General features: G+C 34.1%; 3 protein-coding genes and 1 pseudogene across 8 annotated transcripts; 2 read left to right on the forward strand and 2 right to left on the reverse strand.

The window, feature by feature from the left end:
- Positions 1-10,212: 10,212 nt before the first annotated feature.
- On the reverse strand, positions 10,213-17,209 carry LOC128036122 (serine carboxypeptidase-like 44; annotated as a pseudogene).
- Positions 17,210-19,277: 2,068 nt separating this feature from the next.
- Positions 19,278-23,899, forward strand: LOC105782815 (hypothetical protein). 2 transcript variants are annotated; one of them, XM_012607819.2, is made up of 14 exons: positions 19,278-19,482; positions 19,576-19,637; positions 19,801-19,866; positions 19,939-20,014; positions 20,160-20,230; positions 20,596-20,697; positions 21,081-21,170; positions 21,557-21,631; positions 22,193-22,225; positions 22,357-22,434; positions 22,723-22,785; positions 22,905-22,943; positions 23,020-23,132; positions 23,591-23,899. In XM_012607819.2, the coding sequence occupies exons 1-14, from the start codon at positions 19,428-19,430 to the stop codon at positions 23,610-23,612; spliced, it is 945 nt and encodes a 314-aa protein (XP_012463273.1). In that variant the 5' UTR covers positions 19,278-19,427; the 3' UTR covers positions 23,613-23,899. The 2 variants fall into 2 exon arrangements, with proteins under 2 accessions (XP_012463273.1, XP_012463274.1); XM_012607820.2 differs by lacking the exon at positions 22,905-22,943 and having other exon boundaries at positions 19,279-19,482.
- A 109-nt stretch (positions 23,900-24,008) lies between these two features.
- Positions 24,009-28,360, reverse strand: LOC105782816 (single-stranded DNA-binding protein WHY1, chloroplastic). 4 transcript variants are annotated; one of them, XM_012607823.2, is made up of 8 exons: positions 28,015-28,358; positions 27,839-27,936; positions 27,638-27,730; positions 27,231-27,325; positions 25,265-25,338; positions 24,692-24,780; positions 24,479-24,534; positions 24,009-24,368 (listed from the first exon to the last, which is right to left on the reverse strand). In XM_012607823.2, exons 1-7 carry the CDS (start codon positions 28,256-28,258, stop codon positions 24,496-24,498), a joined length of 732 nt encoding a protein of 243 aa, XP_012463277.1. In that variant the 5' UTR covers positions 28,259-28,358; the 3' UTR covers positions 24,009-24,368; positions 24,479-24,495. The 4 variants fall into 4 exon arrangements, with proteins under 4 accessions (XP_012463277.1, XP_012463276.1, XP_012463275.1 ...); XM_012607822.2 differs by lacking the exon at positions 24,479-24,534 and having other exon boundaries at positions 27,839-27,933; positions 28,015-28,353; XM_012607821.2 differs by lacking the exon at positions 24,479-24,534 and having other exon boundaries at positions 28,015-28,352.
- Positions 28,361-29,089: 729 nt separating this feature from the next.
- On the forward strand, positions 29,090-31,700 carry LOC105783902 (uncharacterized). Of its 2 annotated transcripts, none has more exons than XM_012609614.2 (8): positions 29,090-29,357; positions 29,454-29,515; positions 29,828-29,981; positions 30,111-30,199; positions 30,432-30,564; positions 30,840-30,932; positions 31,038-31,140; positions 31,250-31,700. In XM_012609614.2, exons 1-8 carry the CDS (start codon positions 29,196-29,198, stop codon positions 31,588-31,590), a joined length of 1,137 nt encoding a protein of 378 aa, XP_012465068.1. In that variant the 5' UTR covers positions 29,090-29,195; the 3' UTR covers positions 31,591-31,700. The 2 variants fall into 2 exon arrangements, with proteins under 2 accessions (XP_012465068.1, XP_012465069.1); XM_012609615.2 differs by having other exon boundaries at positions 29,831-29,981.
- The last annotated feature ends 40,389 nt before the right edge of the window (positions 31,701-72,089 follow it).

A 72,089-nucleotide genomic window follows, 5' to 3' on the forward strand; every position in this document is an offset into this window, starting at 1 on the left:
TATATTTGACTCATACTTTATTTAATTATTAAAGCTCAATAAATCTTAACCAAATTAGATCACTTTTAATTTGGGCCAACTTATTATGATAGTAAATAATAACATGTAATTACCCTTATTATATATGTGATGTTCATATTTTTCAACAACATCCAATAAGAGCCTTAGGAATAGATGGTAACGCAACCATTATTCAATATAAAGTTAAAACGTACCAATCTACATAAATAATGTAAGATTTGTGATACCGAATTATTATATTTTCCATAAATGCATGGAGATATATTATTCGAAATAATTTTATATATTAACATTTTCCATTTTCTATTGATAAAAATTTAATTATATTATCCGTAGAAAAAAACTTCTATAGTAATACCATTAGTAAAAATCATAAACTTGCATGTGACAAAAATTTCACCACCAAGAAAGAAACAAATTAAACAACTAGAAACAAATCATTGATTGTTTAAAATATTATATAATAATTTTAGTGAACAACCATTAAAATTATGGAAAAATAGCCCTAGATATTGTAGTATTAAATTAGAAAATCCTAATAAAATTATTAGAGTAAAACCTATGATGTATACTAAACAAGATATAGAAGAATTTGATATACAAATAGTCCACATTCTAGTCCAACCTTTATGGTTAGAAATCATGCAAAAATAAAAAGAGGAAAAGCTAGAATTATCATTAACTATAAAAAATTAAATCAAAATATTATTTTTGATGGTTATTTTATTCCACGAAAATATGTTTTAATTAATTAGGCTAAACAAGCAAAATATTTTAGTAAATTTGACTGTAAATCAGGATTCTGGCAAATCATGCTAATAGAAGAATTCAAACCTTTAACAGCTTTTAGTGCACCCAATAGACATTACCAATGGAAAGTAATGCCATTTGGATTATGTAATGCACCACAAATATCCCAAAGATGGATGGACTCTATTTTTAATAAATATAAGAAATTCTATGTAGTTTATAAAGATGATATTTTGATATTTTCAGATACTCTAGAATTACATAGAAAACATTTAAATATTATTTCTCAAGAATTCATAAAACATAGAATCCCTAAGAAAGTACAGCTTGAAAAAATAGAAATAGAATTTTAGGATTAAAATTATCTGCAGATGGAATTAAACTACAATCTCATATTATAGTAAAAATAAAAGAATTTCCAAAAAATTGAAGATAAAAAGCGACTTCAACAATTTCTAATAATTATAAATCATGGGAGAAATTTTTTCAAACTTATAAAAAAAGGTATATTATATGAAAAATTAAAAGGATAAACCTTTTATATGGTCTAAAACAGACTCAAAAATTATAGAAAAAATTTAAAATATGCAGATTTTAAAAGTTTATTTACACGAACAATGAGATAATTTAATTTTGGAAACATATGCCTCACCAAATCATTGGGGATGTATTTTAAAAGCAAAAACAATAAATAACGAAGAATTAATATGTGGATATAGTTTAAGAAAATTTAAATCAAATGACATTAACTATGTCATATTTGAAAAGAGTTATTTGCTATAAAGGAAGGAATAAAAAATTTTCTTATAAATTTAGCACTTGACAAATTTATCATAAAACCGATAATCAGGCAGTTAAATATTTCTTTACTAATAAAAGTTTGGAAATTGTACCAAGAAGAATTAGATGGTATATTGAATTATGTACTTTTAATTTTGAAATTTTATATGTCAAAGGTGTTGGATAATTTGATTGGAGACGATAGAACTGGACACTTATATGGAAATAAACAATAGACTTCGAGGCGCGGATACGCTTTCCAAAGAGAACTATTTGCCCCCATACAAATTGCTAGAGGGTTAAGACAAAGATCCTTCCGGGATACAACGAAGCTTTAAATTTCCTTTGATTAGCAAAATCGAGGAATTCCCAAACTCTTATTCTAATTTCTGAAATTGAATTGATTGTAATGTAATTTGTGAGCATCATAGTCCCTCTATTTATATGCACTCAATTAATACTATTTTGAAGAGCCACAACCCTTCATTTTGGACACACTTCTTAGAAGAAACATGTATCATTGAAATGTATCCATTGGATGATAAATCATCACTTTTAATTTGAATAGTGCTCATGAATAATTAATTTGCAATCTATAAATTCCAACAATCCCCCATTAGATTGCTAATTCTAGAAAATAAGTACACAACGATTATGCATAAAGAAGGGTGCTCGCAGATTGAACCTTCATTTAGTGCAAACTCTCAAAGTATCAAAAAAGTGAATGGTGGTTAGTCGCTTGAACCATCAATCTTAAAGTCAATACCAGAAAAATTTCACACATAACCGTAAAGTATTAGAGTAAGAGTTTATTTGCTTTAGCACTGTTATGGTCATGTGCTCATCCCGTTTCATGAACATGTACGAGAGAAAAACATAAATAAAATCTCATTGAAGCAGCACCACTTTATGTTCGTATAGGTGGATTTCATGACAATTAATGTCAATCCATTAATAGTAAAACTCATCCTCCTAAAACATAAACACTAAATCCTGATTCTTAATGCACGTTGTTATTCGATAACTTGTTATTACCCTTTGAACCTCGAAACTAACTTTTGGCTAGAACAAGGTAAGGTTTCCATTAACAATGACACGATTAGAATGGTTTTAATCCCATCTTAGTGGTGGTACTCTTAACCAAATCCCTTGACAAACCTTTTGTCAATGAATCTGCTAAATTATCAACTGACTTAACATAGGTAACAATTATCACACCGTCTCTAATCAATTGTCTCACATACTTATGTCTCAAACTTATATGTCTAGAGTTTCTATTGTACACCTTATTTTATGCTCGATTCATGGTAGATTCACTATCACAATACACGAAAATGACGAACCTACGTTGTGGCCACAACTTTATATCTAGCAAGAGATCTCTTAGCCATTCCGCTTCCTTGTCAGTAGCTAAGGCTATAAATTTAACCTTCATAGTTGAATGTGATATGCAAGTTTGTTTCATAGAGGCCCAACTAATGGCTCCACCTCTAATCATAAAAATCCATTCTGATGTGCACTTATTGTCACTTAGACTTGTAATCCAACTTGCATCCGAGTAACATTCTAGTACTGCAAGACAATCACTATAGAATAATCTCAAATTTCCTATAAATTCCTTTCCAATGATCAGTACTGCGACAATTTGTATATCTCGTCAATTTGCACACAGCAAATGCGATATCGGGTTTAGTGCAATGCATTGCATACATTAGACTTCCAATTACGCTGGCGTACTTTTCCAATACTCACTTAACTTAAATTTCGAATCATATAGAGTGTTTGAATCCTTAATATTCAAGTTTTTGAACTTTTCCAATACTTTCTCGATGTAGTGAGATTGGCTTAGTGCAAAGCCCTTTTCATGCTTTTTCACCTTTATACCTAGAATTGTATCTACCTCGTTGAGATCCTTCATCTTAAAATCTGAGGCTAGATATTCTTTGGTCTCACGAACACCTTCCACGTTCGTACCAAAAATCAACAAATCGTCTACATAGAGACAAATAATTACACCATACCTATCGGTGAATTTAGTGTAAATACATTTATCCACACCATTATGTAAAAATCCATATGACAAGATAACCGAGTCAAATTTCTCATGCCACTGTTTAGGCCCTTATTTTAAACCATATAATGACTTGATCAACTTACAAACATTATGTTCATTCCCAGGAAGCAGAAAGCCTTCTGGTTGCTCCATGTAGACTTCTTCGTCGAGATTACCATTCAAAAAAGTTGTCTTAACATCCATTTGATGTACATGTAACTTATGAATAGATGCAAGTGCTATAAGAATTCAAATGGAGGTCATCTTATTCACTGGTGCATAAGTGTCAAAATAAACTAGAACTTCCTTTTGCCTAGATCTTTCAGCCACCAACCTAGCCTTAAAGGTTAGAGAACCCCCTGTTGGAGTATTATTCCTTTTAAACACTCATTTACACCTGATAGGCTTTGATCCTTGAGGAAGATAAACTAGAACCCAAGTATTGTTGGATAATATTAAGTCCATTTCATCATTGATCGCCTCTTTCTAAAATGTTGTATCTCTAGAAGTCATGGCTTCACCATAGGATTATGGATCACCATGGACATTAAACATTATAGGGATCTTCCTAATTATGGATTCTCTATTTCCCTCAACAAGGAATGCTAGAGATTGCAAGGAAATGAAATCAGGACCAAAGTCCTTTACTTTTCTCACTCTTTGACTTTTCCTCAGCTCCGTATCCTTATTGTCATAAAACTTCTATTGGTTTGATCACTTGAGATTATTGGTTGATATTCTTTTTCTAGATCTATTGAATCATTAAAAACCTTATTTTCAATGAATACAACATCTCTTGTTTCAATTATCGTATTTGACACTAAGTTAAGAACACGATAAGCCTTAGAGTGTTGGGCATATCCAACGAATGCACCCTTGACGGCTCTTGGACCTAACTTTGTTCTCCATTGTTCGAGAACTCTATAGTAAGCCAAACACCCCCACACTTTCAAATAATCTAAGTTTGGCATTCGACCCTTCCATAACTCATATGGAGATACATTGAATTTTCTCGATAGTATTCTATTAAGAATACAACACACGGTCAATAATGCTTCACCCCATAGATTATATGGAAGTTTAGCTTTTAACAACATCAAGTTAACCATATCTACTAAAGTACGATTATTTCTTTCCACCAAACCATTTTGTTGCGAAAGAAAAGGCACGAAACACTCGTGTACCACACCTTATTCCTCACAAAATACATTAAATTCATTTGAAAAATATTCACCACCTCCATCACTACGAAGCACTTTGATTTTCTTACTAAACAAATTCTCAACCTCATTTTTAAAATGTTTAAACATATCAAATGCCTCGTCTTTACTTCTCATGAGATACACATAAGTAAATCTGGAGAAGTCTATAAAAATGATAAAATATCATTTTCTACCTCTTGTTAAAGTTCCATTTAATTCACAAATATCTGAATAAATTAAATCTAAAACTTGCAAATTCCTTTCACACTTATTAGGAAACGACTTCTTGATAATTTTTGATTGAATACAAATTTCAAATTTATCTGCAATCTCGTCATTACTTAGACTTATATAACCATTCTTTTACATATATTGTAAAGTTTTAAAATTAAAATTGTGCTAAACGCGCATGCCACAAAGGATAAGATTTAACAATATAAGAAAAAGAATTAAATTTATTCATATCAATGCTCAACTTGAGCATAACCTCGTTAAAATATCCTTTTCCTACATATATATCATTCTTAAGCAAGACAAACTTATCGGATTCCAAGATAATATTGAACCCCTTGTTACACAGAATACTCGCGGACACTAAATTCTTTCTCACAACGGGAACATGCAATACATTGGTCAAAGTCAATTTCTTCCCAAATGTGAAGTTCAGTTCCACTGTCCCTTGACCAAGCACCTTAACCAATTGGTAGTTGCCCATAAGCACTTCACGGTTTGCCACTAGTTCATAACTCTTGAATTGTTGTCGGTCATTACACACATGGAAAGTTCTGGTCACCTATTACAGGACTTATTAGCCATGGTAATGTTGAGTTCAATAATCATACCAATCTCCTAACTCTCGATCCTTTCCGTAACTATGGCCGCTAAGTCCATGTCCTCCACCATATTGGCTTTAGAAGTTGTAGCATATTGCTTCTGTTTGAGAAGTCTACAATCCTTAATATAGTGTCATTTCTTATTGCAATTGTAATAATTGCAAGATTTTTTCTTCTTGTCTTGCACGTTCTTCGTCTCAAATGTGGCCTTTCGCTTACCATTTTAAGAGTTCTTAGACTCGCCACACGGTTCACTTTAGAACTTTGGGGAAGATACACCGCATCACTCTTTTGAGTTTCCTCTTCTATAGGAAAATGCCTAAGTATTTTCTCCATAGTAAAGTCCTCTACGATATGCATAAGTTTCTTTCGATAATTGTTCTAAAACGAGGGCAACTTCGAAATGATAGCCTCGACTTGAAACAATTATGGAATAACAAATTTCAAGTCATGAATCCTACTTACAAGAACTTGTAATTCATGGACATGATCCGTGATCAGGATATTATCGAGCATTTTGAATTTGAAATATTTCATCATTAAAAAATTATCAGTATATTGTCGCTCGGTGTTGTATTTCTCTTCAAAAGCTTTCCATATTTCCACCGGGGATTGCATCGACATGTAGAGATCATACAATTGATCATACAAGGTGTTGAGAATGTTTCCTTGACATGTGAAATTGTCTTCTTCACTTTTTTTCTTGAGTTTAGCCACTTTCGTAGTTTCTTCGGGGTTTGCATTAAGGGCGGGATCCTCCACTGGTTATAGGTTTGGATCCAGAACATATTCCATATTTAAGATAGTAAGAAGGAACAATATCTTGTCCTTCCAACTATTGAAGTTTGAACCATCAAATCAGTCAAGTTTCACAAACTATTGGTTCAGTACTTTGAATGCAGTGGTAGCCTCCGTTACCATTTCCAAGTTAGTTCTCTTTGATTGTTGGATAATTTGAATAGAGAAAATAGAACCAGAGACTTATATGAAAATAAATAGTAGACTTTGAGGAACGGATGACGCTTTCCAAAGAGAACTATTTGCCCCCACACAAAGATGCTAGAGGATTAAGACAAAGCTCCTCCCGGGATACAACGAAGTTTTGAATTTCCTTTTATTAGAAAAATTAAAGAATTCCTTAACTCTTATTCTAATTTCTGAAATTAAATTGATTATAATTTAATTTGGGAGAACCATAGTCCCTCTACTTATATGCACTCAATGAATACTATTTTGAAGAGCCACAACCCTTCATTTTGGACATACTTCTTGGAAGAAACATGTCTAATGGAAATGTATCCATTGAATGATAAATCATCATTTTTAATTTGAATAGTGCTCGTGAATAATTAATTTCCAATCTATAAATTCCAACAAAAGGTACTGACAATATTATTGTTGATTATCGTAGTAGGCCTTATGGATAGAGGTAAGCAACCTTTAAAAAAGTTGGTGAATAGACTATAGTCAATAAAAAGTCCAATAAAGTAAACACCTTCAAATAAAAAAATCCTAATCAAAAATTTGTGACAATACCTTCTCAAGTACCATTTTATTCTAATCAAGGATATTATGATTCATATCCAATGGTAAGACAACTGGTTGGAATTTCAACTTAGTTATCATTTGCACCACAAATGGTAAGTCAACTACCTTAGTCACAAGATCCAAATTCAACGTACCAAGCTAATTATGCTGAAATTATTCGAGAAGCAGAAAAATTTTGTGAGACAAAAAATTTGTTGAAACCACAACAAATTCAATAAATAAATAATTTTTATAATACAGGCTTACCATTAGAATTATACAATTTTATTAATGAAATATGGAAAACCCATATGAGTGAGCAAAGAGCAAATTTTAGAAGAGCTTTTACTATGCTTTCACAATTTTTAGTTGGAAAAATAACTAAAGAACAATAAAATTCATGATTTATTATTAAAATCTATTTTATATCGTGATTGGGAAGAACTAGAAATGAGTTTTTAGATATTAAGAAGATAAACAATCTTCTTGATATTTCCAGATTTTGTTAACATGGGAACAAGTAATCCTGTTATAAATAAAATATTTAGATTATGTTTATATATAATAAGGCTAGAATTATATTACCTATAGAAATATTTACTAAAATTGATGGAGCTATTTGCAACCAACAAGCTCGGTTTCAAAAAGCCTTTTCGAATATTTTTACAAGCTTATGTTTTTACAAATCATTTAGATGAAAAATTTCGCAATAAAATTTAGACTTGATCATGAACCATTTGATATAAGCTATATTGAATGGGGTTTTGTTAAAGAAATAACCGCTCAAACTTTTTCTTTTCATTTATTAAAAGATTTTTCAGCATTTATTAAATCTATGTTATTACAAATGGTATATGATGATGATTTATTTTACTACTTTCATCTTGAAATTAGTAGCCTTATTGGTATAGCTGAAAGAGAAAATTTTTATCAACTATATCAAATTTGGACTATCTAAAAAATGCTCGAAGGAAGAAACCTATTTGCAACTACAAGAAAGAAAACTTGACAAAATATGTTGACAAGTGTTATAATAATCTTGGTTATTATCAAATCCAATCAGGAATAGATCTAATTGCCAAAGCCAAAAATCTACTTGAACAAAAAACTTATAGCTCTTAGACTGATGGGTGAAGAATACTGGAATTTAATGTTGGATATCACCAGGATGATATACAAAAAACTTATAGCTCTTAGACTGATGGTTGAAGAATACTAGAATTTGATGTTGGATATCACCATAATGATATAAATGAAGAATATGTTCAACTATTAAAAAAGATAGTTGAAATGAAGATTGAAGATTTTTCTTCCCATATAACTGAAAATATCAAAAATACATGGGAAAGTTGGAACTCACCAAGATTGTCAATGGATTCATCAAATTTAGATTAAATTGAAAAAATAAATCTGGATAATATCCAAGAAGGATAGCGTAAAAGACAGAGGAAGCTGGGAGGAAAAAACCAATTAAGAAAAAGACAAGGAAGGAAGCAATGTGGAAGCAACCACAACTGAATCTAGACAACAAGGAAGCAACATGGAAGCAACCACAACTGGACAAAGATGTCATCAGTCAAAGATGAGACATCGTCCTTATCAGAAAACTATGCGGGATTTAAATTCAATTAAATAGAGTTGTGAATTTCTCCTATAAAAAGAGGTGGAAGAAGCCTAAAAAGGACATTCAAGTTTTGCATTGAATTTAGATTCAAGTTCTCCTTCAAGTTACTTCTCAAAGTTGTAAGTCATTTCTCTCTTTTGTAAATCTTTCATTTACTACTGGTTTCATTCTGTAACCTTAACCATCATTTGTCCTCCCTATAAATGGTATCAGAGCTATAGTGTAACGATTTCTGGAGAAATAATATCGTAGTATTCATTGTATGTACTATCCTTTATTCTCACTTCTATTTATTTTATGGTTATTTATCTTAAAACACATATATCAATTATTTTCTTCTTGTTGCTTGTTTTTGTCCTCGTTGAGACGATTGGCTTTTTAAAATAAGAGAATTTAATAGATAATAAACAATCTTAGATACCTAAGATAAATTTCATGGAAGAAACTAATTGTCTATACAGGATAAAATTTGCAATCATGCTATGCATATTGACTCTAAAAATGAAAATAACATTTCATCAATTAGTAAAGGTTTTAATACCTTATTATATATTACTTTTATATTTTTTCATAATTTATATAGTAAAGTTAATAAAATAAAATAAATAATAAATAATTTAGGAGAAGTAACGAATTAGATTTGAACAAGGAATCTAAAGATATTTTATCCGAAGTTAAATAATAAATTATAACAAGTTCTTATTAATAAAAATATAGAACAAGAAATAGATCATTTAGGTCTTTTATATTATGGTAATAGTAATATAACATTAGCTTTGTCAAGAGGAAGGCACTTCATTTGAAGAATCATCTACTAAAAATAAAAGGCATAAAAACCTAATGAAAAGAAATTTTACTTACTCAACAAAATATAACTTCCAATCCTATAAACAACTAGAACATTGGAAGAATAAATTTACTAAGACATCGATAAAAATGAAAAAATAGAATATCTAAAACTTATAGAACAACTTGATGAAAAACATAAAGATCTCCTTGTATTATTTAATTATCATTATATGTTAAACTATGATTCTACTGATAGTAGTAGTTCTAATAATTATATAAACTTAGAAGATATAAAATTACAAGTTATAAATCTAATGAAGAAAATTCTTCAACAGATGAAGATGAAAATATAGATATACCGAAGCAATGGAAATCGATCAAACAGATCAAGATCTTAATGGAAAAAGAAAATTAGATTTGGATCTTCTAAAACATGATTATTTAAGATCCTTTAATAAAAAATATGAACAAATTGAAAATACAACTAGAATTTTTGGTAATCAAACCGAAAATATTGCTCATCGTGAAATAAAATTTTAAAAATAGGAGAGTCGTCTACCCAACCTATTCCACATAGGATAGGAGATCTAAAAAAAAAAAGAAAATGTTGTTTATGGAGGAATATATTTAGATCTATTCCTGCTTGGATTTGATAATAACCAAGATATCATAACACTTGTCAACATATTTTGTCAAGTGTTCTTTCTCTTCTGTAGCTGCAGATAGGTACCTGAAATAGAATGAGGCTAGGTGAATGAGAAGTGTGTAGGACTTCATGTACTACACCTCTGATTGTTGCAAATGTTACAAACGTCAAATTTTGCCCATCCCTTACTTCCCGAAATGATTAACTCCACCCCAATCTGATTTTATCACTAAAACTGATTTTATCACTAAAAGAATTAGTAAATGTGATTCAACCTGATTTTATTATAAATAATTTAAATTCAAAACACTTTGAATTAGAATTATTTAATAAGTAATTTAGAATGATTCGATCTTAAAGTGAATAAAATTCATCATCACCCAACATAAAAAACTTGAGCCTCAAATTTAAATAACTTGAAATTAAAAACAAATTCAAACTTGAAAAAAATTTAAAATCAATTCTGGAGTCATAAGAGATATTGCAAACCTGCATGGTGCCATACCTCCATAGAATTCCCAAACATAAGGCAAATGAGTTGTGTTTTCATGAAGTGCCTCATGAACTTGGGGCTTGTTAAGGTATCCTTGTCACACCCTAGTTTGGTGAACCGATTCAATTTTGGAGACTATGCCAGAGGAGACCACTTAAGTTGCGAGACTTAGACTTGATAAGGTTGTTAACTTCATGGCAAAGCGCTACGAAGAACTTTGCCAACACTGCAAAGTGCTAGTTTGAGCGATAGCGAGATTATAGTTAAGGTGAGGACCTTATTAGGTGGACTTTCTCGCTAATAAGATCGTAACTTGTGTTTTATTATCATTACTTAAGTAAGTACGATGTCTTGTAGGATACTTTTAGGCCATCTAGCATCCTAGTGAAGGCAACATGTCAATAATTAGGACATTTCTAGAGCCTCATAGGATGTGATTAATTAGTGGAAACATGAGAGAACAAGTAATGATTAGAGATAATCTTGAATGTGATTTGGACGTAGGTTATCTTTAAATAGGATAGTGTGATAGTGGAAAGAAGATTTCTTATTCAGTGTAATAGGAGAGAGAAGATTTCTTATTCAGCTTCTCCACCAGACTTTGTTATTATCGAAAAAACCAGGAGAGTTCTTCTTTGCTAACAAGGGTGCTAACTGTAAAAGTTTAGGAGAACTTCTGTGCTAGTTGTCTGCTGGTAAATTCTTAAACTTTCCTTTAAGTTTTACCAAATAGGTAGAAACTAACTTAAGAAAGGATTGGTAGGATTTCTTTAAATACGAGGTAGGAATGGATTCTTGTTGTTTAATAAGTCTTTGGTTATTTTCAATGATTAAAAAAGTTGTTTTATTGTTTACCTAAAGAAATGGGAGAAGGTCCTAGTACTAAAGGAAAAGAATCAGTAGAGTAGATAAAGCTCTGAGTAAAGTATCTTGGTAAGTTTTTCTATACTTTTTTTCTGGTATGTATGTTAGTTTGCTTACCTCTAAACTCACTATAGCCAGGTAAGTGGCTCAGTTATTTGTTTCTAAAGTTCATGCCTGATGAGTCCCATTCAAAGAGTCAGTACATGCATGTTTAAACTTGGCTAAACAAGCTCAAAAAACCTGGTATACATATACAGTATGAGTAATCCTTCATTGGTACACAAGCTTCGTTGTGTGTGAGGGGGTACATGAGGGATGTTGTACAGAAGATAATGTGTTTTGCCTCCAGTATGACATTTAGATGCAAACCATGTAATGGCTTGAATTTTCAGTGGTGTCGGAATAGTGATTCCAGATCACTAAATCTGACAAATGAGTAGAAAATATTATTAATTTAGTGAGTATAAGTTAAATGTGAAGTTAGAAAATTTTTGAAATAGTGAATAGTGTACTAGGAATAAATATTAAAATAATCAGAATCGAAAATGAGGTATCGAAACCTCAAACTCATAAATCGAGCCATAAATATTTTTAGAAATATTTATAGAGTGTCATTGAGTTGGTATTAAAGTTTCGTTAGAAAATTCTAACGTTTGGGTGGTCAATTAATTAAAAAGGACTAAACTGAAAATAATGTAAAATTTGTTAAAAGTGATTAAATAGCTTAAGTGGTAAATAAGGAGGGACTTAAGGCATAAATATGCCAATATGGAATAGTTGAGATGGCATAAGAGAAGAAAAATCTGAAAAAGTGATGTAATAAGGGCAAAATTAGAAATTTTGTAAAAATTAACAAATAAAAATCTTAATTAAAAGAGTTTCTAGGAAATTCTTCATATTTCTCAGCAAAAAATGCCATTGAAGGGTCCCTCCAAGCTGGTTTTTCATATATTTGAATCATGTAAGTTTAATTCTTGATTATTCCTTCTAATTTTGTGATTTTGATACTTTTATAATTAGATCCAACTAATTATTTCATTAGTTTTGATTTCATGGCTGATTTTGAGAGTTACCATTGATGAGTGCTGAATTTGTATGATGATGAACATGGAATTAAAGCTTTAATTTTATTATATGATGATTTTATTAAGTAATTTTGATAGAAATTGATTTTAGGGACCTAATTGTGAAAAAGTTTGGAATTAGCGTTTGATGTTGCGGTTTTGAATATAAAAGGCTATATAGTAGCCTAAAATAGTTGTAAAAGGTGTTAATTGAGAAAAATTAGATCAATTGAGAGGTTAATTGAGTAGGGACCAAATTGTAAAAACTGTAAAGTTTGGGGTAACAGTGTAATTTTGAAAATTAAAGGGTATAAATTGTGAAATGAATTAGAATTGAATTATATGCTGATGAATGAATAAATTTTTACTTTAGATCAAGAACCCGAAGATAAACGAGGAAAGGAGAAAATCGATTAGTCATTAAACTTCCGCAACTTTTCCAAAGTAGTCAGGTAAGTTCATATGGATGAAATTTAATGATTAAATGTTAATTTCATGAATTATATAGTGTATGATGATATATATTTGTTGATGGATTGAAAATAAAATAACAATGCGAAAACCAAATAAATGATCAAATTAAACGGAACGTCGGATTTGAGTATTTCTGATCAGTGACAAGTGATAAGTGGTAGCTTTAGCTGCACTTATCTGATCAGTGACAAGTGATAAGTGGTAGCTTTAGCTACACTTATCTGATCAGTGACAAGTGACAAGCGATAAGTGATAAGTGGTAGCTTAGCTACACTTATCTGATCAGTGACAAGTGATAAGTGATAAGTGATAAATGATAAGTGATTCCGTGTAAGACCATAGCTGGACTATGGCATCGGTATGTGTTATGTGATTATGTGTAAGACCATAGTTGGACTATGGCATCGAGGAAATGAAGTACTCAATTCCGTAAGAGGTTCACTAATTTGATAAGGTCGGTAAGTGTTACATAAACTCATATTCAAGTGGTAGATTTATCATAGTTGTTGAAATTGAGCACAATTAAATGATTTCATCAATTGGATATTGTGTATGGCAGGAAGTGTAGTGAATAGTAAGATGTGAATTATTATGATTAGTTCAGTAAGATTTATCTTAAATGCCTATGAACTTACTAAGTTTTCTATAAGCTTACTTGTGTGTGTTTATTGTTTATTATAGATTGACATATAAATACGTTCAGTAGATCGGATCTACATCAAGAATCACACTATCTAGATTTACTCCGGTAGATTTTGTTAAACAACTTTTTCATTTATATGGCATGTATAGGGAATTGAAGTAAAAAGTAATAGTATGAATGATTAAGAATGCAAAGTAAATCTGAATGTGATGGTTGTGTTAGACAATGAAATATACATGTTTTTAGCTTGGAATGGTTGATTGGTTGAACTTTATTAGTATTGAAATGAATTAGTTGAAATACTGAAATTGGTTATAATTTGAAATTTGCAGGCAATGTTAAATAATTATAAAGGGGTTATATTGAATTTTTTTTAAAATAATAATAATAAAATTTCAACGGAACAATTTTTGGACAGCAGCATTGTCGTAACGTTGAAAAATCACCAAAAATGGTGGAAATTGAATTAAAAGCAGAGTGAGATATGAAATTAAAGCTAAATGAGTCTACTTTCACATGAAAGAAATAGATAAGCAGAAGAGTTATATATTTTTAGATATTTGAATGTTAGTGAGACAGGGTAAGAATGTTTTTTGAAGTCCCTTGTTCTGACTTTAGAAATTCATTAAAAATTGTACAGAAGGAATTATGAGTTATAATTTATATTTTTAGATTCCTTAATGAGTCTATTTTAAGTATAAATAATTGGAAGCACCATATGAAGTAGACCTGTCCATGGGCCGGGCCAGGCCGGGCCCACAAAAAAATTTTAGCCCGTTTACTAGGCCCGGGCCCGAAATATGGGCCTGAGATTTTGCCCAGGCCCAGCCCGGCCCGAAGAAAAAATATGGGGCCCGAGCCCGGCCCGGCCCATTTTTAATTAAAATTAAAATTAATTGTTATTAAAATTAATTGTAAGTAAAATTATCAAATTATTAATTGTTAATTGTATTAATTGTTGTAATAAAATCTAACATTTGATTAGTAAATTTATCAAATTATTAATTGTTAATTGTATTAATTGTTGTAATAAAATCTAACATTTGATTAGTAAATTTATCAAATTATTAATTGTATCAATTGTTGTAACAAAATCTAACATTTGATTAGTAAAACAAACTTGATGTTTTATTATTATTATTTTGTAACACTAGTCAAGGAAATGAAAGTAAATAAACTTAAAATAAAAAACTATTATATTTTAAAAATAAAATAAAAAATATATATTTAATATTTTTCTGCCGGCCAAAAATCTTGCGAGGCTGCCCATTTTTAAACGGGCCCGGCCCATAGACAGGTCTAATATGAAGTCTGTACAATGAGATAATTGAATTTTAGTGACGAGAGGTCAGGATAGTCGATCAGTGAAACAGGGGAGACTTTAACTAATTAACTGTACTAATTGGCTGAACAAAAAATTCTGAAAAATTTATGGTAAAAAGATATATGAGTCTAGTTTTAGGGAAAATTTACGGATCTAAATTTCAAGTTTTTTAGCTTTATTTATAATTAATTAAGTGACTGCTGCGTAGGTGGGCAGCCTTATTATGAAAAGTGAAATAACTTTTAAAAGTAAATTTTTATGCCCCAAACTTTTAAGTTAAGTCAAGTAATGCCTCATGCTCGACTCCAGCAATGGTCTTGGGTAAAGGGTGTTACGATGATTGGTGAAAACTCGACCTTGCGCGAGAACACTTATGTGTTCATACAAGAAGGGAGTTAGGAGGATACAGAGGTAATGTTGTTATATAGCTCAGATGAGCGGATTTGAAGATACAGGAAAAGTTGGGTTCTTCAGGAACCAGGATCAGAAGTTAGCACAAGAAAGGGAGTACGCAGAAAAAAATGGTGCATGTGGTATTGCACGTTGCATGAAAGCATGAAGAATAAGCCTATCTGTCATAAATGTTAGTCCACACAAGTGGCGTATTCGTGGAGCAGATATATGCTCGTGATTGTCATATATGATTTTAAAAACTAGTGTTTTTTGCCAATAAGCTAAGTTGATTTTCATGCATCCTTAATGTTGCGGGTTTTTATTTAAATTACACTTCCAAATAAAAATGATCTTAAACTAAGGGAATACCGCTCTGATAAAAGGGTACCCACCATAAGGATAATTTCCACTTCTATAAAGAAAAGTAAATATGGATGTTTTTTAATCGGGTCAACCTATGACTCCCCATACCCGGATCCGACGACTGGGTCGAGCATGGGGTGTTACAATCCTTGTATGCGATCTTTGAAGAATGGATCACCTAGGGTGATCGATCTCATTAGAAGACCTCATAATTGCCGACAACTGTCCAAGATTAACATTTGCAGCATATAATTTTACTGAGACACAATGCACAACTTACCTCTGTATGCAATGCCTCGAATTTTTGCAGGTAAAGAGACTGTCCAAACTGACTTGTCGGTGTGCAAAGCAAAATCAAATCACTTGAGTAAGTATACTCTCCTATTTCTTTAGCTTCTTTGTTCCTCGCGTCATTGCATTTTTTCAATAAGGTCTGGTGAATAAACTCTTTTTCGTACCTCCAACAATTGCATATCGTTTTTCGTAGCTCCAACAATTCATCTGAGATGACTCCGTGCGACCAAAAAACTTTTGGTGTTGTCGATACTAATTTCCCAATCCAAAAGAGGATGTCCCAACTGTATGAATTAGGGGAAAAAGCAAAAGAAATGTTGGACATTGGCATAAAAGCTGAGGAACAATTTTTAAGTAACGAGAGACTAACTGTAAATTGGTCTGCCATTGGAATTAACTGCAAGAGCTTTGAGCCTAATTGGACTGCCATTGGAATGTTTATTGTAGTCCAGCACAAAAGCAGCAAGTTGTGGTACATAATGACCTGCAAATTAAAAGTTAATAAGCAAAACATAGATTTAAAAAAGATTTCAAGTAATGAATTTTTTTTCCTACATAGCTTTCCCTGATGAGAAACAAATTAGAGTTTTTGTATTATGGGAATTGCTTGAACCAGTTAACAAGGAAATTTAGATTCTTCTCAGCTGAAGAAAAGGCTCTAAATCAGTGCTCTAAGTTCAACACTTAACCAATGTGGGGCTCATTTCATGGTAAATTATTTTTTACCTGTAAAAGTGTCATTGAAGCTTGTGTAATTCGAGCTAGTATTTGAGTACGAAAATGCAACTCCAATTGGACTCCCAACATACAAGATGTTTGATTCTGTTCGTTATGAAAATGAAAAGAAGTGCATTGATGGTAACTTAATTTAAGTATGGGTTAACTCCTCTAAACATCACTAAATTATGGTCCGTATTTTAAATTGATTCCTAAACTTAAAACATTTTAATTGAGTTAATTTAACCATTAGCTTAAGCGTTAAATGACTGCTCAAAACTGGCATGAAGCATATTTAAAACACGTGTGTACCTATTGTTTGAACAATTTGGATCCGTAAAATAGTTATACTCATGTTTATAATTTGATCCACGTGTTAAATTTGAGTTTGCATTTAATCTCTAAGCTAGCAGAAGGATTAGGGGTGAAGGTAAAAAAATAAAAATAAAAATAAAGGAGATCAATGGAATTTTAAATTTTAGAGGAGTCAAAATATAATTTTTGCCATTATACTAACTTATAATGGATAATTTTTAAAGGAACTTAAACACAATTTCACCTTTCTTTGGGGTAAGGGGCAAGGCCCTTGCTTGGTCCCTCGTATTTGCTCCTTAGAAAGAACTAATTGATTCGACACTAATACTTTAAAGACTCGATTATAATATTTTGATGTTAGAGACCAATTTAAAAATTATACCTTAGTTCGAGAACTTCTAGTGGAATTAACCCTTTTCGTTACAAGATGCAACATTTATTATCCATCCTAGAAAAGTTTAATAAACAGGATGCAATTTTTGTGGAAATTGTGTATTTGGTAAAATTTTACTTGTATTTTCATTCATTCAATGAATGTATTTATACAAATTACAAGAGAAGAAAGCTGACTAAACTGACTATTAACAAACTAAACTATAGTTTGTTAATTCTAACAAACTTTGACTATTTCGACTAATTAAATTAGCAATATACTAATTTAATATACTAACAATTTTCACCTTGTTTCACTGCTATTTCTTGCCTATTCTTTTTAATATCCAAGATTTCTGCAGATCTGATAACTAGACTGCCATCTCAACCTAACCATGTCTCGTTCAAGCAACACTCTGGTTACGTTGTTATAGATGCCAAGCATGGTCAAGCTTTGTTGTACTACTTTGTGGAAGTGGATGCTACTACACATCCACTGTTGCATCCCTTAACTTTATGGTTTCGTGGAAGTATAAGTAGGAGCGAATTCAGAAAATTTTTTAGTGGGGCGAAATTAAATTATAATTTTTATGATATTAAAAATATAATTTTATCAGTTTAATAATTTATATCTTTATAATTTTAAATGATTAAATTAAATTTTTATCATTTTTAGGAGGCAAAGAACAATTTTACATTTACTAGTTTAAATTTTAAAAGTCTAAATAAAAAATTTTCATTTTAAGAAAGATCATACCGCTGGATATATGATTAAAACATATTTGCAGGTTTCCTTAATATGTTTTCTTGAGGGACTGTGAACTAAAATTCTTACGGGTCCTAGATGTTCATCACTTAATTTGGGGGCATTTCTGCATTGTTAATTAATACCATTAAATCATTAACCTAAAATCAATAATTTATATGAGAAGAAATTAGTAAAACATACCAATTCAATCATTTATAGGAAAAAATTAATAAAAGTAAACAATTCAAGTTTACAAATTACTAATTTTTTTCAAAAACTAACAACGAGATTAAATTAGTAAAATCAAATTCTCAATTCTTATAAGGTGTAAACTTGTAACTAAACCTAATATAAAAGTATACTTCAATATTTCAATAAAACAGAATTTTCGAATCAAACGGATAAAATCAAGTCAGGCATAAATAATTTTTTCTTTTTTACTATTTGAACTTGGCCAGACCCATTTTACTCCTTGAACCACTCTAATAAATAGTATGCAACTTATAATATCCACAAAATTGATGTTCATAAGGAATGTATTTAGGCTTCAATTTTTGTGGACGGTCTGATGACTTGGTCTTCCTTCAAGTATATATATACACATACATATACATATAAGAAGAACATAACTCTGAAACTTCTATTGAACAGATTTTGCCCATTTTTGGGTCTAAAGAAATTTCGAATAAACAATTATTTTGTGTCAAGTGAATTGATTTTTTCATTTATTTCTTTTTTATTCATTATCTAATTCGAAATACTTGAAATATATTACTAACACTAATAAAAAAAATCTACAAAAAACCCATAATGTTTAAATTTTTATATCTTGGATTTAAACTTGAAAGAACCCTTAAAATGAATATTTATTAAAGGAGGCTCGTGGATTTGATTTAGACTAAAAGCTCAGCCCAAAACAAGGCCCAACTCTGTCTTACTTAATCTCGACGACGCAGTTTTACTTCCTAATCAATCCTCATATATTCAAATATTCGGAACAAGACGAAACTTTATGTATGTATTATATACGCTGTCAGCTAAGCAATCGTGAACTTTAAACTCAATCCCCCAAAACTTTTCTCAGCTTCAGCCATAACCACAGCCAAATTCTTTTTGGCAAGCTATCGAAAACACTGTCATGGCTATGCAAACCGGAGTAGGTTTGTCGAAGATCTTGATCTTAGCCGGCGCCGGTACCGTTCCAACTGAATTTCTTACTTCAATTCTTCTTTTTTATTTTTCTTACTGTTTTAATTTTGACTTCAACTTGTTAATTTCGTTTTCAGGTTATACGGGTACTGTCCTCCTGAAAAACGGTAAATTATCGGACATATTAGGCGAATTGCAGGTTAGTTTTGATCGTTTTGTTTGTTTTGATTTGCTAGTTTCTCCCTGCCGTATGATTCAAATATTTGTCCTTTGGATTTTGTGTTGATTGACTAGGTTTCTACTTTTCATTCTTTTTCGTCTATTAATTTTAGCTTTTAACTCCTTTTTTCCTGATTTGGCAGTCGCTGGTGAAGGGACTCGAAAAATCGGGGGAGCAAGCTGATGATTCAGATGCACTTCTAGCTCAGGTATATGAGGAAATAGAGCTTAAAGTTTAAGTCTTTTGGTTGTAATATTGATCTTTTTCTATTAATTTGTAGGTGCGTCGTTTGTCAACGGAGATCAGGCAACTGGCATCAGCACGGCAGATAACTGTTCTGAATGGGGATTCTGGCGGTATTTTCTTAATTATATTTGCTTAAATAGTAGTTCTTTTAGGCGCATATATGTGAAACCAGTTTATAATTGCATTAACGGGATTAGATGAAGCATTTTCTAAGTGGATTTGCTTTGGTTGTTTGCTTTTTTCTTGATTTGGCAGGTAAGTTAACCTCTCTTGTAGTGCCAGCCGCAACATTGGGGGCATTGGGTTATGGTTACATGTGGTGGAAGGTATGCCATGATTTAATTGATTACTGATATGGTTTCTTTTTTACATAGTAGAATTAACTATCATTTTTATGCAAAATATATCCGCTGACGCCTGCCCTGTTTGTCAATGTTTCATTATTTATTGATATGGTTTCTTTTTCACTATTCTGTGGCTCCGTAGAATTAGTTATCTTGTCCTATACAAAATAAAATCCCCCAATGCTTGCCCTGTCACTTTTGATTATTTGCATCTGCATTATTGAACAAAATCGATAATTTTACATATTGATATTAACTTCTACAATTAGCTCTATTACTCTTCATTCATGCTGTCTGCTTTGTAATTTGACTAACATATTTTTTTTCTTTCCTTTTCTAATTACTAGGGTATTTCATTCTCTGATCTTTTCTGGGTCACCAAACGCAATATGGCGATGGCTGTGGAGAACTTAACAAAACATCTGGATTCTGTCTCAGATGCTCTCTCTGTAAGTTTATGCTCTCTTCGTTGCATTTTCTATCATGTTTTAGGGTTAAATGCTTCACTGAAGCATTTTTCTGTAAAAATGTATTATTTGCCACGGAATTTATTTATTTTACTAAAAGAGAATTTGGCCAGTCAAAGTAATGGTGATTCATGTTAATGGAAAATTGCCTTTTAATTAATTCCATATACAGTGAGATCGAGTAGAAACCAAAGAACTTTGGTTATAGTCTTTCCAAAAGCAAAAGATTCCTTTTGTACTTACTCCTCCAGTGCATCTTCCAATATGTGTTTTCCTAATTAGTTTTGAAATCAGCTTTTATATTAAAAGCATGCTATGAGATGTTCATAGAGCCTCTGATTAGTTCATAAATCCTACATTGGCAGGCTGCGAAGAAGCATTTGACTCAACGCATTCAGAACCTGGATGATAAAATGGAAACACAGAAGGAAATCTCGAAGAGCATTCAAACAAGTGTAAGTGCACATGTTTATCCATCTTTGAAGTCAGAATGAGGCCCACTTCCCCATCATCTATCTTCATTTCCTCTTCTTGCATTTTTATGTTTTTAGCTTTAAGTAAGGAGTTAAAAGAGTGCAACTGGTTACAACTTACACATTATTGTTTCAAATGTTTCTAACTGCGGAGATAATCTGGCTATGATTTCAAAGATAATATGTAGGCCCAAAATTTTTTGAAACATTTGAACTTTGATGTTAGAATATCAAGGTTATGATGCTTTTTGTTGCACGTTGATTCTAAGCGTTGCAGTAATGAACTTGGTTTTGGGGTTGTAATGCACCAATATATCAAGTGAATTATTGTTTTACCATCACTAATGGTGCTCATATTTGTGGAGCAGGTAGAAGAGGCTCATATGAATCTGTCTAATATTGAATATGATTTGGATGCACTGCAGAGAATGATCTCTGGTTTGGTGAGAATTCTTTCTTTTTTTCCTTCTAATAATTGTTGCACTTGTTGAGAACTGGTTGTTAATTGGTGGTGCAGTGGTGATTCTCTTCTTTCCCTCTTTCAGTTTCTCCCCCACTTCTGTAGATGTTAAACTTGTTAATGAAGTCAACTGGTTCCTCTAGTAAGACTGAAGAGGAGAATCACTGATTCTTTCTTTTCATGTCTCTATTTCTCCTCTTCTTAGGAAGTTCAAATTAAAATCTCATACAGGAATTGCATATTGATAAGACTTGATGAAATTAGATATAAATACTCTAATTTATTGAGGAAAAACTCTCTCAAAAGTATGTATTTCTTAGAAATATGTACTACTATATATACATGAAGCATTGAATCAATTAAGGAAAGAAAATCTCTAATTAGTATATCTAAAAATCAGCTGTAATATCTAAAGATATGCTATTCAATGCAATCAAATAAAAAATTCTCAACAAGACTTGAAAGTCTATCTGTTCATATACTTTTAGTTGAATTGTTTTGCTTCTGTAATAATTGTTTTTTTTTCAAATTTTCACCCTTGCAGGATGGCAAAATTGGTTCATTGGAATATAAGCAGGTAGTTAGTTTTTACCTTTTTTTGTACTTTGCAACACTGAAGTTAAATGTGTAATACCGGTAGGAAAATACACCAAGTGTAGTTGTAATTCTTAATACTATTTTTTAATATTGGGATCTTTTTTGTGGCAGGATCTTGCTAATGCTGGTGTGTGGTACCTTTGTAATATGGTTGGTGGAAAGAAAGCAAACATGCCTGAAGCTCTGCAGGTTTGTATCAGTGGAAAGAAAGAAAATATGATATTATTCATTCTGTCGTACTTGGTCATATTTAAAAGGGAAAAATGAAAAATAATGAGTGGGTTGGAATTTGTCATTATAATTTCCATTAGTCTATGTATTTTGGATCATTTCTTCTTTTAAACCTGTGGTAATCCCTACTAGTTTCTGAAAGATAATATGATACGTGTTTCTGCACTCAAGTATGACTTCAATAATTCCATCTGTAAATCATTTTACGACTATAATCTAATTGTCTGATTTGACATTTGCTTGTAGGAGCAACTTAAACTTTCTGGGAAATCTCGTGCTTTACTTGCATCAGGAACTCCAGCTCTGAAGGTATCTTTCTGAATGTGTAGAAAAAGTTCAAAAATCGAATTCTCTGTAGGAAAATACTCATGCACATTTGCTATTATACTTAAATTTGTTGTGCTCAAATGAAGTGTGCATTGACACAGGTATCGATATTAGTTGAATGTGGTAGCCCAAAGTTTCATGTATGTTACACAAGTTAATTGAATGAGCTGTAAATTTTCATTTGTTAAATTTGTAATGTTGGCTTGTTTATTTCAGGGTCTGAAAGATGTTGCAGATATTTCATCTGGAAATATGAATGATTCAGGAAGAGATGGTTTTGTGAAAGATGGCTTTGATAATTTGGATGAAGAGCCAAGAAGCCTGCAAAGGTTTGATTCTTTTTAAAACCCTAATGCTCTATCAGTTCACGTAAGTTAAACTTAGTGTGCCCAGTAGAAAATTTTTTTGGAGGACAATGTTTTTATCAATATTGGGTTGTCATTGTGGCACTTCAAGGCTTCATTGATGTTATCTTTGGTAGAAAAGATAGAAAAATTGAAAGACATAATAATTTGTTTCATTGTTCAGTAGAGTTGATAAATGAAAAGAAAATAAAATTATTGAAAAATGCATAATTTTGAACAAACTTACATATCTCATTTTCTCTCTTATCATTTTAATTTGTTTTTATCTGTTAAGATAGAAAATGACGATGTCTCGTCTTTTTTTCTCACATTTCTTTTCTACCATGTACTGAATTTATGTTCCTTTTTTGGGTATGAGGTACGAAAAGGAAAGTAATATTTTGCGGCTGTCAAGCAATGATGGAGATTATGATATTTTGCAGGAGCGTTTCAGCTAGGTGTTGATGCCATTGTGTTCAATTCATAGCTATCATTTTGCAGTGTGGCAGTTGATAGAAGTTACCTATGCCTATAAATAACAGAATCCACGTCATAGATTACGAGAGTGAAAACTTGGCGGTACGCCGTGTACAAGAAATGGTGGAGGCCTTCAATGAGAACATAAATCTTCGGAGGCAAATATATACACATTTCAGTTTGCAGATACCCTTTTGTATTTTGATACCTATAGGTAGTTGATCACGTTACTCGTTATCATGTATTCATGGTTTTAAAACATGTAGTTTGCAGCATATATTTCTGTTTTTTATTTGCCTTCTGTTAAAAAAGAAAGAATAAGGGCCGTTCGATATATGACCATTACATCGGCTTAAACCATTCACTAGAGAGCCTGAGCCTACATGATCAATGAATACTCTGTCTAAATTGGAAAACCTAATTGATACAGCTCACATCACAGTTTCCAATATTTACTCTCGAGTCCGGACAGATTATAATACCATATGATAGGATAGCCAAGAGAGCAATCTACATCGCTTCAAAACACAAGGCAGAGATAATTTTATCTAAGCTAAAATTCAGAATATTCTGGAAAGCATAACGAAAATTAGAAACCTCCTCATCCTATGACAAAATTTTGAACTACCTACTCCATTCGTAGTCTCCTCCATATCTAGGATTGGCATTATTCGCACGACTTGTATCGTCCGGTTTGGTTGAATTGGCAAAGGCGTGCCAACCTAAAAGATATGGCAAAATGAACTGCAGAGATAGGCAAACCAAAAGTTCCAAGTCAATTAGGATATGGTTAATGATATGCTAACATCTATAGACCATACACAAAATATTCTCAAAGCATATAAGAAATTAACATTTTCAATCATCAACCCTATGTATGCTGTTGTGCAAGTAGTATTTGTTGAACAATCTGCAGAAGATAAAAGAAAAGACAATTCAATCCCCCACCCTCAACTATACGTCTTAGTACTTGTTACGACAGCAATTTTTGGATACATCCTAAAACCATAGTCCATTGACAGGAAGTCCAAAATGAAAATCAAAACAAAAGGAGAGGATTATCATACGCTGAATGCAGATTTGAGGACAGTGAACTCTCCCCGTGTAATGGGGATATAAACATTTTCGTCCACGTTTAGAAGTTTGTTTTGAACACCTTCAACAAAAAGTCACTAGAAATGTTAGGTCTCAATCTGTCACACGTCGATTATGATCACATCACACATAGCTTGACAAGAAATAAGAGAAAAAAATGGGGGTCGGAGGTGCATAAATATGTGCCCACCATTCCCATTCGAACTTTGATTAAAGGAGTTTTGGTTAGAAGATATCACATCAACGTGAGTTTGATCCACCGACAACGGCATCCTCTAACACATAATTAACATTATAGGACACTGAATCATCTCTATACCAAAAAAAAAATAATTAAATATGCACATTTTTCTAGGGATACAGTATTAAATGCATCAAATCGAAAATGATTTACAAGTGATGTGTAAATGAACTTGAAAAATTATCATTAGACATGGAACTAGGAAAATTATTAATGGTGCTGCATTAAAATTAGATGTTATGGCATCACCAAAGCAAATAATATTCTTAGTTCCTGGAAAGGATTCAACAGAATTGAGCATTACCAAGATTAAAAAAGTGACCAGACCCATCCGGGAGTGGCTCTACCTTCAACACCTTCCTAACCTTTCCTTCATCACTGAAAAATACTACAATGTCATTAGAATTCATCTCAATTAAAAACAATAGTCACAACTTTGCCTTCTTTTTTTTCTTTTTTTCAACATTTACATATGACAGTCAACTGCAAAATATACTTCATTATAAAAATTTAAACTAATTGTACTGTCGAGAAGTACATGAAGTAAAAAGTTTTACAAGCATGTCACTAGCAGTTACGAATAAATGTGTGGTTCTTGCTTCCTCCACCCAAATGTTAAGCATTTTCATGATTAACAGAAATAACAAGTTATAAGCATTTCTAGGCTTCTAGTCCATTCAGAAAGAAAATCTGATTTTACTCAAGGCGTTGCTTCATAAAACCAACATAACATCCTGCACATGGAACGATTCCTCCTCTATTAAAGAAAAATCTTCTTATCATAAATATATATATTTCTTGCCTTAATAAACATCTACTTTCGTATAGCATATGAATATATGAGAAGCCACAAAACTGAAATGGGATGGGAGATATGTGTATATATATAGGGGTGAGTATTCGATCAAGTCGAGTTGAATTGAGTCAAAAAATTTCGAGTTAGTCGAGTTGACGAATCCTATTTTAGCAATTGAACTCAATTGGATTTTTTTTTGAATCGAGTCAAATCGAGTCAAAAAATTTCGAATCAAGTCAAGTCGAGTTAATAAATCTTATTATGTATACTTAATGTGCATTTACATGGACCGATTATTTAACTAGTAGACGAAGTACAAGCTTTTAGATTAATTTTGAGTAAAGCAAAAAGGGAAAGTGGGGCTATTCGGGAAGGAAAGTAAGACTACTAGGTAAACATTTATCAAAACAACGTAATTTTGCCTTTTAACTTGATAGTTTTGACTTTTAACTTTAGATAAGGTAAACATTTATTAAAACGACGTAGTTGTCTTTTCTTATTTGGATTTTTGAATAACTCGAATTAAGTGTGAGCGTTCGGTCGAATCGAGTGAAATTATTCGAGTTAAATTAGAAAAATTAATAATGTCAAATTGAAATCTTGTTACAATATAACTATTTCCATGTTAGAGCACATAAATTTAAAACCATATATATTTGAAAACTTTTTAAAAGCATAATAACAATAATAACAATAATAATAATAATAATAATAATAATAATAATAAGATATTTTAGACTTATTTAGATTCCAAAATTATTATTTTATAAAATTTTAAATTTCAACTTTTTATATATTTTTAGATTTTTAAAAAAATTATAATATTTTTAAAAATACAAATTTTAGAATTTTTATAAATATTTTGAATTTTAAAATTATTTTAATTTTTGAAAATTATTTTGATTTTTTGTAATTTTGTTAAGAGAGACCAATTTGCTCATTTTCAAAATTGATAGGGACCAAAAGGATATTTATACTAATCTATTATTTGAATTATTCGAGTTATTCAAATTGTAAAAATTCAACTCGACCTGAACTCGAAATCCGAAATTTCTTATTCGAATTGACTCGAATAATTCGAATATCCCGAAATTTGAATTCTTTTTCGATTTTTTCGAATCGAATTTTGCTCACCCCTATTAATATATATATACATGAAATTACAACTATATCAACAGATCCAATCATAATCAAACATTATAAGCACTGAACTGACTAACTAGGTAACCAATTAACCAAAATAAATCAGGAAGAGAACCCACACATTTACACAAGTTGGGACTCCAACCTATAATCTCAAAGTTTCTGAAGCGTCAATCTTGCCATTAAGCCAAGGCCTCATTGCAGGGATATAAAATATTTAAGCAGTTGCCAGCACAAACATAATGCAAGAGGAAGAGTTCAATTAGCAACTCTAGTATTCAATACACAGAGGGGTGTTTGAGGGTGAGTGGAAGAAAGGGAAGGATAGTACCTTTTTCCTTTAAAAGGATCATGGAAAAATTCACACGATTCCCTCATGCCAAGGCTAATCAGAGTTCCAATTTCAGTAACAGACAATGAGAACACCTGGAGAGAAGCAAGCCAGTAATGGATGTATATCATGTCTCTAGAACGTATTCATCCTTCACAACAAAGATTTTACATTTGATCTACAGTAAACACAGAATGTGGAGACCAAAATTATGAATGTCCACATACATGCAAATCTGTGAAGTCTTTTTAACAAGATTTCGGAACAAAGATTCCTTTGTTCTATCTTAAAATTTGAACCATGCATTTCTCCAAATATTAGAAACACCATTATCTAAAATGTTAAATGCTTAGTTAGTTTCTTTTTTAAAACAGCATTAAATCAAAGCTTATTTAGCATAAGATAACCTGCTTCCTACTCCAATCATATTGTCTAACACCAGCTGCAGGTGCAAACTGTAGCAGCACAAAACCTTCCCTGGATATTTTAAATGCCCCAGACTGTAGATAAAACACATCCAAAGAAAATGAGCATACAAAACAAAGAAAGACCATCAAAATTTGCAAAATGAACTAAAAAAAGAAGAGGAAACTATGAATGAAACGTACATCTAAAGGCACAAACTCAGGTGCCCTTGGCTCCACAGTCAGAGCAGCCTTCCCTTTGTAAATGGAATGACCTACATAAAACCTAGCCGGCAACCCTGCTGTCAAATAAAACACTTTCAACACTTGAAAAGAAAACACTGATAAAAAAGGGTACAAACACAAGGCTTTAGCTTTACCTAAGGATGATGGCGAAGTAGAAGAAGAAGAGTCATTAAACCTCTGTTTCTGATCGAAGTATTCAGATTGGCGGCATTTGAGAGAAAACTTGGAGGGTTTAGAGAGGGGATTAAATTTAAAGGAACGGGTTTGGGAGGAGTTGAGTGAAGAGAAAGATGGGAAAAGCTTGGGGTTGGAGATGGAGTTGAGGTTTAAGGTTTGGGGAGTGAGTGGAGGAGAAGATAAGAGTTGAAGTTGCAGCATTCTTTTCTGTTGGGTATTTTCTTTCCTTGGTTCTCTCTCTTCCCACCTATATTTGATTTAATATTTTCTTTTTAAGGTTGAAGATAAGAGTTGAAGTTTTCTTTTGCGTATTTTATCAAAAGAATCCTTTTCAAATGATAAAAAATTTGATTTGTTTTGAGGTTTTAAATTTAAGTTTTGTGAGAATTTAGGTTTAAATCTTAAAAGATAAATATATGGGAAATTCTAAAACTTACTTGAAGATAACTTAATTGAGATGTCCTAGGATGGGAGGGTCTTACAAGTTGCTTTAGAAAAAAAAAATTATGTTTGGTTTTTTAAGGTAAATATACTATTAATCACGAAATTATGTTTAAATTTTTGTTTTGTCACTTAATTAAAAATAGTTATAATTTAATCGTTGAATTATTAAAAAATTTATTGAAGTCACTAGGTGTTAAAATCGATCTTATATGATTTTTTCTATTTTATGAAATAGTTTTAGACCTTATGAATTAACAAATCAAAATTTAAAAAAATTTATTTTCGACCCTACCATTAAATTAACTTCGAGATATATTTTTTACTCGTTGATGAGTCTTGATCAACAGTATTGATAGTTGAATCATCACTTAAAATTTGCTGATATAATTTTTTTAAAATTTAACAATTCAATAGTCTAAATAAAATTTATTAAATAATTTAGTGATTTAAATATTTTTAAATAATTCAATTATCAAATTATAATTTTTTGATATTGTTTTAAAACATACATATAAAGTGTTGTGGGGTCGGGAGCTAGAGGCTTATCCTATGCCACACATCGTCTCATTTAGCCAACCACATGGTCTTCTTCAACATCACTTCTAAGTTGGGAAGCCCATTTTAACTTGATAGCTTTATTTCATCTTCTCTTTGGTATTCATACTCTCTCTCGAATCAACTTTTACATATGTAAATGTCTTCACTTTCTCCCTTCTTTCGACCTCTCCTTCCTCAATGGAGTTTCTTGGTTATTCTCAACTCCAACCCAAAGATTAGCCTCAAACCTTGTGTCTTTTCATCTTCATCTTCATCTTCCTACAATAATGATTCAGTTCCTCTGCCTAAACAAATCCAAGTACTCTCTTCTTCTTTTTTCTACGGGGTTGCTCTTTTTGGTGCTTTTCCCTTCTTTTTTTTTTTTAATGTTATTTTTTTCCTCTGTGGGTGGCAGACACAGTTGGGTTATGATCCTTCAGAGGAGCTATTTGGACTCTCGCCTGTTCCAAAACCAAGGTTTTTAGCACTCCTGCCTGCTCTAATGCTTTCAGTCTACATGCATTGCTTCTTTTGATTTGCTTTGAGAATCTTGATTTAGTATGTTGTCAATTGTAGCTTTTACATGCTTATTATTCTGCTTTACAATGGTGAGTAGGTTGAGTATGTTTTTTTGGAACTATTGCTCAAATGGCAGCTCCCTCCTGAATTCCCATTATATCTTGTTAAAAAAACTTTAACATTTTGCTGCTTTCACATTTCAGCTGACCTGTGAATGTTAGATTGAACTGACATCTTCAGTAACTCACTACTGAATTGATTTCACTTCAGCAGTGCCCTTCCAAAACCAAGATCCTGGTTCGGTCCCAATGGACAATACATCAGAGAGCTTCCTTGTCCAAGTTGCAGGGGGAGAGGTTATACTCCATGTTCCGAGTGCGGTATCGAAAGATCAAGATCAGATTGTTCCCAATGTAATGGAAAGGTACATGTTTGCATTCTTCAATGGACATAGGAACATGACATGTTATCATTATCATTATTATTATTAATATTATTATTATTAAGTACTTGATGGCACCCATCCTAGCCATTCACTTACTCATAATGGCAGGGTATAATGACTTGCCGTCAGTGCTTGGGAGATCGTGTGATATGGGAAGAGTCAATAGATGAGCAGCCATGGGAGAAAGCTCGTTCAATGTAATCTCCTTATTCTACTTTCTCTTTTATTCAACATTTAAGTCATTTTTCTCTACTTGATCCACATTTCTGCCTTTTCTCATGTGTATTCTCTTTGGTTTCCTTTTAGGGTGAATCTTATATAATGTCAAGTTGTTAAGTTAATTGCAGTATAGATGAAACCTGTATGAGCCTTTTTGTATTAAAGATCATGGGAGTGCTTATCTAAAAATGTTCCTTTAATCTTGTCCAGTTCTCCACTCCGAGTAAAAGAGGATGATGAGGTAGACAATCTAGATTTGCAACTGGATGTGAAGAAAAAATCAAAGCGCGTTTACCAATCACCATCTCCTGAAGTTGGATTGAAGATCAGCCGATCACTAAAAGTTAGTTGGATGCTTGAATCTTGACTTCATCTTATTGTAATGATTTTAGGCCTTCGTTTTAGTCATTCATTTGTTTTAAAGGGATTTCCTCTTCAAGCTGCCATTATCTGTTGCCTTACGTATGAAGGCATTAGTGGGGCTTGATGGCAATATAGGTGCCTTAGTGAACTTATCTGAAAGCTGCTTATTGCTTTCTTCTGAATATATATTTGAAGTTGGAGAAAGATGTACATTTTCATGAATTTAATCTTCTTTGTTTAGTTGGATGATTGCAGAGTCTAAATGCCAAAACAGGACTATTTAGTAAAAGAATGAAGATCATTCATCGTGATCCTATGCTTCAAGCTCAAAGGGTGGCTGCCATCAAGGTATATTTGAAAGTAGAAGAAGCATATACCAGTTTTTGAACTTGTGTTTTTCTTTTCTTAGAAGCAAAGTGATGCTTTTTGGTAGTAATATTATATGTAATGCAGAAAGCAAAAGGAACAGCTGCAGCAAGGAAGCGTGTTTCTGAAGCTTTGAAAGACTTTTTTAGTGATCCAGAGAACCGACATAAGCGGAGCATTTCTATGAAAGGTTGCTTACATTTTCCATTAAAAGTTTGCTGTTTATATATATCATACTTGCATCAACTGGGGCAGTATAGGCAGTCCCTTTTAAGGTTGGCTTTCTTCTTGTGATGCAGGAGTCAAATTTTTCTGCAGAAATTGTGGCCGTGAAGGGCATAGAAGACACTACTGCCCCGAAATTAGAGATAGTTCAATAGACAAGCGGTTCAAGTGTCGAGTATGTGGAGGAAAAGGTCATAACAGAAGAACTTGTCCAAGGTCAAGGTTGAGCAATGAAGGAAGGTCAAGTAGAAGGCGTCACCGTTGCAAAGTTTGTCGCAGAAGTGGTCATAATCGTCGCACATGCCCTCAAGTGATAGGGGTGAGAGACATTTTGACCGCTGGAAGTAGAATATACACCTGCAGGTTATGCCGAAAAGAGGGGCACAATGCAAGGACATGCCCTAGTAACAGTTAATAACACAACAGTTTGATTTTGGGAGGTTATGTGAAGTTACAAACTCAGTGTTTATGTTGTATGATGGATGGATGGTAAATATTGAGAATGCAGAACAAGTTATATATTTATATTTATATATATATATATGTATATATTGCTGCTATAACAATATTTCACTATAATAGTAAAGATTTTAGTAGAATCTATTTTTTAGGTTTTATTTTAATCTTCTATAAAATCTTTTCACTTAAGTAGTGTTTGGTGCTTTCTCAAGTTATGATTAAATACAGTGTGATTCTTTGGAATCCGATTGCCGGGAATGTAATTTAGAGGTGCTCATGGAAATGCTCAACCAAAATTTTAGGCCTGACTTAAAAAATGGGTCAAAAATTTTGTCCAAGCCCAGCCTAGCCTAGCCTATATTAATTTTTATTATTATTATTTTATATAAAATTTTTATAAAAAAATATAATATATAAAAATACAAGAAACATTAAAATAAATGTTTAGCAACAAATTAGAAATAAATTTAAAAAAAGTAAGTATGTTTAAATAATACCAAGATATGTGCAACTTAACAAGAAAATACATTTAAAATAGTAACAAAATTAACAACAAAACAATAGTTATACAATAACAACATAATAGTAGCAACATAATAGTGAAATGGTAGCAAAATAGTGAAAAAAAATAAGAAAATAGCAAAAAAAAAGTAAAAAAAAAAAGCAAAAAAAGACTCATTTGGGTCGAGCCAGGCCGGGCCTGGACCAAAAAAGCCTTACCTGAGGCTTGGCCCGCTTTCAAAACAGGCCTTATTTTTTTGCCTAAGCCCATTTTTCGGGCCTATATTTTTACCCATATACTCCCACTTTTCGGGTAGGACCGACCCATGAGCAGGTCTAATGTAATTGTTAATAAAGTCATTTTACAATGTTTAATATAGATGAGGAGGTATTGATTAAAATACATTAAAGTTAAATTATTACCTTTGAATCACTAAATACTTTCCTAGAAATCTAATGATAATTTATGAATCTACCCTTATTAAATAAAATATAATATTCATGTGTTTATTTTTTATAATAAATTTTATTCTTAACAAATACTTGGATTAAATGTTTAATATTAAATTTTAATTGATAATTTGTACTTTTTTTCAAAGTCTCAATGTAACATAATTTACACATAATTTACTTGAATGTAATATATAACTACTTGAAATTTGACACATTTGTTTTATCTGTTCTACTTCTAAATGGTTCATTTTACTTCAATGTAATACATAGCTTCTTTGAAATTTGACACACTTGTCTTATCTATTCTACTTTTAAATGGGCTTCCAATCATTTTCTCATTATCAAAAATTATTTCTATAAAATTTTGAATCACATACAACAAACCGTAATTCAAAAGTAAACCAGGCAAAAAGGTTATGATCAAATCAATCTTAGAGCTAAACCTAAACCTTAATTTGTTTTTCCTTTTGCTCACAAAGAGTCATAAATACTATAATTGAATTTTCAATTAATATACCGGAAAGAAAAGAGAAAAAAAAGCTGTTGCTATTTTAAGTTTCTTGATTGCTTGCAATGGAGGTGCTGGCCACTATAGCTTGGCACTACCAAAACTGTGCAAATAAATACTCAAAGAACACCAATGTTTGTTTACGCAGTTCAAGTTCCCTATGTATGCAAATCCTAGCTCAATAAGTAATTTCACTACCTTTAATCCACAATACAACAAGTGATTCACACTCTATCATTCTCTCTAGAGATTAGAACACTCATCTCTAGATCTTCCCCTTAGAACTTGGGCAATAACACTTAAACAATGTTTACAATAACAGTTTGCACTCTATCACAAAACAATTTCTCAAATGAACATATTAGAATGCATTCAGTAAGCTCTCATTACATAACCTAGACAAGCCTAAATTCATATATCAATTTCGGCTTGCTAACATATAATATAAGTGACTACAAAGTAACTCATTGAAAATAGTTATTATAATATCAATAATCAAAATACAATGAATCGAAGATAAGCTCTCCAAAATTAACAATAGTATCTCGATGAATCTCCACATTCTAAGGACTTAATTAATTCACATGAATCTAATCCAATATTCAAATGTCAAGAATTGGTGTCCATAGACGGACCAAAGCATCTTCAAGAACACAACACATTAACAGGTCCAAAGATTTTCTTCATTAAATTGCCAAACCGAATTAGACAAGTATTTAACCACCTCAGTGGTAGCCTACAGTTGGCACTACCTAGTGCCATTCAACAAATCTCTACTCATTTTGCCTTAACAATCTCCTCATTTGGCAATTTATAGAACATAACCAAACAATGTAGGAAGCTGAACATCACAATCATTAATAGCTGCCCTTCAACACAAACCTCACTCTACTTAACTCAACTCAGTACATAATATAGTAGCTTTAACTACCATTGCTATGTTTAGAACTCACACCAATAATCAAAATACTAAATTATAACTAAGTAGACAATAGATAAGGTAAAATGTAACAAAGTAAACATACACTATAACATAATATCATAGTTCCATATTAGTACCACAATGCCACAACATCATCAATATAAGAATAAGTATCACCATCTCAATTATGCAAACCAAATCGAGTAAAAATTCAAAAGAAAAAGATATCATCACCATATCAAGGTTTGATTCATCTTCAATATCAACATCTTCTGAAAATGTAAGCAGCTTCATCAAACAACAACAGGACATATACTTTTTATATAGCAAGCAAAACATACTCAACACCAGTAACTTCATTAATCTACTCCCCTTTTTTGTTCAACAAACTTGCTAATTAGAACGCTAAAGATCCTTACTCTCTTGATTGGACCAAGGCAGAATAAATGTGGAAGAATATCAAGATTAAAACAATATAATCTAATCAAGAGTACAAGATCATTAGATTGAGCAAACAATTGTGTAATGATCACCTGCTCTACAGATCCTTCTTTAGTACAACCTCCATGTTTCTAATCTACTATATGATCTTGATCTCAGCACGCATCTTGGCACTTACAATTATGAGATCCAATATAGATTTCAGATGATCAATCATCCTTTTTTGAATCCTTCATTATTGTCTGAAGGGCCAATGTGAGTGGGCACTTTAGCTTCTCCTATAGTAGCTCTTGCTTCATGTTTTGCTTGTTTTATCTGCTCAACATCTTCTTCATCTGCCTGCTCTGCACTAACATGTTTACCCTTCAACCACTTAAGAGAGAACTTCAACTCGGGAACTATCCTCTTACATCTTTCAGTGATCTTCACATTCTTTAGATTTTGCAGTGTTAGTACTTGGAAAATCAAAGATGGAAATGGTAAGAGGTTTCTAGCGTAGCTACAAATTTTGTCACATCTCGTTTCAATCCAGGTCACTAGTACATTTCCTTTACATGTCGATACATCTTATTTCCTCTGGGATGCATGGCATAAGGGCTAGCATGTGCTTCTTGAAATATGGTTTGTTTTAGACCTTTGTTGTTTGGCACACAATACCTCCATCGGAAGCACAAAATACCCTTGTCATTAAACCCAAAATCTTCAGTTTTATCGTCCTCCACCTGCTTAATCCGTGGGAATAAGGATACATCTAGGGGTTGTTTGGCCTTGATCTCATTGGCTAAGGTGGGTTTCACTTGTGAATCGGCTAGAAAGCCTCCATCATCCACTAGATTTAACCTCAAAAATATTACTCTTAGATCGGTCATTTGTTTTTTTACTTAGAGCATCTGCCATGACCTTAGCTTTTCCGGAGTGATATTTAGTTACACAATCATAATCCTTTAGCAATTCTATCCACCTCTATTGCCTTAGGTTCAAATCTTTTTGGGTGAAAAGGTACTTGAGACTATTATGATCGGTATATATGTAGCACTTTTCACAATAAAATTAGTGCTTCCGAATTTTTAGTGCAAAAACCATTCTTGCCAACTTTAGGTCTTGAGTCGGATAGTTGCACTCATGTTGTTTCAACTGTCTTAACATATAGGCAACAACTTATCCGCCTTACATCAACACATATCGAAGGCCAGTGTAAGACATACCGCTGTACACCACATAATCTTTTCCTAATTCGGGTTGAATTAACACGAGAGCTTGGGTTAACACATTTTTTAACTTTTCAAAGCTCGCCTTTTAATGCTCCATCCATTTAAAAGGAACATTTTTCCTCAACAACTTAGTGGTGCGACTATCAAGGGGAGCCCTTTGACGAATCTATGATAGTACTCGGCTAAACAAAGGAAACTTTGGATTACGAAAACATTTTTGGGTTGTCTCTGTTCTAGAATGGCCTCTATCATTTTTGAATCTACACGAATACCCTCTACGGATACCACATGTCCTAGAAACATAACCTCCAACTAGAATTGGCATTTGCTTAGTTTGGCGTACAATTTCTTTCCTCAGAGAATTTGTAGGACCTTTCTAAGGTGTTCATCATGTTCGATTTTAGTTCTTGAATAGAATAAGATGTCAACAACGAATACAATAAGAAATTGATCAAGGAAAGGTTGAAACACTCAGTTCATTAAGTCTATGAAGGTGGCAAGAGTGTTGGTTAAACTGAAAGGCATCACAAGGAATTCATAATGGCCATATCTAGTTCTAAATGTGGTTTTAGGCACATCTGCCTCCTTTACCTTTAGTTGATAGTACCCCCGACCTTATATCTATCTTAGAAAACACCGTTGCATCTCAGAATTGATCGAACAAGTCATCAATTCTAAACAGAGGATAGTTATTCTTAACGGTCAATTTATTCAATTGTTAATAGTCTATGAAAAGCCTTAGGGAGCCATCTTTCTTTTTAAGAAACATGACCAGAGCTCACCATGGAGAAACATTGGGTCTAATAAACCCACGGTCTAAAAGTTCCTGAAGTTGGGTTTTCAATTCTTGTAACTTTTTATGTTCCATTCTGTAGGGAGTAATGGACACCAGAATGGTTCTTGGCAACAGTTTGATTCCAAATTCTACCTTACTATCTGAAGGTAACCCTGGAAACTCCTGGGGAAACACATCTGTAAAATCCCTAACAGTTTGGATGCTATCTAAGAAAAAGTTATTGGCATTCTCATCCATTACATAAGCTAGATAAGCCTCGTACCCTTTCTAAATTAACTTCTCGACAACCATAACAGAGATTACATTGGATAAATAGTTCTGTCGCTCCCCAACCATAACAATCTCACTACCCTCAGCCGTTTTTAAGGTTACTCTCTTAGAGACGCAATCTAGGCTAACTTGGTGTTCCATTGACCAATCCATACCTAGAATCAAATCAAACTCCCCAAAAGGTAACTCTATAAGATATGCTAGAAACACTACCCCTTGAACCTCCAATGGACTTCTCCTATAGACCTTATTTACAGTAACCAATTGTCCTAAGAGGGTCACTACAATAACATCAATTGTGGTTTCCTCTACCCCAACATCCAATTTATTAGACATATTACATGCAACATATGAATGGGTGAATCCTATATCAATTAGGGCAAAGTTGTAACGACCCGAAAGTTAGTGGAGTCAGAAACGATAGTTTTGGAATACTGTTTTTGATGATAAGATCAGTGAATATTATTTATTAATATTTACGAGGATATTACAGTATTATATTGAAGTTTAGTCTAATAACTTTGGTTATTTGGAAGTTAGATAAGGTACAAGTGTATCGGTCTTAAAGTTAGTGGTTTCAAAGATTAAGGAATCGAGACCTCATTTTCGTAAACCAGACTTGTATTAAATATTTACGAGAGTTATTTTAACCAGACTTGTATTAAATATTTACGAGAGTTATTTTAGAAATGAATTGAATTTTGGTTAGATAATTTCGTTGGATTAGTGTGTAATTTGAGTACAGAGACTAAATCGCGTAAGGGTTAAAAGTTGGATTATAGATTGAAATAAATTAAAGGGGCTAAAATAGTAAATATGCATTTAATTAATAGTAGTGGATGACATTAATGATATGTGTTATATATATGATAACTTAATATATATATGTTATAATAAATAACATGAAATGTATATATATTATATAATAAATAAAATGAAACATAAATGAAAGAAATAAAAATAAAAGTGGAAAGTGAGAGAAGAATGCATGCAAATTAAAAAGGAAAGAAAAGAAAGAAAAGAAGAGAAGAGAAAGAACGCACAACTAAGGGACCTAAAGGTTCAAATCCAATTTGGTTAGTGCAATTTAGTCCATTTTCTTGTAAATTTTACGTTTTTGAAATCCTGGTACTTAGAGCTACCTGGCCCATGTCATAATTTTTAGTATTTTTTAATAATTTAGATGTTTTCATTGTTGAGTAGTTTAAGTGTTAGGTGTTGATTTGATAGATTTTAAAGTTAGAAGTGAAAAAGGACTAAATAGTGAAGTTAATTATTGATTTTGAGCAATAGGGACTAAATTGTGAAAATTTTGAAATTTAAGGGGTAGAATTAAAAATAGTGAGCTAAATTTAACTTAGAGTGAAATTAGTATAAAAATTTGAGGTTAAATATAAGGATAAACATTAGTCTCGATTTAAGGACTAAAATTGAGGATTAAGCAAAATATGGTGTAAAATTTGAAATTAAATGAAATTTTAGTTGTGTATTATTATAATCTATTAAAATTATTATATCCCGTAGCAAACGTCGTCTGGAATCCTCGAGTAAGAAGGGGAAAGACAAGGTCGACGTCGAGTAGGTCGAGATATAAGATTTGTGTTTCTATAATTCTGAACTATTTAAAAATGTTGCTTTTATACATTGCATTATTTGGTAAGTATATATATAAGGTGAGTTATTCCTTTGAAACAATTTCATGAGATGTGAATTTGAATTGAATGATTATTAGTGACAAGGTATTAAATTGCATAGTTATAAAATAAAATATTGTATATTGTACATTGTATGAGATATTGGATTTGATATGAAAATGAGATAGTTGGAATCCACGTGTTTGAATCCGAGTCACGTTAGTAAAGGAAGTAAACAGTAAACTCGAGATAATGCCTTGAGGTGGTAATGATTTGAAAATGGCAATGCTATTGAATAGCAAGTGTGATAGAATGAAGTGAAATATAGAATGAAATGTGAATTGGGAACTAAAGTGGTGAATGGATATGTATTTAAGGAATGATGTTTAATTACGTATGAAATTAATTGAACTATGATTGAGATAATATTGCATAACATCATTTTTTATAACTTGAGCATGTAATTATATTGCATTTTACTTTTATGTTCAGATTATAGAAATACCACTGAGTTATACTCTGCATGCGATTTTGTTTCCCGTGCGTAGGTTAGGAACTTTCAGCTTATTGTCAACACAGCATCCAATAACGAATCCCAAGCTCAAGTGTGGTGATGTTTAAATTGTAATGGCATGTACCTAGGAAGTTTTTGTTTAAGGTTGTTTATAATGTGATAATATTTTGGTTTTCTAGTGAAATGATGATTATGTGTATATATGGTAGTGGTTGAGGCTATGTTGGTATAATAACTTATCTTTATGTTTTTGTATGTGTTACTTTAAAGTTTAGTAGCTTAAATAGCTAAAAGTTAGTCCAATTATGGAAAAATTTTGTATGAACGAAAGCTTTGAATGGTTGATGCTTGGCTAGTATGTTTGATGATATAGAATGTGGTACCAATGAGGGTACATTGGTTAGGCATATTAGATGATTGGTTTGGCTTATTTTGAGCATGTTAATTGTGTTTTGAATAGGTCAAATGGTTGGTAATTGAGTTTCTTAGTGTCCAAGTAAGTATGAATTGGTGAACTTGAGTTTTAAGGTACATTTAGGTACACATGGACTGGGACACGGTCTATCACATAGCTATGTGTCATACATGGGTGTGTGCCCTGGACGTGTTGTAAAACAATATAAGTGTAGTTCCCACACGAGCCAACACACGTGCTGGGGCACGACCGTGTATCTTAAGTCAGTGAGTTACACGGGTAGAGATAAGGGCTGGGACACGGTCGTGTGTTCCAACTTCGAAAGTCACACAGTCTGGGGCATTTCACACGGCCATATGACCACTGTTTTTCGGTATTTTTAAAATTTACCCTAAACTTCCAGAATTGTTTCAAATTAGCCCCTGTTTGTTTTTAAACTATTTTTAGGGTCCTGCAAACTTGTATTAAAGACTATAAGAGTATTTTTACTCTGATTTGGAATGAAATAGTTAACCTAAATTAGGTGAAGTAGGTCATTCTACTAATATTACCTAAAGTAAATTGGCAGAGTATAGACCAATACTCTGATGCTAATAATTGGAATAGTCTTGTTATTTATCCAAGTTCTAGCTTTCAAGAAGGGATAAATAGTGGTAAGAGTGTAGACAGTGGAAGACCAAGTCTAGCTTTGCATAGCATGATTCATTATTCTATTGTATAAAACACTATTATGAAAATATTTGATTGGCATGATCTTCCCCTATATAATATATTGTTTTTAATAGTTAGCTTACACCATGGATTATGTTGTTAATAAATGTTGTGATTGGTTAGTAACGCCCGTGAACCTAATCTAACGACGGAGAGGGGTTAGGGGTGTTACAAAAGTATGGAACTGAATGGATGATAAAAATACTAGTGATAACATTGGATGCATCTCTAGACTCACATCCTCTAACGATATAAACAAGGGTAGGTTGTCTAACCTCAGTTCAGTTTGCGCCAGTTACTATAGTATTTGTGGCCCTATTTTGACCTCAGCCCCTCAGAGGCATCCGACCCGTTCTCTGATTTTTGGTCAGAGTTTGTTCTAGCTTGCCTCGATGAGGATAATCTTTCACCATATTTTCTACCGACCCACACCTCAGGAAAACACCCAACTTTTTCTAGTACTTGCCTATATGGCACTTATTATAGTATGAATAGTTGGGAGTCCTACCCCCAGAATTAGTCATAGCAACCCCTTGCTACAATCTACCCTTTCTAGCTCATTTTATGGGATAAGTATTCGAGCTAGTCGAACCCAAATCTCTCTTAACTGAGACCATATTCTTTTCCCGTTGTCCGCGTTCCACCTATTTTATTTCCTCCAAGGTTTTTGGCTTTCTCCACTAGAATCTCAAACATCCGTTCCTAGTGTGGAGCAACCTGTATTTTGAGGTCGAATCACAACCCATTTTTGAACCTCACACACTTGTCTTGTTTCGGGTGACCATTCATTGGGCATAACAACTGAGCCTCATAAATTTAACCTCATATTTTGACACGGTCTTATTTGTTTGCTTTAGCTCAATAAACTCGAGTCTGGGGGCCTCTGCATACTTAGTGCCCATATATTTCATTTGAAAGGCCTCTTGGAAGTATTCAGAGGTTATACGTTCAGCCTGCGTGCCCCTTACCACATGCTACCACCAACAATAGGCATTTTCCCTTATCCATCGTTGGAATAGGATTACGGAGCATTACCGGAGTTTACATTTCAGAACTATAAAATTTTTTAAAACATTTAATTCATATAATCAATCACAACAAAACCAATCAATAGCATACATATTGTCCCTTGTACGAGCCCTCGTGGCCCTAAAAACACATTAGAAACGAATCAGGACTAAATCAGAAACATCTAGAAATTTTAGGGAAAAGATGAAAATTTACAAACTGCAGGGGTCACATAGCTGTGTGGCCCGCCATGTGACTCACACGGCCAAGAGACACGTCCGTGTCTTAGGCCGTGTAGGCATTCAAAATAGAGACACACTGCAGTGTCCGTGCCCATGTAACTCACTGACTTGGGTCACACGGCCAATGCACACGCCTGTGTGCCAGGCCATGTACCCTTCAAAATAACCTCACACACCCGTGTGCCAAGCCGTATGATAGGCCATGTAAAACCTGACTTAAAAAATTTTGAAAACTACAGGGGACACATGGCTAAGACAAACGCCCGTGTCTTTGCCCGTGTTGACGAAAATTGGCCATTTTACAAGCCATTTTTCTCACCCTTTTCAACATGTACCTATAATCCCTTTTGCACATATACATAAGCCCTCAAAAGGCACCAAAATCATGCATAATCAAGCCAAACACAAATGATATAATAACATCCAACAAATATGCCCAAAGGCACCTCAAATGACAACATTAAAACATGTATAACCATGTACTCAATTTGGCCCAAATAATTAATTAACTTCTAACTAAGTTTGCATCATTACATACCATTGAATTTACTTACCAAACATACCAAATGGTAATAGGTATACCATTCAACCACTAGCATCAATAGTAATATAATTCATTCATAACAAAGTACCAATTCACCATATTTACATATGCCACAAGACATTTACAATATGTATATTTAGACTTTCTTTTCATCTTCCATCATTCAAACATAGAAAACCAAACATTCACCATTTTAAGGCTAATATTTACGTGCCAAAACTAAATTCATTGCACTACCAAAATGCCATAAGTCAAGCAAAACCAAACGACCATATCAACAACCAAAACTCATATGTCAACATTAGCCAAAATACCTATACATGCCATTATAATCTTAACCAAGACATCAAAATCTACCGATATAATCGCTAGGTAGTGTGATTAATCTCTGACGAGCTTCCAACCCTATCGAGCTTCCGATAGTCTAAAAATTAAATAAAAAAATAACTACTTAAGCAATGAATGATTAGTAAGCTCGTATAAACTGTAATTAAATCAATCCATTTCCAACATGAAATTTATACATATCAAGAATAATCATATACCGATACCACACGATTCATGAAACCAAATCCAATAACTCCCAAATTGAATAATTCCACAGCATCACTTATACCTATCATCCTTAACAAAGTAGGATTTTATAAAGGCTTTAAATCTCTTTCATTTTCTTCCTTTTGTTTGCATGTCATTACTTTCCATTACATTTACTTTCTTTATCTTAAATAACATCATCAATTAAACTCATCATTCCCTTTTTCATCACTCATTTCATATGTATAATACATAAGACACAAGTATATCATCAACCATAGCCACAAGCTACTGCATTTAAACATAGCCCTTTTCGAATTAATCACATGATAAGCCATTTCATAAGAAATTGCATAATTTAAACCTTACCACTTTTTCATGAGTACAAACATATTTTTATTTATGCACTTACCATTCCAATGCAACTTATAAGTAAACAGAATACCATTCAACCAATAGCTTGACACTTGCCTAAGCACCAAACAACAACACATGTTAGCATACTTGAACACCTTTCATATAAATTCAACTTTGATAACCTTATTTTCTCAACATGTCACACTTGAGTTTATTACTCATCTCAGCTTACATAATTACCATGTATCAACACATCAAAGATATTCATATGTATACATGTCATGATACATATCATTATCTTACCATTTCATCTTATATGTATATCATCCATTTCAATATATCATGTCCATAATTTCCATATATTTCATGTATATACCTGTATTGGTTCGTATCGAACTCATATCATCTCGTAACAGAACATTTCCCGTTGAACCACTGGAATAATATCAGATACATGGAAATCTCACACACTAAGTGCCAACATGTGGTCGAAGCCACTACTATCACATATATCATATCAGTGCTCTCTTTCGAGCCATATATGGGTCTACTCACATAAGATGTCAGTCAGGACGTAGCTACACGGTGCTGCTCACACAAGCTGTCAAGTAACCGCAACACATGCTAGAAACTCAGCCACCGGTAGGACGTTCAAGACCAGAACCTAAAACACGGTAACTCCTAATGACATGTCATTTGTATCCTAAATATTCTTAAGGTTCAAACGGGACTCGACAGTCATCGTGCGTCGTTGAATTTTTCTCGTTTCATTATAAGCTAAATTGTATAATAACATATATATATCGATTAATTTTCAATAAAATTCATATAATAACATTAAATTTAATCAATACTATACATAGTATAGTTCATACGAACTTATCTAGCTAAATTGTAGAAATACCAAAGTTGAAGGGCATTTTGGTAATTTTTCCATTTTCCTCGGTTTTCCACCCGATCTTAATCTAAATTAATAATTTCATTCAATATATTAATTTAGACAATAAAAAAATTCTTTTCATATAATTTTTTCATTTTTGAATTTTTTGCAAAATTGGCCCTAAAGTTTTACTTTTATTCAATTTAGTCCCTAAGACCAAAACATGCAAATTAACCATTTTTCCCCAGAATTGAGCTTAGCTAAATGTTCCTGGTATAAAAAATAGCCCATTTACGCAACAATTTCACATTAAATCTTTGTACTTTTATTAATTTAACAAATTAATCCCTAATAAAAAAATTCATCAAAATCACATAACAAAATACTTTTAAATATAAATCAACATTCCAAATTCATCATCTAACATCAAAACTCACAAAATTCATCAATGGAAACATTAAAAATCTTTAACAGTTTCAAAATTGAAGGTACAAGCTACCTGGACCTAGTTGCAACGATCTCAAAAACATAAAAATCATTAAAAATGGGACGAAAAATACTCACATGAAAGCAAAAATAGGGATGGCCAAACAAAGCTTCATCCATGACTTCTTTTTGTTTGAAATTTCGATTGAGGAAGAAAAAATAAAGATGAAAGCCTTATGTTTTCTTTTTTTATTCATTTAATACCTATTTACCAAATTAACCTTACCTAACCTTAAAAATTACACTAATGCCAAGCCAGGCACATCCACTATCTCATTTAATGGTCTAATTACCATGTAAGGGCTTCCACTTTAAAGTTCTATAGCTATTTAATACCTTTAGCTATTAGAACTCAACTTTTGCACTTTACGCGATTTAGTTTTTTTTATCAAATTGAGCAAGTAATTAGTAAAATTTCTTAACAAAATTATTATACGGTAATACTATCATGCTGTAAAGCATAAAATAATAAGAAAATAAATTTTTTGACCTCGTATTTCTGATCCTAAAACCACTATTTCGATTTCACTAAAAAATGGGCTATTACATTTGAAGTACAATGTAAATCCTCAAGAATCCTTTCCGTTGAATTCATCCAGTGCTCAACCACAATAGGAGTCGTTTCAACAACATCTTTGAATGTTTCCACCCCATTTGATCAGAGCCTCTCCATAACAGATCCACGACTCCTCAATCCAGTTTGGGTTCCAGCAATCCTTTGCAGAACCCTCAGCATTGCCTATGTCACTGTGTCGTCCTCATTCTTATAGCTTCCACCATCATTTGTGGTAGAATTCTCAATGTACACCTCCTTAGTGATCAGGTTTTCTTCCTAAACAATTGGTGGCGGATCTACCATAAATCGACATGGAAAATTAGGTTTTTTCAACACACTTAAGGAACTTTTTCTTAAGCAAAATAGAGTTTTTAGCATAGTTTTTCATTATTTTAGTATTTTTGGATAATAAGTGAAAATGTCTTTAGTTTTCTACTTTTTACCCAAATTGGCCCTAGTGATATTTGGAGGCCTAATGTGTGTTTGAGTGCTATAGGGACATGTCGGAGGTTGAAAATGAATGAGAATGGTACTGAGGGCAGGGGTTTCAAGATATCCAACCCTTTGAATCGTGACATCCTAGACAGTATAGAAGACCAAGGATTCCCTTCAATGGTATCACGATATCCCCTTAGGTATCGCGATGTCCACCCTCGAGGAAAACCCTGAGTTTCAACACTACTTGAGATATTGCAATATCCTCTTCGGGGTATCACAATATCACCTTCGTCAATAGGACAAACTTGTACAAAAAGGGCAACATTTGTCTACTTGACCCACCAATCATACAAGGCACATGTAGAGGAATTTTTGGCATCCAAAAGTCATAGAATACACTTTAAAATAACCAAAAATTGCCGAGGAGAGACACACACACACATTAGCTTAGTTTAGGTTTAGTTTTCTCTACACTTTTTCTAGGGTTTTTATTTTTCTCTTTTTCTACCTTAGATTAGAGTTTATTTTTCTGCAGTTACTTCTTGTTCTTCTTGTTCTTTATGTTAGTTAAGTTAGTTAGCACTGTAACTAAGGTTTATTTACATTTCTAGTCTTTGTTTTTTGCTTTCAAGACTATCTAAGCTTTAGTTTAATGTATTTTAATTTATTTTACTTTAAATCTGTCAAAGCTTGTTCCTTTTATGTTTCTTACTTTAGATTTCTTTGTTAAATGCTTTTGGTTTCATGATCTTTAAGTTTTCTTACATAAAAATATCAATTTTTATATTTTTCTCAAGTTTTACTTTCATAACTGCCTTGTTTTCCATTACTATGTTTATTTTCTTTACTTTGAGCATGTGTAGCTAAACCTTTAAAGAGATTGGTTGACGGAGATGTGGATAAACTAAAGTCTTTGGACAAAAGACTAAATCGTAACAAATTGGACTAATTTGAATAGAACTAAGAACTTAGGTAGTGACGCCCCTAAGGGAATATTAAGATAGAGTGATACCGAAAGGCAATCTTGTTGTGCACCTCTTCGTTAGTTCTGGATTAATTGGTGAGGTCGGAAGATAAGCCAGACCTAATTTGTCTAAATCGATAAAATTGAGATCGGAAGATAAAATATAGCAACTTAGTAATTTAAGTGATTTATGTTCCAAGTCTAAAATTTTGTAAACCACATCAAAGTCAACCAACCTCTATTAGTTATTTGCTAGATAGTGCCTTTAGTTTTCATTTCTTGCAATTTAGTCCTTAGGGTATAATATTTAATTTTCTTGCAAAAATCATCTTTTATGGGCTGTCGTAGTATAAAATCTGTTAGTAGCCACTTAAACTCTATTGTGTATGCTAGTTATTGCTCAATCGCCTATCCCTTTGGGTTCATTTCTTGGAATACTTCGGTGTTTCATTGTAACACTATAAAAATTACAACTGACCTATACGCTTGAAGTAAAACTGGGCTTTAAAAATTAGTATATAGATTTAGTGTTTTAATGCGTATGCGCCCAGCTAGTCAGTGGCTCTATAGGTGCATCCTTGCGCGGCCTACCCCTACCACGTCTATCTTGGGTGTTCATAATGTTCTAACAGAAGTTTTAAAATCTAAAGTATATCTACAGTTTTCAAAAAAAAGTTCAAACGTTGGCTATTTCCTAAATGTTTACAGTCTATAGTTCATGTAAAGTCTCAAAAGTAACAGTAACTACAATAGGACCGACATCAGAGTCTCAGATTCAATTTCCTGCAAAAAAGTAATTTTTTTTCAAAAGCTTGTGGCATGGTTTTACCTAAAGTACCCATTTAATGCATTCACGCAGATTCACTCAAATTTCCACAGTTCGAGCTTAAAAAACCTAGGCTTTGATACCACCAAATGTAACCTCCCCAACCTGGCTTAGATGTTAGGCCTAAATTTAGAAGAGTACATCGGCCACCAAAATGGCCCAGTAAGCTATCACGGTTGTAATAGCTCGCTCGGCGGAGACTTAGTATTATGTTACTATTTGAGTAAGTAAAGTAATTTTTTTGGCTAAGTAGAGTACTCTGTGTGATTCGCCATTTGGCAAAGTCCTAGTTTTGGCAAAGACTGAGGTTTGGTAGACTCTTTTGTTAAGTATCTGCCCACCCCAAATGTTTTGGCAAACTCATTATGTTCGCAATTGTTATAAGTTTGTTTTATTTAATGCCTTATGATTTAATTAGCTATGTTGTAATTTAGTCGAGACTTAGTTAGAACCAAACTAGAATATTGTAGATAATCTGACCTAAAACTTGTTAAGTGTGTTTAATCATGAAAATCAAGGTTGTTAATAGAATTATCTGATTTTTTCCACTAAACCTTGTCTCCAATGCATGAATATATAATGATAGTGTTGGCTATCATGAATTACCTTTACATCTTCTTCTTCCTTGAATTTCGCTGTAATTTTCTGAGAAAAACTTAGTGTAGAGAGTTTCATCGAAGAGGGTTTATAAAGTTTAGATAACACCTACATTTGTACCAACTTATTGGTAATTTTTTAGGAACCCTTAGATTATTATCGAAGCAATTCACGTGTTTAACAAACTGTATGCATAGACATTAGAATTGTTCGTGAGGAAAGAAACTTCTCGATTCTAGATTATGTGACACTGATTCTTGTATCCACAATAATTTTTAATAGATTAATGATCTAATAAGAATAATTATCTTTGTTTTAGCTTAAGAAACTAACGAGGGTCTCAATGACAAGGGTAAAGGACCTGTTATGTAGATCTATACTAGAGTTTTTGGTGAGTTCCTTTTGAATTCCATGTGTTGTAGATTCCACTATATATAAATTGTGTAAGGTAAGTAATCTCTCCCACTAATGTACGAATGGTATATGTATGAATAATAATAATCCAGTGTCAACAGTATGAGTTTAGGGTTTAGAATTTAAGGATATACTACCGATTTTGGAAGGATGGGTAGTCATCCTCGAAGAGTCCATAAGGGACATCAAGGAAAGGCTCGAGGAAGTCGAAGGGGGACTCACCGATAGGTTGCAATCAATGAAAAAGTAGCTCAGGGACTATGCGTAGGAGTCTCTCAGTTTCGTTCAAAACAAGATGACCAGAATAGATGATGCACTTGAGGCTATGATGGCGACCTTGAAAGAGGAGATTGTTGAGCTAAAGGGTGAACTTATAATCTACAAGGCTTATTTAGGTAATGGAGGGTTAATTGCAACACCTAAACCTAGTGTGGATGTTCCCAAGCCCAAAAAATTTAAGGGGACAAGTTTCGCAAGAGATGTGGATAATTTTCTGTGGGGAATAGAGCAATACTTCCATGCCAAAGGCATCATGGATGATACTACTAAGGTAAATACTACTATGTATTTTACTGACATTGCTTTGTTGTGGTGGCACCGTAGGTCTATAGATGTGAGACATGGTGGGACTGAAATTAGGACTTGGGAGGAGTTCCAAAGGGAGTTCAAAGTAAAATTTTACCCAGAGTATGTCGAGGACGAGTCTTGGAAAAAGTTACATCGACTTACGTAACAAGGCGCAGTTAGGGAGTATATGCTGGAGTTTAGTGAACTCATGCTTCATATATCATATATGGGCAAAAAAGAGGCATTCTTTTCCTTTATGGATAGATTGAAACCACGGGTGAAACAAGAGTTTCAACATCAAGGGGTTCAAAAGCTTACAAAAGACAAGACTGTAAGAAAATCTTTTGTCGAGTAATGGTGGGGGACATAAAGACAGGTTTGCTAAGAATGGTGATGGTAAGTGTAAAAATCTGGGGGAAAAGAAGAAGAGTCAGTGTTTAGCTTGCTTCCATTGTGATAGTCCACATATGGTGAGGGACTGTTCGAAGAAGGCCGCACTTTCTGCCATAGAAGGTGATGATAAGGCAACCAAGAATCTTGGTTCGATATTGGGTGGTGTCCAAGACAAGTCGAGCCATAGGCTGATGTTCGTAGACATCAATGTGGCAGAAAATTGAATGCACTTGTTGACACAAGTGCGTTAGATTTTTTCATGTCCAAAGAGACTGCTCATGATCTTGGGCTCAAAATTGAGAAGGAATCGGGTTGGATCAATGCATCAATTTGAAAAGCTTTGAGATAGAGGGTGTAAAGAAAGGAGTGGAACTCTAACTTGGCGGTTGGACCGATAAAGACACCATTAAGGTAATACCACTTGATGACTTTGACTTTGTGGTAAAGTTTTTTTTACTAGATTAATGTGGATATTTTTCCTTCTAGCAATTACATGGTGATCTCGAAACCGAACCATCAAAGTATAGTACAAATAAAAAAAATAAGGTATGGAAGGAAAGACCCTATCTACAATCCAATTTTCTAAAGGAGTACTTAGAGATGAAGTCTCATATTTAGCCATCTTGAAGGCCGATGAAGTCCTTAAGTCAATTGGTGAGATTCCAAACGAGGTGGGACAGTTGTTGCAGTCTTTTTGAGATGTGATATTTGTCGAGTTGCCCAAGAAACTACCACCAAGAGAGAGGTGGATCATAAGGTTAAGCTACTGCCCAACATAAAGCTGTAGGCTAGATCTCTATATCGTATGTCTTCGTCAAAATTAGAAGAGTTACAAAAATAACTAAAGGAGCTTTTAGAAGTGGGATTTATTAGGCCATCTAAATTTCCATTCAGTGTGCGAGTGTTGTTTCAAAAGAAGCATGGTGGGTCGTTGAGGATGTGTGTCGATTATCGGGCCTTAAAAAAATCATTGTGAAGAACATGTACCAATTCCTCTTATTGTAGATTTGTTTGATCATCTTGGTAGTGCGAGATGGTTTACTAAGTTAGATTTGAGATTGAGGTACCATCAAATTGGAATAGCCGAGGGGATAAGCCAAAGACAACTTGTGTCCATGGGAGATTTATGGACTAAGTTAGATTTGAGATGGTTTACTAAGTTAGATTTATGGACTTTATTATTGGTTTGCCTAAGTCTGATGGGTTTGTTAGTATTTTTGTTGTGGTGGATAGGTTTTCCAATTATGGAACATTCATTCCAACAACCAAGAAGTGTCTTGTTGATGAGGCAACTCGTTTGTTCGTTAGACATGTGGTGAAATCTTGGGGAGTGCCACAGTCTATCACCACTGATCGAGATGGGCGATTTACAGGTCGATTCTGGACGGAGTTGTTCAAGTTGATAGGCTCAGGCTTAAACTTTTCCACTAGCATACATTTGTAAATCAATGGGCAAATTGAAAGAATATTTGGAGACGTATCTTCAGTACTATGTGGGTGCCACATAAAAGAATTGGCCAAAATTATTGAATGTGGCCCAATTTTATACAACTTGCAACGAAGTGGGGCTACGAATGAAAGTCCCTTTGAAATAGTGACGGGGTAGTAGCCACTCACACCCAATGTTGTTGTGACCCGTTATATAGGACCAAATCCAACAACTTATCATTTTGCGAAGGATTGGCAAGAGTAGAATGACTTAGCCAAAGCTTATATGCACAAGGCAAGTAAGCGAAACAAGAAGTGGGCTGATCATAATCATAAGGCTGTGGAATTTCAGGTTGGTGATTTAGTCCTTGTGAAGTTATATTTGATTTTGCGCCACAATGGCTTGCACAAGGGGCTTGTGTGGCAGTATAAGGGCCCATTCCAAGTTGTAAAGAAGGTAGGCAAGGTGGCCTACAAACTTGAGTTGCCACCAAAACTTAAGGCTCACCCGGTATTCCATGTCAGTGTGCTTAAGCCATTTAATGAGGATCCAAATCGAGGCAAGTCTGAAAGAGCACCAATGGGGGTGAAGGTCTTCTATAATTGTGAATTTGAAAGCATCGAGGCAGACTGTGTGATTAGACAAAACTGCTATAGGCCACGACATTAATACTTAGTTTCGTGGAAGGGACCTCCCAACAATGGAGCAAGTTGGGAACCTGCTGAGGCCTTATGGCAGTTCAAATACAAGATAGACTAGTTCAATGCAAAGGACACGACGAAAGTGTTGCTAGAATAAGTGAGGGAGAATGTCATGGGTTCTGTATGAGAGCCCACAACCATTACATAATTATATGATCCTATTTATTTATGTGTTTTAACCTGTATCGTTGATTTTGGGGGTGCTCAACTATAAATAGAGGTCTCTCCTCCTCATTGTAATTCATTCATTGAGTAATAGAATTCCTTAAAGCATTCACTCAAACATTATCTCTTGTGTTCTTGCTTTTTTGTGGCTTTATTCATCTTTCGAGTTCCTTCAGCTTTTGTGTTGCTTTCGTCTTACTTTTCGTTGGTGCCTTGGAGGAATTCTATTTGAATCCTCAATTGTTGAGAGTTAGGCTGACTTAGGCGTTTCTGTAACGAATTAGGCTGACTTAGGCATTTCTGTAACGAAAAATTGCCTAAGGCCACATAGATTGTGAGGCTAAAGTTCTAGCCCCGTGACATCAGTACCGTCAGTTTGTGATATTTGAGATCTGATTTATGGTGATAGAGAAAAAGTGATGTTTGTGATACCTCTAGTAGGACAATGATATTGCAAATTGGACTGGAAAATCACGAGAAAACATGTTATTCTGAATAAAAACGATATTAGGAGTTAAGAGGGAGTATTTATATGAATAAAACTATGTGATATTCTTTTGATTCCAAATTCTGGGTACAAGGCTGGCATAAGGATGGGTTGTACATGTCGTTTTTAGTTGGCGAATAGTAATTGTGCTTGTGTTGTGTAAATAGGCATATTAAGCCGACCTGTGTCTTATGAACGCCGTTGGGTGTATTATGATATTACCATGTAAACCCTTCTGAAAGGTTTGGTATTATATTAAGCATTAATTGTAAGATTTATATTACACTCATTTAAGTTTGGGAACTCACTAAGTTCATATGAACTTACTCTGTTATCTTTTCCCTCTCTAGCGTGCTGACTAAAGGAAGGACTTTTTGTTGAATGGACTACACCAGAGAATTGTTGTTATTGTTAGCCATCTGTTTAGTTTTGCATATGCATGACCGTTTGGGGTGGCGTGTAATTGTATTTTGGAACCAACGTATATAACGATCTACTATTTTGTCAAGATCCGTTTCATAAGAATCTTTATAATTTTTAATCTTTAGATTTAATCTAATATATTTTGTTCCATGAGATTTCCTGTTTTCACCTATACGCCCAACAGATTTAATATTATTTTAACTACCAATAATGTACATCGAAACTTTTGAAAAGTGATAGTCTATCATACATTTATACTCATAACCTATAAAGTTTTACAAAGTTTCCATAGACTGATTTGTCCCAAAATTATTTTGTTAAATTCTTTGAATTTAGGTTGTGGCACATCATACTCGGATCCAATTATTAATCTGGATAAGGTGTGTTACAGTAGTTTTTAAAACAATCATATTAAAACATTTGTTTATTTTAGAAGAAAACTTAGTCTATTCTAAGGAAACTCATGAGCCATCAAAAACTTATGTCGATTAACCTTCCTATGTAATGATGACTACATAAAAAACTTAGTTAATAACTAATTTTTTATTACTAAAAATTATTTATAATTTAGAAGCGGAAAAATGATATTTATTTAATTTTAATAAAATCTATGTTTCATACATAATTAATTAAAACCCATGTTTCAACGTTTAAAAAAAAAGATTAAATGTCATACATGCTATAATAAAAGAAAACCCGAATCCTAAGTCTCATGTCACAATTCAAGAATAAAGCATTACAGTTTCAAAATCATAAAATCATAAAATAATAAACCTAAAGTATTTAATAAAACAAAATCGAGTTGAGACCCTCTGGATGTCGTGTTCGTGTCTTAACCTGATGGGTTATTTGTAGAGATGGAAATAAAAGGGAAATGAGGTATGAAGCTCAGTGTGGGTTCTATCACAAGAAAATCAGTGAAGAAAAATAAACCAAACATACATTATAAAAATTTTCAGTACAATAATAATCATATAGTATAGTGAAAATTGATAGTTCGTTCGAGAATGCTTATGCGTGATGATGCAAAGCATTTGCAATTTAACAAAAAAGAAAAGGTCCAACCCTACTGCTGCACTCCATAGTAAGAGTTCCTCAAAACTCTTTTAATCTGGACACTCCAATTTGTGGTTAAACCACCAGTGTTGCAGGTTAATACGTTATTAGTAGCTTGAATACACAACGGGTTTGCAGATAAAAGCTACCAGTAAATTTGTGGATAAATCACTAGTGTTTGCAGGTTAATACGCTTCCAGTAGGTTGGGAATACACAACATGTTTACAGATAAAAGTTGCCTGTAAATTTGTGGATAAATCACTGGTGTTTGCAAATAAACTGCCAGTACTTCCTCCTTTCAATCGTCCCACCCATGCAATGCATTATGGCATGCTAATAACAGTATAGTACAGAAGTAGTAGACATGCTTATTATGTAATCAGATTAACAATAGTAGTAGACATGTATGCCATATATTAAGTTTATCAGTAACAGTAGTCATGCTGATCATGCAATTGGAAACACAATGGTATGAGTAACAGTACAATATATTAGTAATCCAATGACAGTAAAAATGTACCAATCACATATCATGCATATAGAATAGCAACTTAGTTAATCAAATCATGGGTTCTAACATTATTCATAATATCTGGGACTCAATTGACTGAGATCAAACACTAAAAATAGTTCGGGGACTATTCAGGGACTAAACTGAACAATTATAAAATTCTAGGTAAAATTGTAAAACAGAGGACACACGACCATGTGGTCAGGCCGTGTGCCATGCAATGAGCCGTGTGGAGGGGTTACATGACCGTGTGCCCAGGCCGTGCAACAGATTGTGGCCGTGTGGAAATTGTAAAATTAAGCTACAAGGGAGACACAACCGTGTGAGATTCGAACTAGCCTAGGGTTTCAGAGGCACATGACTGTGCTAGGGGCTGTGTGGTTCGCAAACCCATGTGGCCCTATTCCTAAACATTGTTAGCCCTAATTTGATTATAAAATAACACACACCTTTCACCAAGAGTTTGGTCGACGTTCCTCATGATCAAATCTGATCCTACGCACCTAAAACAAGTTTTTCAAGGAACATATTTGCACAAATTAACATTGGGTATCAAGATTTAACAAGATTAACGGAGTTCTTTGCAAGATTTGTAAAGATTGTTTAATCGATCTTATGATTTGCGTGGATAGAAATTCTATAAAAATCTAAGTTTAAACACCAGGATTGAGATGTTCTTACTGATTCTTTGACACTATTTTGAAACTCTGACAATTTCAAAAAATTAATCACGAATTAGTTAAATCAAACTTTTACAATCTCAAAAACATAAAATTTATAAGAAATGGACTAGAAAACACTCACCATACAACGGTATAAGTCTAATTTCGGCCAAAAAGATTAATGGAAGAAGGTGATAACTTTCTTTTTTTTCTTTCTTTTAATTATTATGATATAACACATATTTTATTTACTTTAAATTATAATTATAATTTCATTTAATAAAATTTTAAACATGCAAAGCCATTAACCGTCCACTATCTTCTAAAGTGGCTAATTGCCATTTTAACCTTTGGTTTAATCACTATTTTAGTCTTTTAGAAATTAAAATCTCTAGCGATTAACTTTTATCACTTTTAATATTTAGTCATTGTACTATAATTAACCACTAATTTGGAAAATTTACTGTCCAACATTCAATTCATCTATATAATAACTCTGCAAATATTTAATAAAAAATACCTAAAACTCTGTTTACAAAAACGATGTCCTGATACATCAATTTTCAACACCACTAACTTTAGAGTTAGAACACTTGTAACTTAACTACCTATCCAGTTAACAAATTTTTTAGACCAAAATTCAATATAATATTCTAATTAACTCGTAAATATTAATTAATAATATTTACGGACTCGATTATCAGAGAACAGGATTCTAAAACCACCATTTTCAACACCACTGAAAAACAGACTATTACAAATACCTCCTATTGTGTCTTTGTTTGTCTTTTCTTTGTGTTCCTCTTGTCTCACCTTGGTTTCCCATCTCTGAGTCATTTTAATTCGTTAATGTTACTGGCAATTGGTAAAATTAAAGACTTATCATCTGATTTAGCTTTCCGGGTTGTAATAGAAGAAGCTATTTTTTTAGGGTTATATATATGTAATGATATCTTATGGTGGTATACTATTCTCCTGGATTTGGAATATAGTTTTGTATTCGTCAATTTGAACAATACAAGTAGTGAAAAAGACAACCAATCCATGCTTAGTTGAATGGAGTGAGGATGCTAATGTTGATGTCAGGTTTGTCGCCAGCCAAGCACTAACGGGTACCAACAACACAAGGCGGTGTCCTATTTAAGTCACCTAGCTTTTACAACCACAATGGCTATGCAAATGAACCTTGGGGTCACAAAGATGAAAACAAATTGAAATAAGTGACATGTTACATTCCAAAAACCGTATTAGTAGAATTGCGTATTAGGTTGTGCGATCGAGAAAAAAATTGGGTTTCATATCATATAAATGAAGATAGGATAAAATAATTAACTAAATAATAATGGTAATAATAAAATAATTGGATTATTGGTATAGATTAGCAGAGACTAAATGGAAATAGTGGTTAAAGGTGAAAATTAAGACTAATAGTTAAAAAGGGGAGCTATTAGAACAAGGGAGAAATAGAAGAGGACTTAGAAGGTAAATAACCCAATTTTAAAGAAGTTGGTTGGCTATAAAAAGCCACCCATCGTCCGTTTTTTTTTAGTTTGTTTCCCTCCAAGCTTTCTTCATTTTAAATTTTTGTTAGATCCTTTGAACAATTTTTGCATATTATATATTTTCTTGACATCTAAACACCCTCCTTCAATTTTGCAAGAAAATTATTCTTTCTTCTCCAATTTCTCACCTAAAATTAGCTCAGTTTTGCTCAATTGGTACAAATAAGTGGAGGTTTTCAACTAAAGATAAATCTATTATTTTCTCATGTATTAAATTTTTATTAGGTGTTTTAATTCGAAATTTTCATAAATCTAAACAAAAAAATTAAAGAACCATAATTTTAAAACTTCAAGTTGCATAAAAAGGGAAAAACCAGTATTAAAGAGCTAAGTGTTGATATGGAAACAATTTCCAATAAGTGTTTATAGAATTAAGAGGTTTTTAAATTCGACTTAGTGAAATCTTTAAACAAATTCATGAATTAAATTAAGATGTAGTATAGGAATTAAATAGAGTAAAATTGTGGCTAAGTAATATGTCAAAAATAAGGTCAGTTGTGCATTTAAGGTAGCGTATGTGTGTGCATAACAGTAAGGGTGAGCTGATGTACTAAATAGGTTTATATATATAATATAAATATGCGTGCGTTGGTCGTGTTGTATATAATACATATGTGCATTTGTGGGTCATGTTTTTATATTATATATATGTGTAAAAAGGTCATGTTATTTATATAATATATATATGCGTGTATGATTATATATGCGTTTAGAGGTTGTTTTATACAATATATAAGTATATAGGACTTGAAATGTTTGCTGAAAATTTGACGTGACAAGGGTCACTAAATACGTATGTATATATATATATAATATATTCGTATATGGTATTGTAACGCTTGTGAACAGATATAAAAATAAATAATGTAATGTGGACTCTTATAACATGCAAATTTTTGCTGTGAATGCACATCTATGCAGGTACGAACCTGTATGTGAATTATGATCTTTACGGTAATGCCTTTGCAATGTATTTGATGTGTATGTAAAGAGTCATGTCATTTGGGAGCCTCCATAAGCATGGACAAAGGCAAATAAAAGCTTACTTGAGAATGGTAATTGAAGCCATGGTAGCTAAGGTGAGTGGTCTAATATACTGCATATAAACTCCAGTAGCATATTAAGGTAACATATGCGAACCCCCTTACTTCCATACGAGCCTTGCAGCATGTTATGTGAACCCTATCCTATATGCATGAGAAATACATTATTTTCATGTGAGCCTTGTAATATAATACGCGAACCCCGTGTATGACATGTGAAACCTTGTATGTCAACATGTGTCTCTGTATGCTATGTGCGAACCCTACTTGTGTGCAAACAACACCGTGTTATTTTGTGTTCTATGCTATATTTGTGTATTATGTTATATTGTGACAGTGTTAACTTGGAAAATTATATTATTATGGCTAACTGTGTTAACTTGGTGATCTGTATTAATATGGCGAACTGTGCTAATTTGCCAAACTGTATTTTGTTAGATTTTAAGTTGTATTGTATGTTAGCCAAGCTATTTTGTGCCCTATTCTAAATAAAATATGCTAACTATGATTGATGTGAGCTGGGACATGAATGATATGTGAAATGCCAATTGTATGTGCAAGCTATGTTGCATGCAAACTATATCACTTATGAACCATGGTTTATATGTGAATTGTGAATTGTGATATTATGAACTATGAATTGTGTATTGTGTAATAATGTGTGAGCTCTGCTTAATTGCAAGCCTATTATACTGAATATTGTGAATGTGTTAAAAAGATATGTTGGCATTGTGACTTCATAGAACCATTGGGTATAGTTGGCATGCCATAGGATTGTGAGTACTTACCCTTTTTATTGCAATGGACATTGTGGCCCAGAGATGCGTTGGAGAGATGAGGGAATGTAGGGCATAGCTCCATTCACCGGAGACAACGTAGGAATCTATGAGTCGAGGATAATGAGAGTGTCAGCATTTATGCTACACTTATATCAGAGATCGCGCGTAAGACTCTTTAAGTCTAAAAGCGAGACGTTGTAAGGAGATCTGTTTATCCAGTGTGTGGTGATAGCGTCCACTTATAGGTGGTGATAGAGTCCCCTATATGTTTCATAATCACAAAAATGTTAATTTATAATTATTTGAAATATATGAGTTATGATGTGATATGAACTGTTATGTAGTATGAATTGCTATTCAGTATGAATTGTTATCTTATATGAACTGACATTTGATGCGAATTGATATCTTATTTGATTGCCTATTTTATGCGAATTGCTTATTATATGTGCACTACTTATTTTATGAGTTCTATTATGTCATGTGAGTTACTATTTTGTGCAAGTTGTAATAATTTATGAATTGTTAGTGTATGTCTACCTTCTAACTTGGATGATGTGTTTATTTGTGGTATGTTCAAGCACTCATTAAGCTTCAATAAGCTCACACTCCCTTTTTAAAAACATTGCAGTGATATAGTGTGCGAGGAGGTATGGAAGAGAGTTATCCAAGTGATCCATAACGAGGCTACACCTGGGTATGTTGATGTGTTCCCAAATCAAACAAAGAAGGCAATGTGGGATCAAATTATGAGATTTAGAATTAGAAGTAGTTATAATTGTTGGGTTGTAATTGGACATTAAAGACTCTTTAAATGATTTGGTTTGAAACTTTTATTACCGTTTTAGATAGATGATTACATTGTGGATTGTGAATTCTTGATGAATGATTTGAGTAATTATTTGACAAACTTGTAAGTGTAGGTTGAAGAGTCGCTAGTCGTCGAGGTAAGCCTTAGATGTTTTATGAGGTATGCATGAGATGTAACATAGAATTTGGTCAAGGGATGTACAGTGCTAAATGCCTGCTAACTAATTAATTAATAATGTTATGAGGTTGTGCGAGATGCTTTAATAAATTTTCCAAAATAAGTCTTATATGTATAAATTCTACAATACTATTTTCAGACCTTGTGAAATGGAGTTTAATTTTTTTTCAATATTTTACTACATTACAATTTAAATCTAATAATTTATTTTTAAATAAATTGGTTTCTAAAACCCTTTCAAATATAACCTTTTAAAATGCCTTAGTACCTGCATGAATGCTCAACTGAAGCTTTTAGAATATTTGCTTGTTAAAAATTCAATTTACAAATTACGTTGATGACTTGATGATTAGAGTACCGTAGCGAAAACATGATTTTAGGACTTTACATATTTAAATGAATAACTATGTTAGGTGTGATCGGTTGGATGGTATGCTTTTGTGGTGTTTTGACAGAGAGTCACGTTGGTGGCCAATGTGATGTTTAAAATTCGGGTCGAATCATCCCGACCGAGTTTGGGGTGCCATACTACAATCATGTTGGAGAAGAAATCGTGTAAGGTGGTTCTTATGGTGTGGAGGTAGCAGAGTGAGGAGTGGTAGAGATGGGGGAACAGGGATGGACAATGATGAGGATTAGTGGTTCTTATTGCGGGTGTCGGGCGATGATGAGGATTGATGGTTCTTATATTGCAAATAAAAAAAATGTTTTGGACTAATTATAAAAAGGTTCCAACTTCAACAATCCATTAGTAAAACCCCAAACCCGGCCTAGACGTTATGGCCAAATCTGGCAATGTCACATGGAAAGGGATTTGAAGAAAAGATTGTCGAGTTTAAAAACCGTTATAGTAAGTTAGCCTTTATTTAATTCAGAAAAAAAAAACTAGTTGATTTTCTTTAAAACTAGTCTCTTAGCGGAAGCTTTTGTAACCAATTAATTTAGGGAAAATCGTTTCTATTTACGAAAAACCTTAGTTTTTAGAAACAAACCGTGTTTTGTGGAGTTGCAGTTTTAAAAAAAAATCCATAAAAATAGTATAAAGTCCCAAATTTAAAGCCAACCAGTCCATAGTCCAGAAGATACATCCAAAACCCCAAATAAGTAATAAATTCTAGGCATTAACGGAAAACAATCTAAAATTTACATGTGGCCATCGTCGAGTCCTCCATTGCACTGACCAGTCAAGTCTGGGGATTACCTGTACAGATTAAACAGAGAAGGGTGAGTTTTCGCAAACTCAGTGTGTAATCCCTACAGAAAACATGCATACAGATAATCAATAAAATTCAGTTAGATACAGGGCCCGTGCCCATCACAGAATCAGTTTGGGCCTTAGCCCATTACAATTCTGTCTCAGAAATACATTAGGGCTTTGGCCCATATCAGATACAGAATGTTGATACAGTAAATCAGAATCCTACCCACCAGCCTCTACACACCATCTTTGTCAAACCTTGCACACTATGTCGGGATTAAATCAACCCACCCATCCCTACACACCATGCTGTACCGAAATGCGGCACATAATCAGAAGGTTGCAGCTGAGCTGCCAGATAACAGGCTTAATAGCTTTTTAGACACTTCCTTTAAATATCATCAACCAACCCTAATGCAATGCAACATACAAAATATTTCATGCCATTATGCAATTAATAGTACATACGTTTAGATATCATAAGTCATGCTCGGTATAGAAATCAGACAGACAAATCACACATATATAGGTCTAAGTAAAGCTTACCAACCATACAGTAGGTCCACAGTCGACTTGGGAGACCTGTGCAACCTTACAGAACTTTTCAGAAAAATGGGCTCACATGCCTATGTGGCCCACTCGGCTCATATTATCCTTGGCCACGTGATCCATTTTTAATGTAACCCGTGCTAGTTAATTTTTCACATATGTTTTCATTATTTACTTATATGTTCCTTCAAAGTTGTCTACTTGAGTCACTGTTACTAAATTATTTATATCTTGAGCTATAGAATTCCAAATTAAGATCCGCTTAATGTCTTTGAAACTAGACTCAAATACCTTTCTACCGTAAAACTTTTAGAATTTTTGGTTCAGGCAATAAGTACTGTAAAATCATTAAATTTACCCCTGTTCTGCTGTCTAATAGTGTCGTCCCTTCTTTGCTAAAATTTTATTATCTCTTAGTACAAAATTTGGATGATGTTTCCATTTTTTATATCGAAAATAGACTAATTATAATTTAAACATGTTAATTTTAACCCCTAATTATTTTTCTCCAATTTTTGATGATTTTCCAAAGTCAGAACAGGGGAACCCGATTTGAATCTGATCTTGTCTCAGAAAGTTTATTATACCTCACGATTTACAATTTCGTTACTTACATCGTTTCTTCTATGAGAAACTAGACTCAAAAAGCTTTAATTTCATACTTTTTTCATCCTCTAATTTGATTTGCACAATTTATGGTGATTTGTCAAAGTTAGCCTACTGCTGATGTGCAAACAGCAAGCAATTTCGGCTTTTTGCCGAATCCCTTTTTTTTTGCGTTTCGGGTACACATCTGGTTTTGTTTGATACTAAAATAGTCCCTGGGCACTCCAAAGCCTATAATCAAGACTCTTAACATCAATTTAATAGATTTACAAGTGAATTGACAACCAAGAACGAATAGAAACCCAACTTACCACCAACGATAACCCTCCGTTTAACTATTGTTAAGATGAGAACACTGAATTCACCAGTCCGAGCCTCCCCCTACATCCAAATCGTAGAGAAAAAACAATACCACTTTAGTCATTAAGAGATTCATGACAGAAACAAAGAGAAACACTTACCAAAACTAAGCGAGCACTAACCGTGTGCGAAAGTGAAAGAAAATAAATGGATTAGGGAAAAATCAAGAAGAAGAAAAAGAAGAGAAAGATGGAAAAACTTAGAGAATTTTGGCAAGAGGAAAATGAGAAGAATAGACGATAGAATTTTTTTTAGAAAAGAGAATCAAAATTTGGTTATGGGAAAAAATTTTCAATAACCCCCAAAATTCCTTAATCTTCTCCCCTAATTCCCACTACACATCCACTACTCAGAATCTCCCTATTACACAACTCTATCTTGAAATATAAGCAAAAAAAAAATACCCTTACCTGTATAGGGATTCGAATACAAGACCTCCACCATAATAACACACCATTTAACCACCAGACCAGCAAGCCCATTCTGATGTAATTTACCCAACAATAAAATAAAAGCCTACTAAACAAGAGTAAAGCCAAATTCATTCAAAATACCAAAATTTTCCCAATCGAAGGCTTGAACTTGAGACCTCCCAAACACTCCCAGAACACATAACCGCTAAAGCTAATAGATATTTGTGTCATATTTTCACAATAACAAAATTAGAAATTTTGGGGCGTTACAACTCTACCCCCTAAAAGTAAATTTCGTCCTCGAAATTTTACCTAATCAGAACAGATGAGGATATTACTGACGCATCGCATCCTCAGGCTCTCATGTGGCCTCCTCGGTGCTATGATTACACTACAGAACCTTCACTAAGGAAATAGACTTTTTCCGAAGGACCTTTACATCACGCTCCAGAGTCTAAACCAACTCCTCCTCGAAGGTCAAGTCTGGCCTAACCTCAATCTCCTCAACAGAAATAACATGCGTGGGATCAGAGCGGTAGCATCTCAATATTGAGACGTGAAAAATATCATGAATGCGATCCAACACAGGAGGTAACTCCAACTGATAAGCAATAGGTCCCACACGTTTCAGAATGCGGTAAGGTCTAATAAACCGAGAGCTCAGCTTGCCCTTGCAACTGAACCTCAAAACCTTTTTCCATGGCGAGACCCTGAGAAAAACTAAGTCCCCCACAGAATACTCGATCTCACGCCTCTTCAAATCTACATGCGATTTTTGCCTATCAGAATCCACTTTCAAGCGATCCCGAATCAATATAACCTTATCCTCTGTCTCAAAGACCAAATCAGGACCCAGAACACTTCGCTCGCCCAACCCAGTCCAACATAAAGGAGTGCGACACTTACGATCAAACAGTGCCTCATAAGGTGCCATCTGGATGCTAGACTGGAAGCTATTATTGTAGGCAAACTCCGCTAACAGCAAGTACTCCTCCCAACTGCCTCGAAAATTAATAATACAGCTCCTCAACATATCCTTCAGTATCTGAATCACCCTTTCTGACTGACCATCTGTCTGAGGACAGAAAGCAGTACTAAAGTCTAATCCTGAACTCAGAGCCTCATGAAGCTTCTTCTAGAATCGAGACGTGAAACAAGGATCCCGATCGAAAATGATCGAGACAAGTACCCCATGCAGTCTCACTATTTCCGATATGTAGAGCTTAGCTAATTTCTAAAGAGAAAAGTCCGTCCTTATCGGGATGAAGTGAGCAGACTTGGTCAATCGATCCACGATGACCTAGACAAAATCATTCTTAGTGGGTGTTAGAGGCAACCCACTAACGAAGTCCATCATTACTTGCTCCCATTTCCATAACGGTATCTTAACCGACTGCAGCAAACCCTAAGGTAACTATTGCTTAGCCTTAACCTGCTGGCAAGTCAAACAGCAAGCAGCGAAGTCAGTAACCTCACACTTCAACCCTGCCCACCAGTACAATTCACGAAGATCTCGGTACATCTTGTTCCCGTCGAGATACATAGTATAGGGACTACCATGTGCCTCTCTCAGAATCAACTGCCTTAAATCCTCATCATTCGGTACACAAATCCGACTGCGGAAACAAAGTACCCCATCACTGTTTATCCCAAAATCAATAGTGCCACCATTCTCAACCTGACGAAAACGTAACCTGAGAGACTTAGGCCCCAACTGTTTACCTCGAATCTGTTCAATCCATTTCAGTTTGACTTGAAGTTCTGCCAATAGACTTCCATCATCGAATAGGCTAAGTCGAGCGAACATCGCCCTCAGATCGGTCATAGCCCTAAGGCTCAACGCATCGGCCACCACATTGGCCTTGCCGGGATGGTACTGAATGGTACAATCATAATCCTTAAGTAGCTCAACTCATCTACGCTGCCTAAGATTTAACTCCTTCTGAGTGAGGAGATACTTGAGCTCTTATGATCAGTGTAGATAATACACTTCTCATCGTAGAGATAATGCCTCCAGATTTTCAATGCAAAGACTACGGCGGACAACTTCAAATTGTGTGTCGGATAGTTCGCCTCGTGTGTCTTAAGTTGACGAGATGAATATGCAACCACCTTACCATCCTACATTAACACACATCCTAAATCGACATGTGATGCATCACTATATACCGTGAACTCCTTTTTAGGGTCAAGCTGTACCAACAGAAGCCTCAGCCAGTACAGTCTTAAGCTTATCAAAGTTCTCTTGCTACGCATTAGTCTAGTCAAACGGAACACCTTTACGTAACAGCTTAGTCAAGGGTGTTGCGATCAGTGAAAATCCTTTCACAAACCGTCGGTAATAACCTGTCAACCCTAAAAATTTACGGATCTCAGACATATTCTTAGGCTGCTTCCAGTCTAATACAACCTTAATTTTTTGAGGATCGACTCGAATACCCTCAGCAGGCACAACATGACCCAGAAATGTTACTTCATGTAACCAGAACTCGCACTTGCTAAACTTAGCATAGAGCTTCTTTTCCCTCAAAATCTGAAGATCAATCCTAAGGTACGCCCCTCGGAACTGGTCAAACAAACCATCAATCCTCGGAAGTGGATACTTGTTCTTAATTTTCAACTTATTTAGTTGTTGGTAGTCAATACACATCCTCATTGATCCATCTTTTTTCTTAACAAATAGTACCGGTGCTCCCCACTGGGACACACTAGGGCAGATGAATCCACGATCCAATAACTCTTGAATTTGAGCCTTGAGCTCCGTAAGCTCCTTCGGTGCCATTTGATAGGGAGCGGTAGACACCAGAGCTGTACCAGGGAGAATCTCAATCCTAAACTCCACTTCTCGATTTAGAGGTAAACCCGGTAGCTCTTTAGGAAAGACGTCTGAAAAATTCCTCACAGTTCTGATGTCCTTAACAGTAGAGTCACCAGAAGCGGAAATACTTACGTAGGCCAAATACACCTCACATCCCTTGCGAACCAGTTTCTCAGCTACTAGTGCAGAGATCACGTTAGCCAAGTAATTCTGATGTTCCCCAATCACAACTACTTCATTACCCCCTTCAGTTCTCAATACGACCCTCTAAGTCGCACAGTCCAAACTGACACGATGCTTGACCAACCAGTCCATCCCTAATATCATATCGAACTCCCCAAATGGAAGCTCCATCAAATTAGCAAGAAATACCATCTCTTGAACCTCTAAAGGAACATCCCTGTACAGTTTGCTAACTCTAACAGATTGCCCCAGCAGGATTAGCACAGTCACCTTACTAGAAGTACTCTCAATCGAAATCCTTAGGTTTTTGGAAACAGAACAGGCAACATAGGAATGCGTAGATCCTATATCTATCAACCCAATGTAAGGCACATCAAATATAAGAAACGTACCCGTGATGACGTCTAGAGCATCTCTATCCTCTCAACGACGAGCAGCATAAACTAGGGCCGGCTGTCTCGCCTCAGCCTATCCAGCACCTCTACCCGGTGCTCTCTACCCACGGCCCATACCATTACCACCCCTGGCTTGACCACGGCCCCTAGGCGACTGCTGAACTACCCTCAGTGGCTGTGAAGTACCAGAACCTGCAGCTTGCACCTGATCGGCACTCAACAAACACCCTTGAACATGGTGCTCAGTAGGCCCACATCTTAAACAAGACCCAGTCATCCTCCAACATTCGTCCAGATGTTGTATTTTATAATGCCCACAAAGCGTGATCCCAATAGGTGCAACATGGGCCCTAACTCTAACTGGCCCCCTATATTTGACCTTTTTCTTAGGCCTCATCGTAGAACTCAAGGGCTCCAAATCCCTCTTATTCTTTCCCCTCTCCTTATCCCGATTTTGGCGCTCAGCACGCTTCACCTCTTCGGTAATCTTCGCCTTCCCTACTAGTGGTGAAAAGTCACGCTCCTTCTGCGGAGCTATCAAAACTCTCAAACTGTCCCTGAGACCATCCTCGAAGTGGACACAATGCTCATACTCAGTCGCCACCATACCTCGCGCATAGCGGTGCAATCTCAGAAACTCAACCTCATACTCGGCCACTGAACGATCCCCTTGCTGAGATTCAGAAGCTCACGTATTCTAGCATCAATGTAGCTTGCCCCTACATATTTACCTTGAAAGGCAGACTTATAAAAATCCCAAGTCAGTTGTTCGGGCTGAGTGCCCTCCTTAACGGTCAGCCACCATTAGTATGCTTCTTCGCGAAGCAAGGAAACAGCCCCTTTCAATTTTTGTTCAGGGGTAAAGTCCAGATCGTCCATGATTCTTTCCGTGGCCTCCATCAAGTACTCGGCCATGCTAGGGGCGACTCCAGTGACACCCCTGAATAGCTCAGCCCCATTGGACCGGAGTCGTTCCGTAACCGACCCTCAGCCCCTAGATCTAGTGTTGGGCCCAGCAACCCTCTCTAATATCCTCAGCATAGCCTGGACAAGGCGTCGTCCCCGACCATACGATCATAAGACCCAGACTCTGTAGCAGGTGAAATTGGTATCTCGTTTGTATCCAAATTCGGCATGCTGCCTAACTACGATGACTCAGCTTGAGCCCTTCTACGGCCTCTACCTCGACCTCTAGTACCTCGTCCGCGGATACCTCGTGCACTCATCGTAGAACTCGTAACTTATATGTGTTAATAGTTTTATGCATCAATTATAGTTTCGATATCTATTAGTAGATATTTTAAGCAAAACAGTATCAGAAGTTTAGAGTTTGTTATCATGAATCGCAATCTTACTACAGTTTTTAGTTTCGCTACTGTTTTCACTATACACTATCTACAGTGTTCTCAGTACAATGTACTACCTATAATAGTTTCAAAATATGCTACTCATATTTTTAAAAACTTATTAGAGTTTTTAGAACACTTACAAAATCAACGCTGGAGACTCGGTGTAACATATACTCAGTCAAAAATATTTCAAACCATTTAAAAATAATCTCTTTAAAACTAAGTTTTAAAACCCAAATCCACAGCCGAGTTTTGCAACCTGGCTCTAGTACCACTAAATGTAACACCTTAAACTCAGCCTAGACGTTATGGTCGAATCTGGCGATGTCACATGGAAAGGGGTTTAAAGACAAGATTGTCGAGTTTAAAAACCATTACACTAAGTTAGTTTTTATTTAATTTGAAAAAAAAACTAGTTGATTTGCTTTAAAAATTGTCTCTTAGCGGAAGCTTTGGTAACCAATTAATTTAGAAAAAAATCGTTTCTATTTACGAAAAACCTTAGTTTTTAGAAAAAAAATCGTGTTTTGTGGAGTTGCAGTTTTAAAAAAAATCCATAAAAAACAGTATAAAGTCCCAAATTTAAAGCTAACCAGTCCATAGTCTAGAAGATACATCAAAAACCCCAAATAAGTAATAAATTCTAGGCATTAATGGAAAACAGTCTAAAATTTACATGTGGCCACCGTCGAGTCATCCGTTGCACTGACCCATCAAGTCTTGGGATTACCTGTATAGATTAAACAGAGAAAGGGTGAGTTTTCGTAAAATCAGTGTGTAATCCCCACAGAAAACATGCATAAAGATAAACAACAGAATTTAGTTGGATACAGTCCAAGGCCCGTGCCAATCATAGAATCAGTTTGCGCCTTAGCCTATTCATATACAGTCTCAAAAATACATTACGGCCTTGGCCCATATCAAATACAGAATACAGATACAGTAAATCAGAATCCTACCTACCATCCTCTACACACCATCTCCGTCCAACCCAACACACCATGTGGGGTTTAAATCAACCCACCCATCCCTACACATCATGCTGTACCGAAATGTGGCACATAATCAGAAGGTTGCAGTTGAGCGCCAGATAACAAGCTTAATAGCCTTTCAGACACATCCTCTAAATATCATCAACCCACCCCGATGCAATGCAACATACAAAATATGTTACGCCATTATGCAATTAATAGTACATACATTCAGATATCATAAGTCATGCTTGGTATAGAGATCAAATAGACAAATCACACATATAGGGGGTCTAAGTAAAGCTTACCGACCCTATAGTAGGTCCACAGTCGACTTGGGCAACCCGTGCAACCTTACAGAACTTTTCAGAAAATGGGCTCACACGCCTATGTGTCCCATTCGGCCCAAATTAGCCTTGGCCACATGATCCATTTTTAATGTAACCCGTGCTAGTTAATTTTTCATATATGTTTTCACTATTTACTTATGTGTTCCTTCAAAGCTGTCTACTTGACTCATTGTTACTAAATTACTTATATCTTGAGCTATAGAATTCCGAATTAAGATCCGCTTGATGTTTTTGAAACTAGACTCAAAAAAATTTCTACCATAAAATTTTTAGAATTTTTGGTTCAGCCAATAAGTACAGTAAAATCTTCAAACTTACCCCTATTTTGCTGTCTGACAGTTTCGTCCCTTCTTTGCTAAAAATTAATTATCTCATAGTACAAAATTTGGATTATGTTTCCCTTTGTTTATATTGAAAATTAACTCATTAATAATTTAAACATGTTAATTTTAACCCCTAATTATTTTTCTCCAATTTTTCAAGATTTTCCTAATTCAGAATAGGGGAACCCGAATTGAATCTAACCTTATCTCACAAAGTTTGTTATACCTCACGATGTACAATTCCATTACTTACACCTTTTCTTCTATGAGAAACTAGAATCAATAAGATTTAATTTCATATTTTGTTCATCCTCTAATTTGATTTTCGCAATTTATGGAAATTTCTCAAATTTAGCCTACTACTGTTGTCCAAACAACAAGTAATTTTAGCTTTTCGTCAAATCCCTTTTTTTTGCTTTTCGGGTACACACCTAGTTTTGTTTGATGCTAAAACAGTCTCGAGCACTCCAAAGCCTATAATCAAGACACTCAACATCAATTTAATGGATTTACAAGCGAATTGACAACCAAGAACAAATAGAAACCCAACTTACCACCAACGATAACCCTCTGTTTAGCTATTGTTAAGACGAAAACACTGAATTCACTAGTCTGAGCCTCCCCCTACGCCCAAATTGCAGAGAAAAAATAGTACCACTTCAGTCGTTAAGAGATTCATGGCAGAAATGAAGAGAAACACTTACCGAAACTAAGCGAGCACTAACTGCGTGTGAAAACAAAGGAAAATAAATGGATTAGGGAAAAATTAAGAAGAAGAAAAAGAAAAGAAAGATGGAAAAACTCGGGGAATTTTGGCAAGAGGAGAGGGAGAAGAATAGACGGCTAATTTTTTTTGGAAAAGAGAGTCCAAATTCAGTTATGAGAAAAGAATAAAATAAAATCTCGATAACCCGCAAAATCTCTTAATCTTCTCCCCTAATTCCTACTACACATCCACTACTCAGAATCCCCCTATTACACAACTCTATCTAGAAATCTGAGCAAAAAAAATAATACCCTTGCCTGCATAGGGATTCGAACACAAGACCTCCACCATAATAACACACCATTTAACCACCAGACCGGTAGCCCCATTCTGATGTAATTTACCCAACAATCAAATAAAATCTTACTAAACAAGAGTAATGCCTAATTCATTAAAAATACTAAAATTTTCCCAAGCGAAGGCTTGAACTTAGGACCTCCTAAATACTTTCAAAACACATAACCACTAAAGTTGATAGATATTTGTGTCATATTTTCATAATAACAAAATTAGAAATTTTGGGGCGTTACACCATACGTTGTAGATGATAGTGGGTTGAAGGATGAGTCTGATGTGGATCCACCTCAAGAGCTGGACCCTGATGGTGCAGAAGTTGCATTATTTTCTAAATCGGAGCCTGTTTCAACTGTACTTGAAGAAGTTGAAAGGGGTTCAGATGAAGAAGAACAAGACCCGTGATTCAAGGCGTACTTGCCTCCAACCCATATGCATGATGTTGATCTATCGACAGATGATGCATTGGAGTTTCCAGATCTACCACACAGAAGGCATGATCGTACAAGTTCGTCATTAGATTCTGGTGAATTGGAAGTTGGTAAGGAGTTTTCCAATAAAGATAGTTTTCTTGGTACATTGAAACAACATAGCATCATGAACGGGGTTAACTACCACGTGGTTAAATCCAAATCTGAGAAGTTTGTGGCCAAGTGTGCAGTGTAAGACAGTACATGTTCATAGAAAATCATGGCTTAGGTTAGGAAAAAGACAGGCTTGTGAGAGATAAAAAAAGTACAAAGGTCCACATATCTGAGTTGCAGTACAATATCACTGAGTGTTTAAGGTTTTTGAATAATATTGTTATTACTTAATGTTGCATTATTTAACGTACTTCATTGACAGGTGTTCCACAAGACCATTCCAAGATGGATTTAGATATGATAGCTAGCTTAATACTACTAATGGTGAAGGCGAATCACAAGACTTCTGTGTCGGTCTTAATTGTCAATATTCGTAGCCAATTGAGGTACACGCCCTCTTATCGCAAGGCTTGGAAAGCTAAGCAGAAGGCATTGGAAAAGATGCATAGTAGGTGGGATGCTTCATATAATGAGGTGTGACAGTGGTGTCAGGTGCTGGAGAGATACATCCTAGGTTGCATAACAGAATTTATGCATTCAGCCAGGTTTGATGTCATATGCAACCTCGGTTTGTACAAATATATTCAAAAAATTTTATTTTATTAAAAGAAACAATATAAAAACAGTTTGTACAAATATATTAAAAAAATCAATATATGTGCTGGTCGAAATTAGTGCTACATAGGGGTGGTCAACAATTACGCGCTGGATTCCTCCTTGGTTCAGCTTCCAACAGGGGTTGTGGTTGTTCTGGTTGTGGGTGTTGGGAGGATGACCCATCTTGATAGAATAAAGAATGCAGAGGTGTTTGCATCACCCACGGCAGAGGTGTTTGAATCCCATAAGGCCATAAGACAATGGGGATTGGTAATGAGATGAGCTCCACGATGGTGCCTCGTGCGATCCCTTCTCGATGATGGCCTATATATCATCGGTTAAGTTGGAGTCATCGAAAAAATGAGATGCATCGGGCCATGCATTCCAACCTGGCATAAGATTGGGAAAAGGAAACATATAAGGGCTAGGATACACATCTGGCATAATCTAAAGGGGCTGTGGTGTGGGCGTCGTCGCTTGAGGGCCCGTGCCGTCATCCCTTCTCATTGGATTTAAAGGGCCCCGTCGTTCCCTTTCAACATGAATTTACCAATGCCTTTGCTCTTCCGACAGCAAATATGGCTTGCCATAGATCCTAAACCATGGCATGTAATCCGGTGTGCACGCTAACTCTAGAACGATGATCGGTTCACGAGTAGGTATATGATTATACCGATTTTTCCAAATTTCTATATATTCTGAGAAGAATACCGCCAATTCGTATTCGATTACCGTAGGTCAATTTTGTACTCATCATCGAGCACCTCAAGTGCCACGGAAATCGATTGTCGAAATCTAAATTGCCGCAACACTTTATCCGTCTGGTGTATCTCGACAGTAGCATAGTTGACCAATGGGACCTTAACATGCCAAATGTTCGGATTTTGAAAGAATTCATCCAGAATTACTGCCCAAATTATAGGATCCTCGTATAGTGTCCATTGAAACTATATGAACATGATAAAAATATTAGTTATACACATAATACTAAATACTAAATATTAAATATGAAACGACTATGTTATGTATATATATTTTATTTAATACTTACATGCGCTTCTGACCGTTAGTCTAATAGAAGCCGTATATCTTCAAGAGCGGTAGGTATTCCAACATAACTCGCCAAATGGTTCCACCTAATTAAATAAATTTTTAGCATAAAATTATATTTTAAATATATGTAATAATTGTAAAATCTAATATAAATTTTACCTCGTTATGAGTGAGAATGTTTATAGGTGGTTCACTCGAAGACGTAAAAATGGAAAATAAAATCGAGACCATGATTGTAGTAGTGATAGGCAACCTCTGATTTTGGCTTTATTTGGTGGCGTCGCCCCGCACATCTCCTAGTACAATGTTGCCAACACGGTAGACCCTCCAACTAAGTTCGCCAACTGCTCTAAAATTAACGAGTTTCAGTAGCCACCTCAGATGTACGAGGTTTTGTAACAAGTCCGACATCAGATAACCTTCAATCATCTCAAGGATGTATGCCCGAGCATATCGTATTCTTTCTACTTCAGTCAAATCATTCCCCGGATCCGGGAATGTGTCTCATAACCAGCCCATCTTAATCCGACCTCCGTAAATATTATCCATAATCACACCCAAAAGATCGTAGCATATGGCTCCCCAATCAGCAGATTGAACAGACCCGGTGAGTGCGGACCCATCCACCGGCAATCCTAATTGTAACTACACGTCCTC

This window comes from Gossypium raimondii, chromosome 13 (assembly GCF_025698545.1).
Source record: "Gossypium raimondii isolate GPD5lz chromosome 13, ASM2569854v1, whole genome shotgun sequence".
NCBI classification, from domain to species: domain Eukaryota; kingdom Viridiplantae; phylum Streptophyta; class Magnoliopsida; order Malvales; family Malvaceae; genus Gossypium; species Gossypium raimondii.

What these genes read in the sequence shown, in the direction of transcription:
- LOC105782816 (XM_012607821.2), bottom strand. Translation starts at nt 28,258, where the DNA reads ATGCTGCAACTTCAACTCTTATCTTCTCCTCCACTCACTCCCCAAACC. An exon ending in ATGATTGGAGTAGGAAGCAG is followed by an intron (nt 27,326 to 27,637) that starts GTTATCTTATGC and finishes GCTTCTCTCCAG; the next exon opens with GTGTTCTCATTGTCTGTTAC. An exon ending in GATCCTTTTAAAGGAAAAAG is followed by an intron (nt 25,339 to 27,230) that starts GTACTATCCTTC and finishes AGTATTTTTCAG; the next exon opens with TGATGAAGGAAAGGTTAGGA.
- LOC105783902 (XM_012609614.2), top strand. Translation starts at nt 29,196, where the DNA reads ATGTCTTCACTTTCTCCCTTCTTTCGACCTCTCCTTCCTCAATGGAGT. An exon ending in TGGGAGAAAGCTCGTTCAAT is followed by an intron (nt 30,200 to 30,431) that starts GTAATCTCCTTA and finishes AATCTTGTCCAG; the next exon opens with TTCTCCACTCCGAGTAAAAG. An exon ending in AAAGGGTGGCTGCCATCAAG is followed by an intron (nt 30,933 to 31,037) that starts GTATATTTGAAA and finishes TATGTAATGCAG; the next exon opens with AAAGCAAAAGGAACAGCTGC.
- LOC105782815 (XM_012607819.2), top strand. Translation starts at nt 19,428, where the DNA reads ATGGCTATGCAAACCGGAGTAGGTTTGTCGAAGATCTTGATCTTAGCC. An exon ending in CGAAGAGCATTCAAACAAGT is followed by an intron (nt 21,171 to 21,556) that starts GTAAGTGCACAT and finishes TTTGTGGAGCAG; the next exon opens with GTAGAAGAGGCTCATATGAA. An exon ending in CAGGAACTCCAGCTCTGAAG is followed by an intron (nt 22,786 to 22,904) that starts GTATCTTTCTGA and finishes GCATTGACACAG; the next exon opens with GTATCGATATTAGTTGAATG.